The 71,613-nt window shown below is 42.5% G+C and overlaps 4 protein-coding genes across 7 annotated transcripts; 2 read left to right on the forward strand and 2 right to left on the reverse strand.

Annotated features, from left to right (window-relative positions):
- Positions 1-994: 994 nt before the first annotated feature.
- Positions 995-5,936, reverse strand: LOC133901852 (annexin D5-like). The gene is made up of 7 exons (XM_062343386.1): positions 5,670-5,936; positions 3,758-3,903; positions 3,189-3,407; positions 2,434-2,649; positions 2,261-2,350; positions 1,354-1,557; positions 995-1,275 (listed from the first exon to the last, which is right to left on the reverse strand). The coding sequence occupies exons 1-6, from the start codon at positions 5,743-5,745 to the stop codon at positions 1,354-1,356; spliced, it is 951 nt and encodes a 316-aa protein (XP_062199370.1). The 5' UTR covers positions 5,746-5,936; the 3' UTR covers positions 995-1,275.
- Positions 5,937-13,583: 7,647 nt separating this feature from the next.
- Positions 13,584-18,075, forward strand: LOC133902480 (uncharacterized). Its single transcript, XM_062344077.1, has 7 exons — positions 13,584-14,148; positions 15,495-15,533; positions 15,617-15,687; positions 16,215-16,279; positions 16,384-16,476; positions 16,596-16,688; positions 17,387-18,075. Exons 1-7 carry the CDS (start codon positions 13,751-13,753, stop codon positions 17,804-17,806), a joined length of 1,179 nt encoding a protein of 392 aa, XP_062200061.1. The 5' UTR covers positions 13,584-13,750; the 3' UTR covers positions 17,807-18,075.
- Positions 18,076-24,726: 6,651 nt separating this feature from the next.
- On the forward strand, positions 24,727-33,109 carry LOC133901820 (type IV inositol polyphosphate 5-phosphatase 9-like). 3 transcript variants are annotated; one of them, XM_062343331.1, is made up of 10 exons: positions 24,727-24,842; positions 24,919-24,973; positions 30,743-30,792; positions 30,885-31,029; positions 31,124-31,231; positions 31,321-31,639; positions 31,720-31,904; positions 32,307-32,415; positions 32,519-32,670; positions 32,760-33,109. In XM_062343331.1, the coding sequence occupies exons 4-10, from the start codon at positions 30,971-30,973 to the stop codon at positions 32,899-32,901; spliced, it is 1,074 nt and encodes a 357-aa protein (XP_062199315.1). In that variant the 5' UTR covers positions 24,727-24,842; positions 24,919-24,973; positions 30,743-30,792; positions 30,885-30,970; the 3' UTR covers positions 32,902-33,109. The 3 variants fall into 3 exon arrangements, with proteins under 3 accessions (XP_062199315.1, XP_062199314.1, XP_062199313.1); XM_062343330.1 differs by lacking the exons at positions 24,727-24,842; positions 24,919-24,973 and having other exon boundaries at positions 29,102-30,792; positions 32,340-32,415; XM_062343329.1 differs by lacking the exons at positions 24,727-24,842; positions 24,919-24,973 and having other exon boundaries at positions 29,105-30,792.
- Positions 33,110-50,277: 17,168 nt separating this feature from the next.
- On the reverse strand, positions 50,278-56,063 carry LOC133901563 (probable plastidic glucose transporter 1). 2 transcript variants are annotated; one of them, XM_062342909.1, is made up of 12 exons: positions 55,701-56,063; positions 55,488-55,620; positions 54,837-55,037; positions 54,568-54,667; positions 54,340-54,452; positions 53,835-53,928; positions 53,515-53,668; positions 52,390-52,536; positions 52,211-52,284; positions 51,735-51,823; positions 51,010-51,124; positions 50,278-50,866 (listed from the first exon to the last, which is right to left on the reverse strand). In XM_062342909.1, exons 1-12 carry the CDS (start codon positions 55,909-55,911, stop codon positions 50,669-50,671), a joined length of 1,629 nt encoding a protein of 542 aa, XP_062198893.1. In that variant the 5' UTR covers positions 55,912-56,063; the 3' UTR covers positions 50,278-50,668. The 2 variants fall into 2 exon arrangements, with proteins under 2 accessions (XP_062198893.1, XP_062198895.1); XM_062342911.1 differs by lacking the exon at positions 51,735-51,823 and having other exon boundaries at positions 50,655-50,866.
- Between the last annotated feature and the right edge of the window lie 15,550 nt (positions 56,064-71,613).

Below are 71,613 nucleotides of genomic sequence, written 5' to 3' on the forward strand. Positions count from 1 at the left end.
AATTTCTGAATATCTCATGCAAATGATCGCAACTTCATAAGTGATTCAGAGTGACTTCGGTAAAACAGACATAATTTCTGCATACGGACTCTGATTTTGATGTTTTTTACTCTACGGATATAAAAAAAAAGTTACATCTGTTTCTTCCCCCGCCCCCTCCCCCTCTGTCAGATTTAGCAAACTTTTTGAAGCCAAATTCAACTTGGAAGATTGAGTTCTCACCCTATGAAATTTCTGCACCATTTTCAGAACGCTTGTTTGTGTCTGTAGCCGTCTCCTCTTACATCGAACTTGAGCAGAAATATACAATATTCCTATTCTAATGCTACCGATGTGAGAAAAAATAAGAGGAAAAGAAAAGAAAAGAAAAGGAAAAAATGTGAATAACTCAAGATCAAATTTGCATTGCTGAGCATTTAAATAGAAAGCTAAAATAACATGTTTTATTTCAGCAGGGAACACTTGTTGAGTAGATGAAAACTAGTATATTATAAAACAGTCGTATGATTTCATTTCCATGTTTTTTTTATTAATAGCAAATATCACGAGCAAAGCCATTACCAAAGTTCTACATTGATAAATATCGTAATTAGTGACGAATCATAACTTGATCCGTCACTAATAACTGAATTAGGATGATCCGTTACTGATAAATGAGTCATTAATAACAAATCATAACTTAACCTGTTATTAATAACTAAATTAAGATGATCCTTCCCTAATAATCAGATCATTAATGACGGACCACTAAGTTCACTCAAGCAGTTAAATGCTCAAGCAGTTAAATGGTGCATACATGCATGATGCTTAGTTTGCATCCTAAATTTTCTGTGAGTTGGTGGGGAGTTGAACAGCGGCATCTTTCAAGGCGTTTGACACAGTATGTGCTAGTCTCCTTCGAAAGAACCGAGGAAACAACTTCTACTACGTGACCTTCAGCGATAACAGCGAAAAAAGAACAACCCCAAATACAATTACTGATGAACGAAATGGATTAAGCACACATAAACATGACATTATATATTGGTATTATGGAGCCAAACCAGTCCACTGTAACCAGCAATCGTTCTGGTGCCTCGTCCAGATTTCCAACTATACCCCCAGATCCAAATATATACATGATAACATGAATGGTTTAGACAAGCATACTAGGAACATATAACTGGCAGTTAGACAAGTTCACGACAGAGAAATGGCGACATCATACTTTTCCAGGTAGGTCTCTGCGTTTAGGTGGACTGATGGAATTATTACGTCCCATGGTTGAAACATAGCCTGGAAAAATCATAGAACACAAGTGCATATGAGATCAATTCGACCATGCCATAATCACAGTAGCTCAAGAGAACAAACCTAATGGCCATGACCAACAAGCGAAAGAAGGAATGCCCGATAATTCCCTGATGTTTCAGACTGGATAGCCTCGGCTAACGGCTTCTTATATTTCTTGTAGTACTCTGCTTTGATATATTGCATATCAATCTCAGTCCTCGTTACCACGACCCTTATAAGTGTCTTGTCATCAGTACCTAGACCTTTCATGGCCTTTCGTAGGACCTGAATTCATGTCATTTAGAGAGAATTGATCATGGCAAGTATCAAACCAAGAGAACGGATAATATTAGATGTCATCAATGATGAAAAGAAGAGATTTATAAAGATGAAACAACTGGCAGGTTTTTTTTTCTTTGAAAAAATATTGGTTGATTTGAGAATGCTATCCTGGAACCTCTGCATAAACAGAAAGCCACAATCATAAAAAAATGCACATGAACTCAGGTTAGCAGCATATTCTGACAGCAACATTCCCATGTTTATGATATTAGTATCCAGGCTAAAAGGAAAAAGCAGCTAGGACAGTAGGACACTCCAGGAGAGGCGTAATGGGCACTGAAGATACCAGAGCAATCTAATCTGTGCTTATTTGACAGTATTAGCAGAAAACAATACCATGGATTGGTAGCAAGCTACATACACTGAAAATAAGAAAAATAATTAAACTAAAATCAACTCATATTGGATACAGCAAGCTTTATATCAGTATTGAGTCAACAGCTGATCTTGCTTCACCACATGTTAATAGTTTCCTGAAATAAAGAGCAGCTAGCTAGCATATTTCATGTTGTCTATCTATGAATCCACTGCGCAATGCCATATCTAACAGGAAAAATAGTGCACAGACTTGACTCTACAATCAATCGGTGGTAACAATTTCAAAAGCTACAATATTTCTTTACTGAGGACAGCATGAGTGAAATACCTTAGCAAAATACTTTGCTGGATTCTCTGCGCATCTGAGAATCGTCAAAAGTGCAACTTCAAAGTTTCCAGATGTTTCGCTCTTGATAACCTATCATATATAAAGGGCATTCTGATAAATTCAAAGAGAACAGAAAATGCTTATGCAAAAAGAATACTGAACAAAACTTTTACCTTCTCTAAGTTCCGGTCATACATATGATGGTAAGCAGAAGCAACAGATGCCAAGTGTGCCCAACTGCGTTCAGTGAAAACGCGAATGAAAGTCTTCTCATCCGTGCCCAGCTTTTTCTCACCAGCTTTGTACAAGTCCTTTGCATCATGTGTCACTATAGTAGGATCAACCTCAGGGCCTTCATAGCGTGGAATTCCCACATAGGCAAGTAAAAGCTGAAATATACAGTATATCTTTCATTACTTCTGGCAGAAAAGTGCAACTGAAATTTGGACAGATATAAATACTAACTTCATGGAAAAAAAATACTGATTAGCATACTGCACAGGAATCATGCTAATGATCTCGTTGTGCATCAACATTATACGTAAAAGTATAAAAGATTATCAACACAGATAAGCAATCAAAGCAACTTCTCACTAATACTGCAATATGTCAGCGAGGAAAAGGGGCAATTATTTATATGGCAGAGTACTGAACATGAGTCCCTTATACGCCACTGGATGTGAGGATGTCTCACTGACATGTCTGACCCAGCCCACCATGTCAGCCTCACAATGACATATTATGAAATGATTCAGTGGCATATCAAGAATTTTCCAAAGAAAAATTATAGCCAAATATTCGTGTTCCGAAAGCAGGGCAGTCTAACACTAAAAATTCTTAATAAAAAGTAAACAATTTCAGCTTCTTTCATGCAGCAGGTGAAGAAGCAGAACAAACCCAAGACAGATACTCTAATAAGGATCAGGACCTTCTGGTGATCGCCGGATGTCTGGTGACCAATGTCGTGTTCAAGATAAGTACCGAATCTCGCAAAATAAGTCTGTTTCATTATTTGCAACTGTGAAGGTGTCCTGGAACATATTATCTCAGTGGCTGCTCTCAGATCCATAGTGTCACCACTTAGAGCTTCTCTCAAAACAGTAGCATCACGTCCAGCAGGATCAAGAATCCACAGCAACATAGCTTTCTGGAATCACATGGAACAAAGTTAGACATATTTAACACAATGATTTTGATTAATTCAACTCACAGGATTGAAGTAGCACAATAAGTCATTTTTTTCTCGAACGCGCAGGAGAACTGCGTGTCATGGCATTAAAGAGGAGTAAAAACGGGCCCGAAATTACAAACTAGAGGTAGGGGGAGGGTGAGGGAGTCATAGACTCATAGGCTAAAATAAACAGATGTGCCACAAAACTTATTTAAATCATCAATTCTACTTTGTGAATCTATTCAGTTGATTAGCATATTGCTCCAGCTAACTTAACAATTTGGTTTATTTAATAAAGAGAAGATTTCTTCTCAAACTTTTCGTGCCTTGTGGTGTCCACTGAGTTCAGATGAAATACGGTGGGAGAGTTCCTCATGATACATAGTCCTGTATTCCTGTTGAATGAGTCCACGTTGCACCGAGTCACGATGAGTAAGTATGTTTATTACTGCTGTACTGTCACAGCCAAACCCTGAAAGACCATAAACAAAGTCAAAATCAAAAAGGAAACTCAGCATGCTAACCATTACCTACTATATGTCAGATAATGGAGTTTAAAGTGATAGATATAAAACTTTGAGATTTGAAGAAAAGCACTGAATTTTTGCGAACCACTTGATTACTGAAATTCACTTCCAAGTTCAAGTTTCATTACTAATGGTCCCTTGCTCTCAGTAAACATACATCATTTAAACGTATCAAGCCCAACTCACACTAAAGAACATTTGTAACAGGTCACAAAGGTACTACTGGAAAAATAAACGGCACTTGCTAGAACAACTCCAATAGTTACATGTTCTACAGCTAAGGAAGAACCTAGGTCACCATTCGGTCATAGCCTCATAGGCAGTAGGCCCAAGATTTCACTGCCCAAGTTTCATAATTACTCCCCCTATTTGTTCTATTTGATGCTTTAGAACCCATGTGGTCAAACATTCTGAACTTTAAGCAATGAGTATTCAAGATTATATGAAAGTTGGATACGTTGAAAGCATATAATATTCAAGATTAAAAGTACTTTTATAATATCTACAGTTTTTAGTGATGTAAAATTACAAAAGTGAAGGTCAAAGTTGCATCTCAGATTTTGTAGAAGTTAAAGATAAAGAAGGGAGTAGATGGTTCAAGAGAGTAAAGCAACCCTTCAGTTTCAAAATTGCTCTTAACAATGCCAAGTTGAAGGGATTCATCCATAACAAATAAGTTCTTGGAAGACTGGAAGCAGTTGACCTGATTTAAGTCCTTTTTCTCGGCTAGTGCTATTGAGCTATTCCTAGGATATTGGGATGGTTGAGGGAAGGGAAATAAACAGAAAAGATGAGAGCCAAACAAAAATAAAAAAGAATTAGGGAACATATGAACTTATAAACCAGCTGCAGGGTTCTTTAATCACAACTGCAGTGCAGAAAACCAGTCCATAATTTCCGGAAACCGATATTTTTATACCTGTGAATCTCAAATCAATTGGACCCTTAACCCCAGGACCGGACTATTCGAGACCAGAACTCCATCTTGACTAGTCCTCATGTGTCATTACAATCCACAATCCACTTGACTGCAAATTCTCGTAGAAGAAAACAAAAAAGGTCTTCATCAATGTGATTGCCATCACTTCGCCCAGCTCGATTCCTGACCTAGCTACCTCAGTCCATCCCAATCTCTAGGTAATATCTCATGGTCTATATAGTCCTCTAACAACAACCCATTGGACCCTTAACCCCAGGACCGGACTATTCGAGACCAGAACTCCATCTTGACTAGTCCTCATGTGTCATTACAATCCACAATCCACTTGACTGCAAATTCTCGTAGAAGAAAACAAAAAAGGTCTTCATCAATGTGATTGCCATCACTTCGCCCAGCTCGATTCCTGACCTAGCTACCTCAGTCCATCCCAATCTCTAGGTAATATCTCATGGTCTATATAGTCCTCTAACAACAACCCTCCTCAACCATAATGCGCCAACAGCACAAAAAAGAAATTCCAACCGACCACCGTCCCATCTGCCATCTGAACCCAATCCGACCAGCCCCTGGAACAGCAATTTCTAGCTGAAACGTTCGTCCGGGCTCCGGTCAACCAGATAACAACGCGCTGTCAGGTCCAGACCACGGACGCGCAACGCCATACTCTCCCGCTCGGCCGTAGTTTCTAACCAAATCGAACAACAAGGGAGTGGGAGATTTTGGGAGGGGCAACAATTTGGGCGAGAATCCACGGGGAAAGTGGTGACGGACCTTTGAAGGCCTTGTGGAGGTCGACGGCGTCCTGGCGCGGGTTGGTGGGCGCCGGCGGCAGGGTGAGGCTCGCCATCGCCGGCGATCGCTGCGCGTGCACGATTCGATTCGCTCGGCCCGGGTGAGTGATTAGCGATTGTGGTGGGTGCAATTTGGGCGTGCTCGCTTCGCGTTTAAGGAGGGAGGAGAGGATCCGGTCCACGGGCTCCAGAGCCTATCGATTAGTGGACCGGGTCTAGACCGCCTGGGCATTGGCGCTATCGACGCTTGCAACGGCCGGCACGGCACCCACGGCTCTGGTTTCCCCGCGTTCGGTGGACCAGGTCGATGTCTGTGGTAGCAAACCCACGGACATGCCGGCTTTATTAAAATTGTTCTTAGCAACCCCACGGCTAGGAGGCAAACCGTCATGCTGCCAAATGGAGAGCATGCGTTGTTTTCTCTTTTTTATTTTTCTTCCGGGCAGGATCTCAATATCTTTATTATTGACTAAATCAAGATTACGATCCCCAATTACCTATCTCTAATCTCTCTGTAAGCCAATTGGAAGCATAAAATTCACTCACACACAAACAGGATTAATAACTACACTCATGTTTCACACGCAGACTCAATCTAAGATATAACCATTCAAAAAATAATAGAATATAGCATAAATGAAAGATTTGTATATACGAAATTTATAATATGATCATATAATTTTGGGATTGAGGAGAATAACGAGTATCTGGATACGAGGGTGGAGGAGTTGTATAGTTCAGAGTTAGCCGTCCATAACAACATTTTAAGAAGGATAAAGATAGTGACTGATTTGTGAGAGGATAAAAATAGTTCTCACATAATATCTTAGTGTAAAAATAGCACGATAGAGGTAACTTCTGTGGTAGACGACGGTAGAGGCGACATATGGGCGGCAACACAACATCTCCATAAAATCAGCGTTATAGGTGAAGTGCGAGAGACGACGCATCCTCTGGAGAAACCTGGCGCTGAAGGTGAAGTGCGGGAGGTGACGCACCCTGAAAAAGCCTAATAGTGAATATATGAAAGATAAATATTAGATGTCTAGATGTGAAAAGCAAATAATAAGATATTAAATGTATTTTTGAAATATATAGAAGATAAATATTAGACATCTCGATATAAAAGGTAAATAAGATATTAAATATTTTATAGGAATATAAAAGCATAGATATATTAACTGCAAGGGCATTCAACAATGTGCTGCAGAATTTGCCTCACAAAACAAAAGACGCATCAGATTATTTGTAATGCATTGCATCACCCCTTTGCTGTTATTTGTACTCATCAATTCGAGCTGCGATGCGAAGAACAGCACCCCAGCCCCAAGAAAGAAGAGAAAATCTATGATTTACCATCGAATAACTATTGATTCTATAATCCGCTATCGAATAAATTCTGTTTACTTCTATACTATCGAATAAATGTTTCAGTTCCTTATATGCCATCGGCTTCCGATACTACCCTCCGCTGCACTGTTCATGAACAGTATGAACAGTACCCGTGAATAAAAAAAGTCACAAAAAATATGTCGATTTTTGTGCACGCTCTATAATTCATAATCAACCCGTTTTAACTGTATTCACCTAAAAATACTGTATAGAATTCAAACTAAAATTCTTCAAAATGTACTACTTTTGTAACTTCTTGCAATTTTTAAGTCTAATAAAAATTTAAAAAAATCTGAAAAAATTTACTAATATTCCTCTAATGTGATGTAATAATTTCTAAAATTATCTCCCGCGGTGAAAAAATTAGTTATTTTTAATGCACAGTATTACAAAAGTAGCTCATTTTGAGAAATTTTAGTTTGAATTTTACACAGTATTTTTAGATGAATACAGTTAAAATGGGTTGATTATGAATTACAGAGCGTGCACAAAAATCGACATTTTTTTTTTGACAGTTCATGAACAGTACCCGAGAATAAAAAAGTCAAAAAAATATGTCAATTTTTGTGCACGCACTATAATTCATAATCAACCCATTTTAACTGTATTCACCTAAAAATACTATATAAAATTCAAACTAAAATTTCTCAAAATGAGCTACTTTTGTAATACTGTGCATTACAAAGAACTAATTTTTTCACCGCGGGAGATAATTTTAGAAATTATTACATCACATTAGAGGAATATTAGTAAATTTTCTCAGATTTTTTGTAAATTTTTATGAGGCTTAAAAATTGCAAGAAGTTACAAAAGTAGTACATTTTGAAGAATTTTAGTTTGAATTCTATACAGTATTTTTAGTGAATACAGTTAAAACGGGTTGATTATGAATTATAGAGCGTGCACAAAAATCGACATATTTTTTGTGACTTTTTTTATTCACGGGTACTGTTCATACTGTTCATGAACAGTGCAGCGGAGGGTAGTATCGGAATCCGATGGCATATAAGGAACTGAAACATTTATTCGATGGTATAGAAGTAAACATAATTTATTCGATGGCGAATTATAGAATCAGTAGTTATTCGACGACAAATCGTAGATTTTCTCATTTAAGAACGCATCAAAATTGATATTCATGACCGTACCATACATCTTGATTTCTCACTTGATATGGCCTTGGCCGTCCCTTCTCAGATTCCCTAGCCTACATCCGCATCCCATTCGACATCGCTTTCTTTTTTTCAAAAGATCCAGATAATTCCGACATGTATTAATAAGAAGACGAGAGCATTACATGAGCATTACAGGCGTCAGCGACGTAAGATACAACTAAGAGAGCCTTCAACGTCGCTTTCAGCATAGACAACCACTACCTCTCATAGGCCGGTGCAAGTTTCTTTTATTGGACTTGCTTCGGGTCCTTGCCGCGCCACAGAATAATGCGATTAAAATTTCTAGAATAAAAAATCTGTCAGAACCATTAATATGCACTTTGCCAAGAGGATTGTGAGATGTATCTTGTCCAATATATATAAATGTAGTACACCTTTCTTAAACTGATAGCCGTAACATACCACTGCATTATACTCAAAGAAGTGGCATGAGGCATCCCTCATATGTTCCCGTTGAAGATTGGAACTCAGTATCGCAATAAATCATCCCGACAAGGGAAGAGTTCCTCTGCTAGATAGTGCTCTATTAAAACTTTCATTTACATTCTTTCACCAAAGTTATTTCCCTTTCTGACCGGTATTCCCTTTGACATCATATACTTGACAGCAATTTCAATAATGCTTCCTATTGTTCCCAACCTTCGTACTGTATCACATTTTGAGTGTGTATTAGATAGCTACGATTACATAGGACCCTGAAAACAAGACAAAGTAAATAAATGGATTGCATCATTGCAATGGGAATTATATATCATGTGAATATTTTTCAAGAAATCGTTTCTAGTTATACTACCTCAGAACAAGTTATCACAGATGGGTTTTAAATCCTATCACATACGGTTATTGGTTCTGTCTCTGCAAAAGTGTATGTTATATCGATCTTATTACATACGGTTTCAGAACCGTCTGTAATACACTTACACACGTATAGATTTTTCAGATAACCGTCTGTGCATAGAAAGAGTCACAGACAGTGTTTCTTCAAACCCGTTTGTGATAGCTAAGAGTCACAGACAGGTTTGATTTGCACCCGTCTGTGTTTATTATCACACACATATTTTTTAAAAACTGTCTGTATCTCCCTTTCTCTCAGCTAGGAAGCAAATTTGTTTATATAGGAAAAGGATCGCACAGATATACACTTTATAATTCTTAAATTAAACGCATTAACACATTGTTCAAAACATAAAACACAGATATTTACATATATATCACAAAGGTTAGTAACATCACACAGATGCAAATCACATATTATTCAGAACATATAACCTAGCTAGCTATAAATCATTATTGGTCGATCAACGTCATATTTCAAAAGGATAAAATGATTGATATCATGGCGACGTCGTCCTCTAAAAAGATGAAAAGTGATCGATTTGGGTCAATCGACACCGTCTTTTAAAAAGATGAGATGATAGATATCATCTCAGCCTCATGTATTTTAGCACAATGTCAACCCAAAAACCATCTTCAATTACCAACTCGCATTCATCCAGATCTAGCTGCACCTTTATGATCTCACGCATCAGCCAGAACCAGACTGCATTGCTACCAAGTCACCGGCCATGGTTCAGCAAGAAATGAGCATTCAAGCATGGCTTGCAGTTGACGAAAATGTATCTATTCTAATGAACAACAATGGAGAAATTTTCATCCGGTTGAACCGAATGGAGAACACAGTTGATGACGTATACATGATCGACGGAGGGGGCCTTCACAGCAGCGAAGAAGACGAACTCCACTAGGCCGAAGTCGACACCAAGCATACGCGTCGTCGAAGCCGCCATAGGGACAACCCTATCTTTCCACCTCCTGATTATCATGAATTGCGCCATTGTAGATCTACGACGGAAATAAGATTGTGCCATCAGTTGCACAGATCGGAGCAATGAAAATATCGGTGCAGTGAAATTTCTATTGAAAACCATAAACTAAGTTTCTACCATGTACTCATAGAAGTTGCTGCAAAAATATTCACTAAGATTATTTAAGGAGTTGCTGTTAACTTGATAGTAAGTTGTTGTTTGTAGCTTTTGTGGTTGTAATTTCGGTGAAGAAAGTCATGTAACAACTTCAACGAAAAGTAAAATAGAAACTTATGTGAAATATTGGTAGCAACCTTAGTGAATTTTTTATGACAAATTATGTACAGACTAAATATCAAACCAAACTTTGCTATGACATTGATTTGATAGGAACTTTATTGAATGTTTGGTGGTAACTTATGTAGCTGTATAGCAACTTATGTAGCAATATAAAAACTCAACTTAAAGTTACATTTTATGTGGATATTGTGTGTCAACTTTAGCGAATGTTCGATAGCAACTTCAAACATATATGTGGTAGCAATTTATGTAATACAGTGTAGCAACTTCTGACGAGTTAACAACTTTAGGAGTTATTTTGTAGCAACTTATGTAGAAATGGTAGGAACTTCATATGGGATAGAGAAACTTCGGTTAATATATTTGGTGGCAATTTATGTGGATACTCCATTACTAAATGTATACATAAGCTTCTAGTCCCATTAAATATAACTTGCTAGCAAACATAAATGACTCCAAAACATATGCAATGTGGTCTTATTTTGTAGATCTCATCATAAAAACACAATGGTTCAAATGAAAATTGAAAACGGACACGAGATAAGAGAATTATTTAAAAGTGACCAAATGGACTAGTACAAAATAGCTACTTCCCTAGCTTTCTTCACCACCACCACCCTCACCCTTCGAGAAAAAAAATCTCCACATATGTGATCCATCCTCACTCAGTGACCTTTTAGCCTAGGTAGCAACAAAAACACCACGCTTGCTCAGCCCATGCAGTGCGCGGCCCGCGTCGTGTGATCAACAGGAGCGTGCCCTATAGCATGTTAGAGTTTGTGTATCCAAAATTGTCCAGCTTTTGATACATTGCCTAATTGAAAAAATGTTTGTGCCAGTTGAATAGCCAATTAACATGTTTCCTTCTAGCCTTTGTCCGTTGACATCACTATTTGGGAACATAATGAACCCGTTTTCTCGGAGAACACTTTCGTGACCATACTAGCTACCTGGATTAGGAAAATAATAGAACCATAATTCAATCCACTCGCCTCAAACAATCCAATTGTTACACGTATGCACATTCCAGGCCTACATTACTTGTTATGTGCCACATAATCTCACCCACCACCGTATGATAACGGGTCCCACAGCAATTCACTTCCATCAGCGCCTATACACCTGGTCCATGTCGTCCACCCATGCACCACCACAGAGTGCCCGCCACGCTGCCACTAGCATCACACCACTTTGTGAGAAACGGTGACGTCATAAGAGAGGAGTGAATTAGAACACTTAAAAGCTAATGGCTCTAAAAATTTTATAAGATAAATCTATCTCAATTTCTATTTAATGTGCTCTAAATTTATCTAGTGTGTCTACTCTACCGCTAAAGAGGATTGCAACCTACACTAGTAAGGTAAATTGCAAGTATGTAAATTCGAAAACGTAAATAAGGTAGAGAGATAAACTCGGCATAAGGGATTTTTTTCTCGTGGTATCGGTGGCACACGAGTCACCCCTAGTCCACGTTAAAGCTCCACAAAAGATATACTCTCGGTTGCCAAGTCTCTTCCAGTCACAACTCTTGAGCTACTAAGTCACCAAGACAAGACCCTCAAGCACGATGAGCCATCAAGCCATCAAGGCGAGGTCTCACCACTAAACTCTATTCTAGTCACTTGTTTACCATCTTCACTTCGGAGCTTTAATTACAAAGACAAGGGCATTCGCGTCCCCACACAAAGTCGAAGGGTCAACAAGTTACCAGCGAGTCGAAGGGTCAATAAATTTGCCGCCACTCCACACCAAGTCGAAGGGTCAACAAGTTACCAGCGAGTCACTAAGACTCCAAAGTACCGGCGTACCTCTCGATACACTGTTGGGTCACTCCTTAATCCACTCTCTAGATTGTAGCACCTAACAACACTTTTATCTAGGTCTATAAGCACTAATCACTCTCTAATAGTGTGCTTAATCGCCCTAGATGAATAATTTAAGCATTTTGATGGCTTGGATGTCTTCTCAAGTGTATAAGAGCTTCTCTAGACTCCAGCACCTTCAAATAATCGAGTGGAAAGGTATTTATAGCCTCAAACTCGTCAATTAGTTATTAACCCAACGTCTCACAAAAGCTGTTAACACCACCAGAAACTAGCCGTTGGATTCCACTCAAAGTCATCCTAAACACTAGATACTTTGGTGTATACATCATCTCTATCACCAGACTATACAGTAAGTACATTTGAGCCATCCGAACCTCTGCACTCTGCTTTGGTGCAAACCTTTGGTGTACACAACATCTATCACTGGATCATCCGGTGAGGTATTCTTCGAACTTTAACTCTTGAAAACGCTTCTGCAGGAAATACTCTGGTGCGAAGTATCCGGTGTGTACAACACAGGCATCGGACCTTCCGATGAGTTAATCTTCGTTCTTCTGTACTTGGATTCTTTTCTGCAAGAATTAGTCCGGCGTGATCCTCCGGTGATCACTGGACCATCCGTTGAAGCTATCTGCATTCTCCCTTTGTCAACAATGTTGCGCTGCTTCTGTCCATTTGACATCGGACCATCCGGTAAGGTAAAGCTGCCTCTGAACACAAAGTTTCGGTGAGTACAATTTTTTCTAGCCCCGAATCATCTGATGAGTACATTTTTTCTGATAATTTTCCAATTTAACTAAGCTTTGTCCCGGCTACGATGGCTTCTTGATGAATTTCATCCATAAAGATCTATTAACCTATATTCTTGATAAACACGTTAATCCCAATAACTATATTATTATTAATAAAAAATCACAACCATAATCTCGTAAGACCGTTTTCGCTATACATGCTCACCCACCTTGAGACACTGACACACAGGCACCAACCGTTGAACCACCACCTGGTCCAACGTGCCATGCGTGCCCCATGACACTGCTCTCCCATAGCATACATGGCCCCACCACCCACCAAAGGAATCAGACCTTCTGACTTAAAAGAGAAAATTCACATGTTAATAGTAGAATAAACAGTAATCCACGAGAAGATGAACAATGATTCGCTATAAATTACTATAGCGTGATAACTGTTTATGAATTACTATATTGATTTTACTATAACGAGAGAAATACAACAGTTTTATTATATCTACTATAAAGTACTATAGCATAGGCAAGTTACAACTGCTGTGTACGGACGCCTTATCTCCTCTAAGTAAAATCAGAGGAACTATAAAAAAAAATAAAAAAAATAAAATCAGAGGATCTTATTCCCCACCAGGTCACCACCACGTTAGGCCAGCGCCATGAGAAGTTATATAACTTTTTTTTTTTATCCCGTCCAATCGCGAGATTTGAGAGATTTCTTTCTTTCATCGTCATCAGAGAAGCTTCCATTCCGAGATCCTTTGCCTTCGCCGTGTTCCGTTCGAACCATCCCCTCTGGACCTAGTCGGTCGCCGACATGTGGGCCCCACCCGCGGCCTCTCCGGCGGCGGCGGCAGGGTCTACCCCCTCGCTCCGGCCGGGAGCGGCGGCGGTCCGCGTCCTCGTCACGCTGCCTGCGGCGGCGGGCGCGCGGGCGCGGCAACCTCTGCGGCGGCGGCTTCTCTGCATCGCTTTGCCGCCCGCGTCGGAGATGGCCTCTGCGGCGGCGGCGGCGGAAGAAGAGGAGGAGAGGGGGAGGATGAGGGCAGTGGAGATGGACGCGGCGGTGAGGCGGGAGCTGGCGATCCGGAGGCTTCGGGAGGAGGCCGAGGCCGAGGAGGGGAGGAGCAGGCGGGACTTCGCCGTGTTCGAGACCGCCAGGGGCGACGCGCTCTTCACGCAGTCGTGGACTCCGGCCGCCGCCGGTCGCGTCAAGTATTCACACCTCCCTACCTCGGTGCTTCGCGGAATTACTCATAATATGTCATACTATATCGAGAATTGCTGATTTTTATCGGTGCTATGGCATGTCTCTCGTGCTGCAACGTGATGAGTTGGAGCAGTTGGACATTGAAACCTAACATGCCCAGATAATTAGGCCTGAGTTAATTTGGCGCGATTGATTTGATGTGGTGGGCTGTTGTTGGTAGCATCGAGCCGGTGCATAATTCTAGGGCCTTTTGTTTTTCATTGTTGTTTGTTTTAAGGGAGCCCGTTGTCTTGTAGTAAGGGGAGCATGGGAAAATATGATTATATTCTACTGAGAGCGGAAGCTTGTTTGTTCCTCCTGGAGCTTTAGTAGGGATTAACCATGGAAAATTGGATTACTACATTCTTTTGAAGGCTTATAAATTTTTAGACCACATAAGGTTCTGGTTTGTATGGGTGTGGACTAGATTATAAAGGGGATAACATTCTGTAGGACCAACCTGGCACCTTCTCATTAGGGGATTACTTTGCATTGGTAGTGGTGATATTTCTGAATATACTTCTAAATGACTTGGTCATATCAGGTAAGGTTGCTCCTTTTTGAATGTGAACATTGTTTGTACCTTTCTGAAATTCTGAGTGATGTAGATGCAGCCATGTGCAGTTGCACTAGCAAACAAGATTAAGTTTGGTCGACAAATAGTGGATGGGGCTACGCCTATGCAAATGTAGAAATATACACGTAAAGCCATGCAAAAAGTTACTCTAAATTAAGTAGCCTATCCAATACTTGGTCTTGTTGTAAAAATTGTTATAACAACAAATAACCAATGATACTACGAAGCAAGGGGAGTGATTACACTGACAGAGTTGTCAGATATGCTAAGAAATAAATTATGTTATGCCAGATAAAACTTTATGCACACGTGCATGAACAAATCTACAATTACTGCAAATAGGAGTTTTCTTTTGTCATTGCCTCCTAGAATTGGAGAATATTTGATATGCAAAAACCTAGTTTCTGATGGTCTAACCATACTATGCTGCCTAATGCTGCTCTTTGGGGTATTTGTGTGGATATATTAATGCGAATACATGGAATCGAAGAACAGTTTTCGCTTGTAGTTAATAAAAAAACGAGAACACAGACTCAATCATATTTACTGCATACTTTAGACATCAATTACTGCATGCTTTACATGTTATGGAAAACCTTCGACCTGCTGGAGGCATTATATCTCGAACTGTACATGTGTGATGAAATGCTAGTACCTTCATTTCGTGAATAAGTTTTGGTACTCTTTTCTTCAAACAAATTAACCTCTTTTTTCTCTTTCTTTTCAAATCTGTAGGGGCATCGTTGTTCTGTTGCATGGTCTAAACGAGCATAGGTACAAACATATGCTATGTATATATTCAAATCCAGGATCGCTTTTCATAGTGGCTTTTGCTGATAGCAGTTGGTGATCTGCAGTGGAAGGTACAACCATTTTGCAAAACTGTTGAATGATCAAGGGCTTAAAGTTTATGCTATGGACTGGATCGGTAAGTTACTGTCACGTATTAGTGCTCAAGTGTTAATTTCGTCTGATCTGCTCATTGCTTTCAGTGACCTCATTAAGATCCAGTAAATCAATTGCTTTTAAGTTCACCTGAGATTTGAGACTTTAAGATCTTCAATCTGCAAGCAAAAGTACTATCCACTAGGTACTAATCCTAACAAAGATTTTTAGGTCGACAACACCATAGGTAAGCCACTGATAGATTCATGATTTAGGTGGCTCAAGTAAAACTGCAGTGAACTTCAGAGCCATGAGGTAGCTGCCTCTCTTTAATTTCATGTATGCATACTGTGGTTCAATACAAACCTATTCTGAGTAGTTGCTATAAAATGTTATACTGATACAAGCGCAATGAGAAAAAAGTTTCTATGTAGTAGATTTGGAACCTTCTCAATGACTAGATATTCCTGGTTGTGGAAATGATTTTTAGTTGCATTTCTGCTCTTTTTTATGCATATGTTTTGGATTATTCTGACTTCCATCTTGTTGTATTTTGTCTTTCCTCCTAAGGACATGGTGGAAGTGATGGGGTTCATGGATATGTTTCATCGCTTGATCACGCTGTTGGTGACTTGGTACTGTTTCTTAATACTAAATATGTGCTTAAATATAGATACCAAGTTGCAGCTTCTTTTCTAACTGGATTTCCTTGATGTTTTCAAATTTCATTCCTGCGCAGAAAGAATTTCTTGAGGATGTTGTATTGGAGGAAAACCATGGTTTGCCATGTTTCTTATTTGGACACTCCACAGGTGGAGCTATTGTTTTAAAGGTAAAGCAAAGTTGTTTGATTTAATTGTTTGATTGATCTTCGTGATAGTGAGATCATAGGGCCACATAAGTGGGATACTAACTTTAAATCTTTTTCCTTTTTTGCATGAACGTCCAAAGGCAGCACTAGATCCTTGTGTAGAACTTCATGTAGAAGGTGTGGTCTTAACATCACCAGCTATTCATGTTCAACCATCTCATCCGATCATCAAAGTAAGCACATCCTTGTGTATGCCTCTCTTTTTAGCGGTTGCTGGAAGGACATTGCTGTTTGTGTTCGACAAACAATACCCATGTTGCCTTTATTTTCTGCGTAATGCCATCCTGCAACACGTGGAATACTGTCCTCACATGTTTAGTGTGTTCTTTACTTTAATGAAATGGAATCAACAAGGTTTTTACCTGTCAATACAAGGGAGATTCAACATATCAAATGATGTACTATCATGTCTATTTCTAGTTCTAGGTCTATGGTTACATTAATAGAATTTGTTTTTGCAGTATTTGCTATCCATTGTAATCTTGCATGCTTGTCTAGTTGTGTTGGTTGTACATATAAGGAATTTTAACTGGCAATGGGCAGACCAATTCAGTCTCAAGAAAAAGTTCATGAACAGAAAATTATAGAGTTAAGTTCCTGTGTTCATAATGATGCTAATACACGTTATAATTTTTTAACTTGTGGGAGTGGCTGTACAGGACCAAGTAACCCATTTTGTCACACGGAAGAATGGCTATTTGAATCAAGCACAGTACTCGTTAATTTTTTTTTCTTCAGGTCATATTTGTATTTTAATTTTTAACCTGGAACCTAATCATTTGGTCATTAGTATTGGAACAGGAACCTCAGTGGAGTCTTTTTTTATTGCCAATTCACAAATGCTTATATTTTGTCATTTCCCAAACACCAGGTTGTTGCACCGATTTTCTCCATGCTAGCTCCAAAATACCGAGTTAGTGCTTTGCATAGGAGAGGACCTCCTGTTTCCCGTGATCCAGAGGCTCTGAAGATGAAGTATTCAGATCCCCTTGTATATACTGGACCAATTAGAGTTAGAACTGGCAACGAAATTCTCCGGATATCATCATATCTGCAGAGAAACTTGAGCAGAGTTACTGTCCCTTTTCTTGTTCTTCATGGTACAGCTGACACAATAACTGATCCAAGAGCATCCCAGCGATTATACCAAGCATCAATGTCAAGAAATAAATCAATAAAACTATATGATGGATATTTACATGATCTTCTCTTTGAACCGGAAAGGGATGATATAGCAAATGACATCATCAATTGGTTGAGCGCAAGACTTGATATTCTTCAGGGATGGTGAGGTGAATCTGCTACAAGGTGCTTCCACTGGTTACTGGAACTGGATTACATGATATAGAGTATAAAATAGTGTAATTGTAAAAGGGTATCTTTTAACACGTTATCTCCCGGTCCTCACGGCCTTTTATTGTCTTCAGTTCTGTTGATAAAGGGTAGAAAAGAGGCTGCCTGAGATGTAAGTAGTTTTAGAGTTGTGCTGAAAATAATGTAATTTCCTATTACACAGTTAGTTCAGTGCCTCTTTAAAAAGAAAAGCTTGGTTCAACATTATTTTCTGAATTGCCCTCGGTCTATCCTGATCATCTGTCCTATTGGACAGCTGGATATTTCAGGCCTATGTTGTTTGGTGTCAGAATATGCAATCACAGTTTTTCATTGGTGCCAATAATATAGTCCAATGCTATTTATTCCGTACTGTGAAAACTGCAATGATTGTTTTCTGCTGAAGATGTTACAAATCCTGTAACATTTTATGGGCTTGTAATATATTACTATATGGTTTGGTACTGTGAATACTGTTAGTCGCTGAATTCTTACTCTTGATAGTAGAAGAATTCTTACTCTCATCGAGAGAGGATGACACTAGGAGTTGGGGCAATTTTTTCTATTTCTCACACAAATGCCATACCAACCTGAGGGGTTGGGGATACATATTTATAGGCCCATGGCCAGCCAAGCATATGCCAAGATGCTAGTCTAAGATGCTAGTCTAAGATGTTGTCCTAGATGCTGTCCTCTAGTCTAAGATGCTGTCCTAGATGCTGTCCTCTAGTCTAAGATGCTGTCCTAGTGTCCTAGATGCTGTCCTAAAGCATATGGGCAGCAAGACCACCATGTGGCAGCCCCACAAAGACTGCATAAGGACTTATCCTATCATTCTCCCCCTAAGTCTTGTGCGTTGTCTTGTGGGAAGATTGAACCATCCCGGTCCTGGAGCAGAGCTCAAGAAACTTGAGCCTCCCAAGAGGCTTGGTGAGCAGGTCCGCAAGCTGATCCTTGGTGTTGATGTAGCTCGCCGTGATGCTCCCTTCCTCCAAACAGCCTCGGATGAAGTGGTACCTCACCCGGATGTGCTTGCTCCGTTCATGGAAAACGGGGTTCTTTGCCAGGGCTAGAGCGGACTTGCTGTCCACCCTGAGCTCCACCGCTCTAGTGTCTCTGCCGAGGAGATCACCAAGCAGTCGAGCGAGCCACAGCGCCTGAGTTGAAGCGGTGGAGGCCGCTATGTACTCGGCCTCGCAGCTGGACAGAGCCACCACCTGCTGCTTGACCGACTGCCAGCTAACGAGGCACTTGCCGAGGAAGAAGAGGATCCCGCTCGTGCTCTTGCTGGTGTCGATGTCGCCGGCGTGGTCGCTGTCGCTGTACCCGACGAAGTGTGCCGCCCCAGGGCACCTAGGGTAGTAGAGGCCGTGGTCGAGAGTCCCCGCAACGTAGCGGATGATCCTCTTCACAGCCTGTTGGTGCTCCGTCGTCGGTCGCTACATGAACCGACTAACGTAGCCGACGGAGAATGCCAAGTCCGGCCGTGTGTGGGCGAGGTAGCGAAGGCTCCCCACAAGACGCCGGTACTGCGTAGCGTCCACCTCCTCCGTCGTGCTGTCGCGGCTCAGCTTCAGCCTCTCCTCCATCGGAGTGAGAGCTGGGTTGCAGTCGGTGAGCCCAGCTAGCTCAACGACGCGCTTGGCGTAGGCGGTCTGTCGAAGCGTGATCCCGGAGTCATCCTGGTGCACCTCGATCCCCAGGTAGAAGGAGAGAGGTCCCAGGTCACTCATCTGGAAGGTGGCCTTCATCTCTTCCTTGAATGCCGCCACCTCCGCGTCCTTGATGCCGGTGATCACCAAGTCGTCGACGTAGACACCCACCAGCAGAGCAGTTCCTCCACTGCCCCGTCGGTAGATGGCCGCCTCGTGCGGGCTTTGCTCGAAGCCCATCCCTTTTAGCGTGGAATCCAACTTGGCATTCCACGCCCTCGGTGCCTGCCGCAAGCCATAGAGGGCCTTGCGCAGGCGGAGCACCTTGCCCTCCTTGCCGGGGATCGTAAATCCCGGCGGCTGGTGCACGTAGACCTCCTCCTTCAAGTCGCCGTTAAGGAACGCCGACTTGACGTCCATGTGATGAACACGCCAGCCCTCCTGGGCAGCTAGCGCAAGGAGGAGTCGCACGGACTCCATCCGTGCCACGGGAGCGAAGGCGTCGTCGAAGTCGACCCCCTCCTGCTGCACGAAACCTCGTGCCACCAAGCGAGCCTTGTGCTTGACGATGGCGCCGGCTTCATCCCTCTTCAGCTTGAACACCCACTTAAGGGTGATCGCTCGGTGACCACGAGGGAGGTCAGCAAGCTCCCAGGTGCGGTTCTTCTCAACCGCATCCATCTCCAACTGCATCGCGGCGCGCCATGCCGCGTGTCTCTCGGCCTCTGCAAACGACCGAGGCTCGCCGTCGTCACACGCAAGGTGCAACTGCGCCTCCAGATCGTGAGGCACCAGTCCCGGCACCGGCTGGTCGCCGAGAAGGTTCTCCATCGTACGGTACCGCAACGGCTCGCCGTCGTGGTACGCGTCGATGCGCTCCTCGTCGTGAGAGAGCGGAGTAGCGAGCTCAACCGGGCTGTGCTCGACACGAGCTGGTGTTGGAGTAGACGTGCTCGGAGAGGTGCCTGTCGGTGCTGGAGTGCGTGGCGTTGCCGGCTGTGGTGGAGCCGGCGAAGAACTCATCGCAGCCGAGGTCCTGGCTGGAGAACGTGGTGCTGTCGAAGTAGCAGGCGCCGGGGTCGGTGGAGGCTCGGGGACTGGGGTAGACACGCTCGTCGAAGAAGAGCTGCCTACTCCCCCAGCTCCCTCGAGGTGGACGTACTCGACAGTGAAGTCGTCGTACGTCGGAGCCGATCTGTCGTCCATCGCCTTGTCCCACGCCCATCCTCGCCCTTCGTTGAACACAACGTCGCGCGCCGTGTGCACACGCTGTGTCTTCGGGTCGAGGATGCGGTAGGCCTTCGAGCCCTCCGCGTAGCCTATGAACACTCCCGGAGTGCTCCTGTCGTCGAGCTTGCTGATGTGGCCAAGCTCCTTGGCGAACGCGAGGCAGCCGAAGACCCGCAAGTGGGAGACCGCCGGCTTGCGCCCGTGCCAAGCCTCGTACGGCGTCCTGCCGTCGAGCGCCTTGGTAGGCGAGCGGTTGAGGATGTAGACGGCCGTCACCACCGCCTCTCCCCAGAAGACAGCCGGCATCCCCCTCTGCTTGAGGAGGGCCCGAGCCATCCCCACAACCGTCTGGTTGCGCCGCTCGACGACGCCGTTCTGCTGCGGGCTGTACGGCGCGGAGTAGTGGCGCTGAATGCCCTTATCAGCGCAGTACGACGCGAATTCAGCCGCTGTGAATTCGCCGCCGTTGTCGGTGCGCAGCACGCGCAGCTTGCGGCCGCACTCCGCCTCCGCAGCAGCCTGCGCGCGCCTGATGGCGTCCGCAGCCTCTCCCTTGCTGCCGAGGACCATCACCCACATGTAGCGGGAGAGGTCGTCGACGAGCAGCAGGAAGTAGCGTCGTCCTCCCGGTGTGGCCGGTGTCACCGGGCCACACAAGTCCCCGTGCACAAGCTCGAGCCTCTCCTTGGCTCGGAAGCTCGCCCGCTGGGTAAAGGGGAGTCGCCTCTGCTTCGTCAACACGCAGACGTCGCAGAGCTGCTCCACATGGTCGAGGCACGGCAGGCCTCGCACCATCTCTGCGGCACTGAGCCGCTTCAGGGCCTCGAAGTGAAGGTGCCCGAAGCGCTCGTGCCACTGCCACGCCTCGTCGTCCCGACGAGCGGCGAGACAGAGGGGTTGTGCCACCTGCACGTTAAGGACGTAGAGTCGATTTGTGCCTCTGGTTACCTTGGCAAGAAGGCGACGACGGCGATCCCAAATCCTCATGACTCCATCCTCAACAACCACGCGCGAACCGTTCTCATCCAGCTGTCCCAAGCTGATGATAGAGTTCCTCAACGCGGGAATGTAGTAGACTCCGGTGAGCAGCCTGTGCTCACCAGACACGGCGGTGAAGATGACGGAACCGACGCCCTTGATCTCCACGCCGGAGGCATCCCCAAATTTGACGGAGCCTCGGACGCTAGAGTCAAGCTCGGTGAAGAACTCCCGGCGACCGATCATGTGATGGGTGGCGCCGGTGTCGAGGCACCACCCGTTAGTCTTGTCGTTGCCGGAGCCGTCGCCGAGGAGGGCGTGTGCTTTTGGCTCGTCAAGGTGGAGGAGAGCCGCTGCGGCCGGTGCCGCTGGAGGTAGCTCTATGCTCGCATGAGCCATGAACAGAGCCGGCTCCTCCTCCTCCGCCTGTGCGACGTGGGCCTGGCCGCGTCGTGGCTGACGACAGTCCTTGGCCCAATGGCCAAGCCGGCCGCAGTTGCGGCAGGTGTCGTCTCGTGCCGGCTTGTGCTTGCCGGCGGCGCCGCCCTGGGCGCCTCCGCGGGCATCACCCTCGGCACGTCCTCGCGCCCCGGCCTGGGCGTCTCTGCGCGCCTTGCGCGGCTTGCCACGCTTGCGGCCGCCTGTCGTGGAAGAAGGCTCCCCCTTCCTCCGGTCACCCTGGCAGGCATCCCACTGCTCCCGAGTGAGAAGGAGCTTCCCGCCAGTGGTGATGGGCCCCGAGAGAGATTGTGGCTCATCGCTGTCGACAACTTTGAGGCGACCTATCGCCTCCTCGATCGACATCGTGGAGAGATCCAGCAGAGACTCGATCGAGCGAGCCATCTGCTTGTACTTCTCGGGGACGCAACGGAAGAGCTTTTCGACAGCTCTCTCATCGCCGTAGGTGTCATCGCCGAACTGCACCATCTTCTGCAACAGAGTGTTGAGACGGAGAGCAAAGTCATCAACGTCCTCACCTGGCTTGAAGGCCAGGTTCTCCCACTCCTTGCGAAGTGCCTGCAGTGTGGACTTGCGGGCGCGGTCGCTGCCGATGCGTGCCGCAGCGATGGCGTCCCAAGCCTCCTTGGCAGTCCGCTTATTGGTAAGCGAGAACTGCATCTCGGACGGGACTGCTGCGATGAGGGCATCCAGCGCCCGTCGATCCTGGTCGTAGTCGACGTCGCCGTACCGGACTGCCTCCCATATGTGCCGCACCTGGAGCTTTACCCTCATCACCGCAGCCCACTCGACGTAGTTGGTCTTAGTGAGGGTAGGCCACCCACCGCCGGGGCCGACGTCCCTGACAACAGCCTGGAACCCGTGGTGACCACGGTACCGATCCGGGGAGAGAGAGCCACGCCGCCTGTAAAGGCCGCGCTCTCCATCGACCCGTCCGCCACCGTTGCCGTGCGCGCCTCCTCCAGGAGCGCCGCTGGCGCGTCCGCGCCTGTCTGGGCTGCCGCCCCGCTCGTGGGCGTGCGCCGCTGCCCACTGTGCCGCCCGCTCTCGCGCTGCCTCTGCCTCCGGCAGCTCGAGGTCCGCGTCGGCGCTGTCGTCAGCAGAAATGGAGCTGCCGGTGCTGCCGCGCAGAGCCTCGACCTCCGCTGCCGCCGCACGCGCTGCAACCGCCGCCGCCGCTGCTTCTGCCTCCGCTCTGACTGCTGCTAGCTCCGCCGCTGCCAGCCTCGACGCCCTTGCCGCCGCCGCAGCGGTCTCTGCCGCCGCTCGCTCGCGTTCCTCTGCCGCGGCAAGTTCGGCCTCCTGCCGGCGCCGCGTGCTCGAGGCGACCGAGCGCTGAGACTGCCCTGCGGACATGACGCGCTACCGGGGAAGGGCTGCTGCGTGGGGAGAGGGCTGCTTCAGACGAGCTACTGCTGCTCTGCGCAGAGGGAGAGGGGTGAGCAGGAGCAATCGGGGCTGCTGCTGCTCTTAGCTGGGGCTGCTGTGAGGCTGAGGGGGGAGATGAGCAGGAGATGCTCAGGCTACAGGATAAACAGGCTCTGATACCACTTGTTAGTCGCTGAATTCTTACTCTTGATAGTAGAAGAATTCTTACTCTCATCGAGAGAGGATGACACTAGGAGTTGGGGCAATTTTTTCTATTTCTCACACAAATGCCATACCAACCTGAGGGGTTGGGGATACATATTTATAGGCCCATGGCCAGCCAAGCATATGCCAAGATGCTAGTCTAAGATGCTAGTCTAAGATGCTGTCCTAGATGCTGTCCTCTAGTCTAAGATGCTGTCCTAGATGCTGTCCTCTAGTCTAAGATGCTGTCCTAGATGCTGTCCTCTAGTCTAAGATGCTGTCCTAGTGTCCTAGATGCTGTCCTAAAGCATATGGGCAGCAAGACCACCATGTGGCAGCCCCACAAAGACTGCACAAGGACTTATCCTATCAAATACCACCTTCGTACTGTTGCCTCTGCTGTCAAGCTGTTATAAAAACCTGTTCTCTTTTCCTGTATTTCTTTTCATGAAATAAGCAGTTTGTTGTGAGTATGCTACAACATGCTATAGCTTCTTGGAAGTTTATGTGATGCTCCCTATGCTGAATAGCCATTTCTGTGGCGTTGTTGGTTCATCTAGTCATGAGACAAATTAATGCTTTAGCATTTATTACTTTTTGATCTCATACTCGAAACAAGAATAGAAAGTAGTCTGTCTTGCATAGGTTGCTTGCTTCTGTGTGAATTTGTGGAGTGGGTGTTTCTGAAACTAAGGATAATGATGATGTAGAATGGATATGAAATTGAAAGGTGATAAGACTTATTTTTAAGACACCAATTATGCGTTTCTATTAATAAACTACTTCTTGTTGTGCAGCAAGTTGCTGTTTTGTTTGATCGAAAGTTGTTGTTTTATGAATGTCAGTTTTTGTGCAAGTTATAAGCAATTATTCTATTGCTTATATTCATTATACTGTACATATCCCCTTCAGTTCTTGTTTTATGCATTTGTGTTACTGCTGTTGGAAGCAAAGATGAGGCACAATTGAGTATTTCTTCTTTCCTTTATGCTAACTGTGCTTTTGATTATGTAGGTTCCTTTTCTATCAACTGTCCTGACTAAGCTAGATGCCTCTTTAAAATGTACGCAAATAGTTAAGTTTGGCATCTCATTCCTAGAAAAGGTGATACTCTCATGCATGTGCTGTAAGCAAAATTGCTCGTATAATATACTCGGTCCAATTTCTTTGTACCTTGCAGGTTGGGTTGATCACAGTATGTTCTGAAACCAGTTAACCAAATACGCCTCTACGAGGTACTCCTCACAATGTCTAATCTTTTTCCTTGGAAATTGCTTTTTCACAATGCTTGTCCATTGAGAAAAAAATAACTATGCTTTAAAGTCTAGAGAGAAGGTTGAGTATTCCATTTTATATGGGTAACTTACTATCGGATAATCTTATTAGTCCCTCCGTTTTTAAATAAATATATATTGGTTTATGTTTTTTAGTGGTGTTTTTAAAAAGTGTCCCTAATTAAGACTATTGGAAGTTAGAATAAGATTAAATGAGCGTAAATGAGCGTAGTGGTTTGCTGGGATAGGTGCTATTAATTGGAAATGAGAATAAGAAGTGTAGACATGTCAAAGTTGATAATATTATCACCTTGGCTTATATGTTGGAGGCTAAAATGATATTTAAAAAAAAGAGCTAGTACTTCTTATTTACTCCATGATCTATGTGGGCAGATATTGTGATAGGGAGGAGGGAACATGTTTAGTAAAATCTATTTTTTGAGTCCCGAATCTCAATATCATATAACTTTGGTCCCTAAACTATTCAAATCGGACATTTTTAGACTCTGAACCCAGTCAAAGATGGTTTTCCTCCGACGTGGCACTGACATGGTGGTTGTTTTGCTGCACACTGCAGCACAATCATCAAATATGTGGTGGGACCTGCCACCGGTAAGGTTATTTTATTCTGTTCCTCTCGCTTCCAGCCAAGCCCCACAAGGCCACTACCACTCCTCTAGCTATTCTCTTCTTCCTCCGGCGGGAGCACACCGACACCCAATCTCACGCACCGGCGTGCGCCGCTGCCCAAAATCTCACCGCGCTCCTCCATTTGTGTAACTCAATCAACCGGACTTGTGCTTGAGCCTCCAAGGAGCAGCCGTCGGCCCCGTGCTCGTGTCGCATAGCTCTAGATCTGCCGCTGCATCAATGAGGGCATAGGAGCCATGTTTCCTCGAGAGGGAGCTAGCCGTCGCAGACCATCGCCTAGGGGGTTATTCCCTTTTACCACGGGCTGCACATCACCGCGCTCCCTGACAGTGCCCATGGCCTCTCCCACGCTGATGCGCTCCACTGGATCCAACCCGTGGCCCGCGAGCTCGAAGAGGAGTGCGGCTAGGAAAGGCAGGGGGTGGCGCCGATTTCCAGATCGTCACTGCCAGGGAAGCTATCGGGCAGTCGTGAGAGGAGAAACGACAAGAGTCGGAGGTCGAGCTGGTCGCCGGGGTGGCGCATCCTCTGCAGCAACTAATAGCTCCGGCGGTGGAGAGCGCGCAAGGCAGCAGCCGGAGAAGATAGTCTCCGTGCCGGTGAGGGAGAAGGGGCGCGCGCCGTTACCTGTGACCGCGGTTGCGTCAGGGAAGGAGTACAAGGAGCCAGCGCCGGCGCTGAGCATGGACCTGGCAACGCCGGCGGTGGAGAGCGCGCAAGGCAGCAGCCGGAGGGATAGAAGCTGACAAGTGGATCCTCATTCTTTTTTTAATGACTGCACTACTGTGTCAATTAAAAACCATCCTACTTGGCGAAACCATCGCCATGTCAGCTACAAACCGGCTTCAAATAGGCTAAAGGGTCTAAAATGTCTGGATTGAATAGTTCGAGGCTGGAGTTGTTTGGAATTGGAGTTCGAGGGCTAAAACCAGATTCGTGATAGTTGGAGGGCCAAAAATTAACTTCTTCCTTTAGTAAAATAACAATATTGGAAAGATAGTATAAATACTGTATTAAGTCTGTAACTAGGTGAAAAGAATGATTTAGTGATCCAACTCCTCATCAATTGTTCCTATTATTTATAACAAAAAAGATCTGTATCAACTTGCATATATATTGAACCGATCATGATCAATTATTGATCATACATACATTAAATTATGGAGGGTGGATATTGATATATAATCACATTAGATATTGTCCCTTTTAGTTACATGCTTGCATGGTGCCCTTGTAGCTATTGCATTGGCACGCATGCAGAAAAATATTGAGAGAAGTGTCTTGCAAAAGTAAAGTATTATGCACTAAGGGGGAAAGAAAGACCTCTGGCGGCATCAAATTTTGTTGTTCCAGTATCTCTCTGGCCAGAGTTCGTGACCCGGTAGCTCTGGTTCAGTGCAAATGCCAGGTTAAGTTGTATTGGTCTAATCAAGATAGCGGAAAAAAAATGATATTATTAATAGTAAGTCCTATATGTTTACATTATTTCTCATGGGCCACTGAATCCTTTTTACCTTGCTCGCAATTGTTACAAAACTTACGCTGTCTTCTCTAATTGTATCCATTTGGCCTATTGGCAACTTTATGCAACTAATTTGACTGAAACAACCACATTTTTTTTTTCTGACCTTCACTTCTTATTTATCAATATTATGTAAATTGGTTCCTAACTTCATTGCTATTGTAAATTTTAATAGATGTAAAAACACGGCACTTAGTGGAAAAATTCAGATAAGCTCTTAGCTTATCAGTTGCACTAAGAAAATACGATATGATTATGAGGAAAAAGAAAGTGCCCTTGGGTGCAGTTGCGCCCACTTTTAAACAAGTGCAATTGTGGACTTTGAGAAAATCTTAAAAAATTCATATGTAAAGACCACATTTGAAGGTGTGCATTGGCAGTGCAAAATTACGTTGATTGAGCACTGTATAGAAAACAAGTTTATTCAATTATATTTGCAATATAAGTTCTCTTGTCTTGTCTTTATGCACAGTGGACAATTGCACTTTGGCCATATGCACAAAATCCTTCCTCCGTATGTGTTGTCACATTGATGTGGCAAGTATCTGTGGTTGCTACTAAGGTCATCTTCAGTAGTTACCTTAAATTTTCATCCTCAAAAATACTATTACAGCATCCTCTATCACTATTACAGCATTCCTTATTTTTTCATCTCCAGCAGCTACCCCATTTCCTATCTTCTACTCCTCTTTTTCTCTCTCTGGGCCGGTCTGTCAGCCTCTGTGCTACAGTAGTCCGCAAAAAATACAGACCCCACTCTCTCTCCGCAACACTGGTACTGCTGGAGATGGCCTAAGAATTTCTGATCACATACTAGGGCTCAGCTGGCTAACGGGGAGGAACTGGTTCTTTCTTGTTATGGGTTGTGGCATATCTTTCCATCTTTCCCTCAGCTTAAAGCACCTCCCTAGCAAAATTGACTTTATTGTTCTGACCATGCAACTCAAGTGAGCTGGTACCACTCTACTCGCTGTCCAGACTTCATAAAGTTTGCAACTCGTGTCATCGTGTGATTGCGTGTGTTTAGTTGGTACAAGTAAAAAATTTAAGTTTCCAATTGATATGTTCAGAATTGAAGCTACACCAAATATGATTTCTTGTAGATGAATATGTTCGTAATCGGCATCAATTAGGATGCAGAAGATTCTATATAAATTGAAGTAATAATGTAATATGAACTGATTGAACCATGGAATCTAATAATCAAATTTAACACTAATTGCTTGAAAAATAGTGCATAGTTTGTGGTAGCAGAGAATAAGTCCACTGACATGAGTAGTTTTCCACGTTGTGACAGCTGGTATATCGTCAATGCCTAATTTCACTGGTAGACGATGACACTTAGGCCTGATTTGTTTTTTATTCGAATTATGGATTCTAGCCCTTAAAACAAAAGCAAAAGACAAAAGTAAACAGTCACAGTATAAAAACTGATTCTTATAATTCACCAGTTAAATTGTACTATAAAATCCCACAATTCATAATCTAATAAGAAGCTTCCATAAATTTTACAAATCCAACTGAATTCTCATAATCTAAAGCTAAAAAAAACATGCCCTAAGTGATGGTAGGGACTACTGACCAGTAAATTGCTAAACTTAAAGATGTACAGTTCACACCTAATAGTGCCTAGCGATCCGGTGGTTGCTCGTCTTGCAATTTACAAAGAACTATTTTTTTTTTCTCGAATACGCAGGAGAGCTACGAATCCTTATATTAGATAGGGAAGACGGGTCCAAACAGAAAAACCTCCAAATGGAGGCACACACATACCCCCACATCCACACAAAGGACACACACACACACCTACAAACTCACCCAAGGACATCCACACACTAATTAAGCCAAAGCTCAGCTAAACCTTTTGCGCCTGCAAAACACCATAAAGGGATTTCTTCTCTAATTCCACAAATGACTTCTTGCGACCGAGGGGCTTTTCCATTGAAAACACAATCATTGCGGTGTTTCCATAGCCACCAAGTCCCAAGAATGACAAGGGAACCAAAGCCTTTTCTGCATCTTTTCGCTGATCATAGTTGTTAAGGTAATTTGATATTGGTATGATAAATAGTCGTGTAAATGGAAAGCTATGCTGTTGGGGTGCAAATTAAGTCATTTTTATTTCAATTGAACTCTTAATAATAATGTTGGTTAAAATGGTGAACCTTTCTCTAAGGAAAGGTGAGGATCATATAAACATGGCCAGTTTTTTTTCTTTTAAAAGGTCATAATGATTGATTTACCAAATTTCCCATTATTTTTTATAGCTAAACATGGAATATTTCATTTTAAAAAATGGGAATTCTGAAACTGATGCATTCATCTTCAATTTGCATCTACTGGCACTACCACTGATGGAATCTGAATGTTGACCAATAAGGCAATAATGCCCATTCAGGCATTTTGCAACTACAGATCTTGCCAAATGTGGCTTCCATAGACTTCTAGCTTCCACAGCTGTGCATGGCTGCATGTCAGTGTGTTATGTGTATGTAGACAAAGAAATGCGCGGGTGGAATTTCTCCTCTTCTGTTTTGGGACCATCCTTTCCTACCTTGGTTTAATGAAAAGAAAAAGAACGATGGTGGTTAATCTGAAATATCTAGTAGCTGGCCCAAGAATTCATCATTTGCCATTTTTTTCTTTTTTCCTTCTGAGGAGAGAAGCACAACCTGATAACCATCAAGCTCAATATCTTCCTTTTGGAGCTCAGGCAGAGGTAAGCAGGCACACTTGTGTTAGAAAATGCACATAATTAAGCGCATTAACACCCTAGCAGACTTGTTATTCGGGTCTATAAAGCCTATGCTACCTACAACCACAGCAGAAAAGCTGGTACAGTCTTGAGACTTCTTGCTATGAATTTTAAAACAGTAGACACATGCAAATAGGGACAAGAGTCCAAATTCTCGCACAATTCAAACACAAGTTGCATGATTGCCTTGCCAAAAACCCAAGGGTACCACAAGTGCATAACACAGATAATAATAACAATATATGAATATATATATTAGGTAGGCAAGTTGCACAAGTGTGCCTTTGTCTCTTCCTACCCAACCATTATTCAATAAAGTATGGTTTCTTACCCATTCAAACCATCAAGCATGACAGTGTAGCATTCCAATCAGAACACTTTGGATTGCATATTCACATTACTTTTTGTACCACTTGATAATAGTAGCATTCTTCTGAGTCCTGATGTTAATCTTCATGTATTTGTACTAGTTTTTTTATAATAGAGCCATGGGCACAACAAGTGCTGAAAATTAAACTATAGCTGCTGTTTTTGTTAAGACCAGAACCGGCAGTAAACCTGCTGGTCCACAAAAAGCTTGGCATGTCTTAAAAAAAACAAATATGCACTGTACTGTGTGAATGTTTTGTAAGATAATCTCGAAACAACGAGAAGGTCGACTTGCAACTCTGCCAACATCACAGGCGCCACTGTTTCCCTTTCCTTTCCTGCCCATTTGCTTAGTTATATATCATGCAGCACTGCTCCATGTTGGTTATTACTTGCTCGTGCATGTATGATCTTGCATGCTACTATTAAATAGGGAGGCGATCTCTTCCTTGTCTCTACTACAACATGGGAGAGAACAGAAAGGTTAGGCGAGCAGGCATGCATCTGTAGCTGCTCGTTTATTTTATCTCTGGGGCTGAGTTTGAAGTACATAACATCTGGTGTTTGTGTTCTAGATCATCCTGCCAGGCTAGCAACGAGCAAGCTACTGCACTGCCAACAGCTTCATGGTCACAGAGTTGTCTCTGAGGTTTCAAGAGTAATGGATGAAACCTTGGGAAAGAGACCCTTGAATGACCAGAAGGATACATTCATATACAGGTAATTTGCAGCACATCACATTGTACTTGAGTTCATTCATAGTTTTTAGAATTTCACTCTCCATCTTTTCCCCTTTTTCTTTTGGCATATGAAGGGTGTTTGCAAGTACGTGGAATGTTGGTGGCATCGCACCGTCTGATGATCTTGGCTTGGAGGATTGGTTGGGTACAAGAGCCAACTCCTTCGACATCTATGTTCTAGGGTAGCCTGTTCAGTTCAACCTGCTAACTCATCTACTGTCAAAGTGATGTTTTGCTCCCGGTGAATAAGATTTGTTCTGATGTGCTTCAGGTTCCAAGAGATAGTGCCACTGAACGCAAGAAATGTGCTTGGTCCTAGAAATAGCTGTATATCTACGAAGTGGAACTCACTAATTGGGGAGGCACTCAACAAAAGGAAAAGAAAAGTAGGGGCAGAGTTGCACCAAGCAACTACTAACACAAGTGCAATGGAGAGCTCTGCGCAGGTGGAGGGCTTCAGATGCATCAGGAGCAAGCAGATGGTCGGCATCTTTACCTCGGTATGGGTGAGGAGCAACCTCAGGCCATTCATTCACCATCTGGATGTGTCATGCATTGGTTCGGGTATCATGGGCTGCCTAGGGAACAAGGTAAGCATAAGTTCATACAGAAGCATTATCCGTATATGCAATGAGATTATCATGCATGTGCACGCGCGTGTGGATTGCAGGGTTCCGTTTCGATTCGGTTCGTGTTGCATGAGACAAGCCTTTGCTTCGTTTGCTGTCACCTGGCTTCAGGTGGCAAAGAAGGAGATGTGCTGTTGAGGAACTCGGATGTCGCTGATATACTTGCAAGGACGAGGTTCTCTGGTGGTGCAACGCAGGAATTGCCAGAGAAAATCCTTGATCACGAGTAGGTGTATCAGCTCAGCTCACTCGCCTCATATTTCTCGGTCTTTAATTTACTTTCGGCCAATCAACATATCAGCCCTCTTAGATTTCTCCAGTAAGTCAATTATTACAGTGCCTAAGCATCTCCTGTAGTTCTGACGTAGGATTAGGTTCTATTTTTCTCTAATGATTACGTTCTTTATTTCTTAGTTTGATGTGACAGCTTTTAATTGTGCTAAACGTACCTCGTCTCCTTACGAAATGAAAACGAAGAGGTATCCCAGCTGAAAAGAAGAATCCGGCACGATACCAAAATGGCATCACACATAATTGCATACATCACCCAGGGCATCACTTCATTTTGGCCAGTTTATACGAACAATTTGGTTATGGTATTCTCGTGTTCTCTTCCTCCTTTGTGCAGTCAAGTAGTTTTGCTCGGTGACTTGAACTATAGGATATCCTTGGAAGAGGCCGAGACGTGGTCGCTGGTGAAAGCCAAGAACTGGGCCATCTTGTTAGAAAAAGATCAGGTATTTTTTTTCTTCCCAAGATAGTTTGAAGTTGTCACCGTGATCCTTTTTATCTTAAACTTTGTAAACAGTGCGGTGCTTTTATCTGATGGTGAATTTTCAGCTGTTGTTCGAGTTCTCAAGAGGGCGGCATTTCGAGGGATGGCAAGAAGGCTTGATCACATTCTCTCCCACCTACAAGTACCTCCCGAACTCCGATCAGTACTACTGGTGCTTCGAGGGCGCGCGGGGCGAGAAGAAGCGTGTACCGGCATGGTCAGCTTAGTCCTGTACATTGAATCCTGTAGGTGTGGTGGCTTTCTTTGGCTGGTAAATATGAGCTCAGAGGTGTTGCTTTTGCGCAGGTGTGATCGCATTCTGTGGCGTGGAAGGGGCCTGAAGCAAGTCCACTATGAGACGTGCAGCTACAGATTGTCCGACCACCGGCCGGTGAGAGCGATTTTCCATGCCGAATGTCATATCAGTGGGGATGCAGAACTAGTCTGACAAATAAAAAATCGAACGGTCAATATCATAGAACGCGAAAATCAATATGAAATTGTTTTTGTTTCACGAGTGAATTCAAATTTTCCGAATCGTGAACGTTGATTAGTGACTGGGCTGTGCAACTGTAACTTCACAAGCGTGTTAGTTGGGCAGAGCAGTGTGGTACAGGAATCCATATTCCAAGAAGAGGTGCACATATATATTTTAACTCCGGTGCTGTACAAATTCTTTTTTTCATTTAATTTGTCCATGAGGGCTCCAGCATATTTCTTCCATCAACATTGGTGGATCAAGAATAACGATTAGAGAAGTTAAATATGTAACTTACTAAATTCTTTTGAATTAGATAATCTTCTCCTACGTTTCATCCAACACACCTCAAAAACTCAAGCGGAAGCTAAATCTAGAGAGAAACAAGCTGTTGCTCAAAAATAAATCATGGCTCTCATGGTTATACGTGAACTCTAGGTTTCAATAAAACTTAATCTACAAGTCATCGTCACAAAAAGGCTTCAACTAGATGTCAGAAGCGTTTTGATTCAAAGAAGATCATTGAAAGAAGAAAATTTTTAAGTTGATGATCTAGATGTAAGGGAATACAAGACACACTTATATACATTGATATGCGAATTTTATATCTCTAGCAACAAGAAGAATAACTTCACACAGAAAAAAATTTCAACCCAAAAATCAAAACGAAAATCTCATCCAAGAAGGAAAAACTCGCAACGAAGCAACAAAACCAACTGAAAGAAAATAGAAGGAGATGAACACAAGCATAGAAGATAAAATAAATTTCATTTCTTGCAGAGGACCGCCCTCTTTTTAGCAGACTATAAAAGTATTTTGCTCACAAAAAGCTCTCACCTACACATAGACTAAGCACTCCTATCTCCCTCTCTAAAAACTCAAGCACACAACTTTCTAATAGTTGGCTCACCTTCCCACACAGCCATACCCTTCTATTTATAGGCCTAGAGATGTAGCTTAACTCTTAAGTAATCCTGTCCTTACTTAACTTACAATACACTTTCACCTATCATCAGACGTAGTTTTGTCTGAATGTTTCTCCATCTATTGGATGGCTATGACGCCTTCATGGCTTAGCTTCGCCTTGACGCAAGCTTTGCGATGATGCCACGCGCCCTTCAAGCTTCCATGATTTTGAGGTCAAACCACGAAACCGCCCTGCATACTTCTCAAAGCGTGACTTACTGTCACTTGCTTTCACTTCAGCAAGCATCCAGATGTCGATACGTGTACCCCGTCTTGCGATCTTGACCGTCGGCAAGTCTCTTCCGGTCTTGATCCCTCGAGCCGCCTTTTCACTTACACCGGTATCCCCTTCGCTTGACTTTGTCAACACATCGTCTTCATCCATCTTCTCACACTTTGCTTGACCTCCATATGCACAGCTAGAATCACTTTTGACTCCGTCCGACCTCCTCGATCGTCCGGCACCAAGCACTCCGCTTGGCCACAATCATCCCGTCGTCGATCGCCAAGTTGCATCCATCACCTACACATCATGAGACAAGCAAATATGCATCTCCAACAACATATAACTCCACCTGCAGTTAGTCCAAATCGAAATTCTCAGTTCAAAGCACATCTCAGAAAACTTGTGAACACCGGATGATCCGGCGCACACTCCTCTTGAGCGTCGGATCATTTCGCGTGTGCAACTCAGCAGACCCCTCCGTCTAGAATCCTCTCTGCAACAAATAGTCCGATGATCCTCTAGTGTGTAGAACATCCCCGATCACTTCCTGAATCTTCTCTAGAAAAATTAGTCCGATGCTCATATTGCTTCATCGCCAGACCAGCCGGACCATACGGCGCATATAAGTCTACCAGAGCCAATTTGCAACATATTTGCAAGAAAAGCTCCGGTGTTCATTGATGCCCAATGCTAGACCATCTGGTGTGTACTTCAAGTTTTTTCCTTCGGCTTAAAATACTCTGACGGGTACTCCGTCTGAACGTCGGACCATTCGGCATGTATAAATTCTAAAGTGTCATACCATCTGACCTGTAGAAATCAGAGACAAACACGCTAACTTGATTTTCTCTGGAACTTTGGTAAATCATGATCATAATTGTAGTACATATACATGCATTTGCAATCCTAAAAATCATCAAACCAAATCAACACACTTGTCAATCACTCATCACATATAAACCAAGACACATTTCCACTTGATTTCTCAATCTACCCCTTGATGAGTGCATTGACAACCCTTAAAGAACAAAGATTTTGTTTTGAAGAAATCCCACAAGTGAAACTCATCCAAGTGACCAAAAACTCAAGAAGGAGCATAAAATGTCACTTGGCATAAGAAATTGCAAAAGCCCGAAAAGAGGAGGCAAAGAAAAGCTCAATGCAAAGCTCCCCCTTGATGAATGCACATATTTCAGGATTCTTCTTCTTTGTGATTTAGTACACATGTCCTCCCCTTTAGCAATGCAAACATCAAGAGTAAAGCACAATGCAATGCATGAATATGCAATTCTACTGAGCTTTAACAAGCATACCACAAAGAATTTGCAAAAGCTAAAAGCATCAAAGGGCTATAGAGAATAGAATGTGGAGCTCACAATCACACAATGACTAAAAAAGATACAACACCACAAGACCATTAAGCTACACAAGCTAAACCTGAAGACTTATTGGCGCATGTAGGTTCATATAGCCGAATCATGTCAAACGTGGCCACCACATAAGCATCCACTCTTGCTGAGATAATACAAGCATTAAGAACTAGTAAATTTCAATCTCAAACTAGGCAAACAAGCATTCATGATAATAGACTTTGTAAACACTCACATATGAAACCAAGACTTAGTTAGATCAAGTGATTAAAGAAAAATTGATCATTTAGGCACATTTCTTTGCAATTTATTTTATCCTCAAGTTGACTTTAGCAACCATGGGTTCACTTTTTCGGCAAACCACATGAAACATCAAGACAACTGTATTAGATCATATTTTAGCACAAGAAACTTGATTGCTCAATGGAATTCAGATTGCATACTTTATCAAGTTTTCACTTAGATCAAGTCAAGTAATGTCTTTGCAACACAAGGAACACAAGTTCCCCCAAAGTTTTATCATGAGCTAAACATTTAACAAAGACAGAAAACATAGAGCAATATTCTCCAATCCACTATCTTGAACCAAGAAGCCTAGAGCAAGATATTCATCGAACTTTCCTTAACACAAGCAGTGACTAAGCCAAAGCAATTACGAACATGACGATCAAGAATTGAAATTTTATAGTCTACATGGTTCATAAAATTGTCAAATTTCATCTTTAGGAAAGCTAGTTTTCTTAAAATGTTTCATGTCAAAGCATCAAGAGGAGCCTAAGATTTAGAGTTTGCTCTGCATAACTACTCAACTTAGTCTAAATTCAAGACTAGCAAAAGAAAATGCTAAAGACATATAAGTCAAAACTCAACTATTATAATTATCTTACATGATGCTATAGAATGTAAATGCAAAAAAAAGTAAGATAGAGTATGTACAAAGATAACTCTTCCTTACACAATACCATATGGATAACACACTTCAGACCCCCCAGATAGACAAATCTACAAATCTGGTTGCATCAAGAGACTGGGTAAATATATCAGCAAGCTAGTGTTGAATATCTATGTATCTCAAGTCAATATCTTCATTCTCATTGTGGTCTCTCAAGAAGTGGAATCTCACATTTATGTATTTGGTTCTGGTGTGTTGGACTAGGTTATTGGCTAAGCTTATAGCACTGGTGTTGTCACCCAAAATTAGCACACTCTTGAAGTCTAACCCAAAGTCCCTCAAGGTAGCAACTATCCACAAAATCTTAGAGCAACAAGTAGCGACAACAACATATTCAGCTTCAGCAATTGACTGAGTAACACTAGACTATTTGCGAGAAGACCAATAAACAAGAGAGGTACCCAAGAAATGAGAAGTACCGGATGTACTCTTCCTATCAATTCTACAACCAGCAAAATTCGCATCCGAAAAACCATGAAGAGAGAGATGAAGATGCAAAAAATAAAAGACCATACTCGAGGATGTGCTTGAGGTACCTGAGTATGCACTTCACCGCTTGGTGGTGAGACATCCTTGGTGAAGCTTGGAAGTGGGCACACAACCAGACGACGAAGTGAATATCGGGTCTTATCGTTGTCATGTATAGGAGGGAGCCAATCATGCTCCTGTACTCCCACTAGTCTACCTCCTCACCTTCTTCATCCGGATCAAGCAAGGTTGAGGTAGTCATTGGTGTCGCTAGGGCCTTTGCATCATTCATGTAGAATTTCTTCAGTAAATTTTTAGTGTACTTTGTCTGGTGGACGAATGTACCTTACTTGCATTGCTTGATTTGCAATCTAAGGAAGAAGTTAAGCCCACTCATCATCAACATTTTAAATTCCTTGCTTATAGTATTTATAAACTTGGCTGCAAGTGCATAAGAAGAGCCACCAAGATTGATATCATCCACGTATATCTAAATAAGTAGGAAGTCATTGTCATGCCTAAAAGTAAACAAGGTTTTATCCACCAACCCCATCTCATGCGCATGGTCTAGCAAGAAAAACTTAAGCCTATCATACCAAGCCATAAGCGCTTGCTTAAGCCCATACAAAACTTTCTAAAGCTTTTATACTCTATGTGGGTCTTTAGGGTGCTCGAAACAAGGGGTTACTTAATATAGGCCTCATCCTCTATGAAACCATTTAGGAAAGCACTCTTGACATCTATTTGATACAACTTAAAACCTTGTAATGCCCCAAATGCAAGGAGAAACCTAATGGCTTCTAGTCTAGCTACTGGTGCAAAGATCTCTCCAAAGTCTATCCCCTCTATTTGAGTGAAACCCTGGGCCACAAGTCTAGGTTTGTTTCTCACTACAGACCCATCCTCCCCCCGTTTGTTCTTGAAAACCCATTTAGTGCATATGTTGTGAACATTATGAGGTGGTTCTGCAAGGACATAAACTTGACTTTTCTCAAAATTTTCTAGCACTTAATGCATGGCATTGACCCAATTTGAATCAGAAAGAGTGTGTCCAATATCATAGGGCTCAAAAGAAACAACAAATACAAAATCTATGAAATGAGCATATTGAGCAGATTTGGACCTTGTTACCCTCACCAAGGTCACCAATCATCGGTTGTGGGGGATGTCTCCGCTGAATGTGTCAAGGAGCCTCGTGCTGTGAGACGATCTCCCCCTCAATTGTTGCTGGTGCAGTCTCGAAAGCAGGTGAAGTGGAAGTAGAGGCTGCAGGACCCTCTGCCGGTGTAGAAATAGCAAGAGCCAACTCTAAAGCAGGTGCGATGGTCGAAAGTAGTGGATTATCCTCATCATCACCAAGAGTTGGAAGGTCATCATCTACAAAGATATTTTCACTCATCTCTTAACAATCACCTGCACACTCAAGAACAGGGCTAGTATAAGGGGTTGATTCATCAAAAGTCACATCAAAGGACTCCATAATGGTGTTAGTATTAAGATTAAAGACTCTGTAAGAATGACTATAAAGAGAATAATCCAAGAAAATTACATCGGAAGAACGCCACTTGAACTTGTCAAGATTGCCATGCTTTAGAATGAAGCAACGACAATAGAAAATATATAAGTGTAAAATCTTAGGCTTCCTCACAAAGCGTAACTCATAAGAAGTCACATTCAAGATCGAGCGCAAAAAAAAAAAAATCCGATTGGAGATATAGCAAGTAGTGCTAATCACCTCAGCTCAAAACTTTCTAGGAGTCTTATGCTCATCGAGCATCGTCCTAACCATCTCCACCAAAGTCTGATTTTTCCTTTCAACCACGCCATTTTACTGAGGAATACGTAGGGTAGAAAATTTATGCTCAATGCCATGTTCAAGGTAGAAAGCATCAAAGAGATAGTTCTTGAACTCGATGCTATTATCACTGCGAATTGCTTTCAATGCACCAAGGAGTTCTTTGAATAATCTCAAAGCTAAGCTCCGAAAATGTGAGAACACTTCATCTTTGCTTACAAGAAAGAATACCCAAGAGTAGCGAGAAAAATCATTAACAATGACAAGTACATATCACTTGTCACCCCCGACTGAACCCGGGAAGGACCAATAGTATCAATATGGAGAAGTTCTCCCGGTCATTTAATCATCACCAAATTGACTGGTGGGTGAGAAGTAGTGACCATCTTTCCATGCCGATAAGGAGTACAAATAAGGTTCTTCTCAAACTTGAGCTTAGGCAATCCTCGGATCAAGCCTAGAGCACTCAAACAAGAAAGCAAATCAAAGCTCATGCTCTAGTCTTCTATGCCACATCTAAAGTTCAGAAGAGGTTTGAGAAATTAAGCATCAAGAAGAACAAAAGGACTCAAAAAAATCAGCTCCAAAGGCTCTTCCTACTTGAGAAATCCGGCAAATTAAAGCGCATGAGGAATCAAGAACTCTAGAAGTATCATGCTTGAAGCGCACTTCCAAGTCTTTATCCAGCAACTTAGATACAGAAAGCAAATTGTATCCCAGATGCTCCACCAAAACTACATCCTTGAGAGTAAAACTCTCACTCACTCTTACCATACCTTTGGCTTTCACTCAACCTTTTTTATCATCCCTGAACATGATGTACTCATATCGCTTCGTTGGGTGAGACTGGAGAATCATGATGCATGTCCAATCATATGGCATGAACAAGTAGAGTCGATGAGCCACTTCTTCTTCAGGCCTCTGCCTGCCATCTATATATGAGAAGAATAATAGGTTGATGGCTTAGTATTGGGGTTACACAAAAATCTCTTGGGAATCCAGTATTGGATCATCCGCCCTGAAGCAGTAAAAATAGGTGCATGCAAATCAACACTAGTGCGCTAAGGGCAAGTACCACGATGAGGAAACATGGTCTACCAAAATGCTGCAACTCAAAACATCTTACACATGAACCAAAACCATATGAATCATGATAAGACCCACACTGGGAACCTCCTCTAAGAGGAGACTAACGAGCGCTAAGACCTCGTGAGTAGGGTGAGAAAAAGGCTCATGTACACTAAAAGAGGGCGGTACATGTCTCGAGTATTCCACTCCTTCTCACGCCATTCATCCATCCTACGCTAAAAGGAAAACCCAACTAGGTGACCCTCTCTCTAGCAGTAGGTGTACTGGTAGCGTCTCTCAGGAACTTGACTGCCGATCACTCAAGACTCTGTCATAGGAGCTCTTATCTTAGGTTATGGAGCTCTCTTGGGTTGTGGTGTGGCTTTTTTCTTTGTGGGTTGTGGAGTGAGTTTCTTGATAGGTTGTAGTACGGTATTGATTTTAGACTTCTCGGTTTCTAGGGTAGTAGTTGAGGTGAAAACAATCTTACCAACTCCATTGAAAGCCACCCTCTCAAAACCCAATACTAAGGCCAAACTCGTTGTATTGGCACACATCTTAGTCTTAGCCAAGATCAAATCCATTTTATCCTTGTCTTCTGAGCACTTCTCCACAAGAGAAAGTAGGTACTCATTCTCGGCCATGAGCTTCTCAACTTGCCCTCTAACCCAACTGAGCTTGTCCTTCAGGACGATGCCCCATGGCTGCACATTTTTAGAACTCTCAGCACTCTCCAATCTAGACTCTAGCTCTTTTATACGCTTGGCTTTCACATCAACATCCTTTGAGAGCAAAAGACAATTCTTGCAAGTGCCTAAGAGAGTAGGTCTAGAATCCTCCTCAAGGAGCTTCTTCTCGGCAGTCTCAAGCCGATTGACGATTTGAGCACATAAAGTCTGAAGCTCGGCAAGCTCACTCATGATCACAAGACAATTATCACACTCCTCATCCCTGGCTCTAGACCTAAGCAACTCAAGATCAGAAGATGAACATTCTAGCCTCGACTTGAGTTTCTTGACTTCACGAACCACTTTCTTAAGCAATCTATTCTGGCTAACAAGCACATCATTCAAGGTATCAACCTGAATAGAAAACTGGTCATAGGAGGGTGATACCTTAGAAGAATCAAGCTCGGGTTTGCTGTCATTGTCGCCTGCCATGAAGCAAAGGTCGGTGAAGTCCTTGGCATTCTTCTTGTTCTTCATGGGCTGCTCCTCCTCCTCTGAGCTCTCCTCCTCGCTCGAGGAAGTGTTGACGTCACTGAGTGATGCCACAAATGCCCTTGAAGCTGATTTTGTCACCTTCTTGATCATCTTGTCGCGGTTCTTGAAGAAGGGCTTCTTGGACTTCTTGTGCTTGTTGTGATCGTGATTGCGGTCTTCCCTCTTCTTGAGCTTGGGGCAGTCTGCCTTAAAGTGGGTGGTGTCATCACACTCAAAGCAGGCCTAAGAATCACCCATTCTTCGGTCTCGGCGGTTGTTGTAGAAGCGGATAAACTTCTTCACAATTAGTATAAGATCCTCATCATCAAGCACATCCACCTGCTCCTATGTGATAGAGACCAATGAAGATAAATAAAATCCACCAGTTAAGGGGTTAGCACAAGAAATACCAAATCCAGACTAACTGTCACCGCTAGGTCCAGAAACCAACACCATGTTCTGAGACAGAGGGTTTCGTAAGCCTATTCTTGCTGTCTTGGCTATCTCGGTGTACTTGAGTTTGCTGAAGAGTTCATCACAAGTCAATGTGTCATAACTGGATGGTTCTTCAATGCTCGAGATCTTAACTTCCCATATGCTACGTGTCAGACTCATCCAAATTACACCCAGCTTAATCGACAACTAAGTCAATTAAAATGAAAGTAATTTCAGCAGTCCCGATATATGCTCAACAAAGCCCCAGATCACATCATATATGTTTATAATATAGTTTCATCACAAGATATGAACAAAGTACAAAAGTTTTAACTTTTCTTACAGATCTTGTTCCAAGTCCCAATTTCTACTTAGATCAGAGTTTTCAAACGTAGTGGAATGATATTAATAAAACAAAAGACTAGTGGCACCATTGCCCATAAGGCACCGCTAGGACTAGCTCAGACATTCGATCTCTACTCCTGGCCATCTCCAACATCGGCAGGATAAAACTACCCGTAAACTAGCTCGTCGCTACTTGCATCAACTTAAGGGCAGCACCCTGAGTAAGAAGGTACTCGCAAGACTTACACAATACAGGTATATATTATTCCGCTCCAAGGATAATGCATTGAGTGAATAGCAAGGAATAGCCACAAAGTTAAATTGACTTAGCGGAAAGGCACTTTAACCAATGTAATGACATAAACTGCTAACATAAACTAACAAGAAACATAATCTTTAATAAAGTAAAACTTGCCTAACTCAATTTAGTACTAGCACACGCTCCTCCCAGAAGCCTACATACTTTCCATTTCCCAAACTGAACAAAACTCGACGTTGCAGCCCAATGGACATAAGCATGCTCATAACCGAGAGCACGGCAATTCGAATTGTTCTTACACCCTGCAGGGGGTACATCTTTACCCACACAACTCGGGTCTATCCTCTTGGCCTCTGAGACAATATTTCTCATACCCAAAACTACCCGCTTGCACATGCCCCTATGGCACTGGGGTTACCGCGAGCATGTCCCGAACACCTTCGTCTCCCCGCCATCTTTCATCTCCTCGTACTTTTTCTTCACGTCATAGGGTCGCAAGTTAAGCGTTAGCACAACATACAATAATCGGCTTATCTTACCATTAGATCGATATGTGGAAGCACGAATAGTGCTTAAGCCAAATGACACCACAGATGGTGCTTAAAAGATGCAAGCGGTCTATGACACCAGGGTCTCCTCTCCTGAACTTCCCTTAGCACCCACTCACATCTCGTCTCATTTTTTCCAACTTATCATCCCCACATATCATTTCTTTGTAATTGTCGTTGAAATTCCTGCAGCTCGTAGACGACGGTGACATCCATCGTCCGACTTTTACTGATGACCTATGCAAGGCTAAGAAATTCTTGTATCACTTTTAAGTTGGACCATGATACGTTATATCCATGCAGCAAGGATTAGGATTAACAACTCAAGGTAGGTACTATGCAACGAATAGGATCTACCCGATTCTCGATATCGACTGGCTAAATCATGCATATACGACATATAGCAAGACCTAGTAAATTGACCAACAATTCAAAAAAATATATGAGAGATATGATAGAGGCTTGCCTAGTGCTTCCCTGATGCTTCCTGCGCAACACTCACAGAACTTCACTTGTTTGTTTGTGGTTTCAACCACACGACACTCTGAAGCGTCAGTTTCTAAATAAAGATGACAGTGCTTCGCTATGAGTATGATGACATGCAATGAAAGAGGCTCCACAGTGTATGACAATAGTGGAGCTGCAATGCTTCCCAATGTAAGTTTAAATCATTAAAGATTTCCTTAATTTAAATTATTGTTAAACATTTAATAATTTATGGATTTACTTAAGCTTAAGCCAAGCTCAATTAAATTTAGAAAGTTACTACATTTAAAATAAAGGTGAGTATTTTTAACAAACAAGGAAAATTATAACAAGTTTAACAAAATTGGTTTTACCAATTTCAGACTTACCAACAATTAATTATGAATTATTAAAGCTTAAACCCTTTTTTATTAACCAATAAAATTGAAATACATATTTCATAGCTCCTAGTATTTTTAAGAGTTAGAGCATGAATAAATAAAACTAACAAAATTAGTTTCACAAGTTTTGGAGCAATATTCAAATTTCTATGCATTCTACAAGTTTCAGCCGAATTACTAATGCAACAATAATTCTATTTTGCATTTTCTGATTTAACTGAATATTTTAAACGCTAATTCTTTTTTTTACACCCAGGCCGAGCTAGCCTCAGCGGCTGACAGCGGGTCGGGCGTTTGACCCTGGGTCAAAATCGACCCACGGCTAGGCGGTATAGTGCTATGATAGGCTCACGGCACTAGTGGAGCTCGCCGGGCGGTGAACGATAGCGAATATCAGCCAATGGAGGACAACAATGGCATCAACGCATGTATGTGAACTTGGTGGGGGCACATGTGGATGATGGCGATGACCAAAGGGTGGCTAGCAACGGCGTATGGCGACAGCCTCACACCGGCGGCTCGGTCTAACACGCCGATGGCTAAACGGCGGCGCAATCGGCCGAAAGTTCCTACAACACCTACGCAAGAATGCGGTCTCAACGGTGTGTCTATTTGCCAACGGGTCCAGCTGCGGCTGGCGACATGCACAGGAGGACGACGGCACACGGGCACATGAGGGAAGGCACGCCGGTGATGTGCCAAATGAAAAAAACGCGCGCGTAAGGAACAGTTGAGCGAGGTGAAGCTCACCACCCAGTTGGCTGGGGCAGAGGATCTTCGGACCTGTGTCACACGGTGAGGGGCAGAGTGGAGGCACCGGAGATGAGGAAGACTGTAGTGTGAGCTCCAATATGGTGGGGGAATGCACCAAATTTGCTGGGGAAGATGCACACGACACTTCAGTTCGCTCCTCTTAGCTCGGGCCTGGCCGAATCACACTTGGGCTTGCTGGATTTTGCTCCAACGCGGTGGTGGTTGGCTATGCTTGGCTGTTCTGTGCACATGACCAAGTGAGAGAAGTGAGTAGAGAGAGAGAGAGAGAGAGAGAGAGAGAGAGAGAGAGAGAGAGAGAGAGAGAGAGAGAGAGAGAGAGAGAGAGAGAGAGAGGCCGAGGGATAAGGGCGCAAGTGTTCTCTATGGAAGGGGATCGGTGGCCGGCGATGTGGCTCGGAGGCATGGCGTGTCGGCTGACTTTGTTGTTCAACAAAAATGGCGCATGAGAGGCAGTGGGAGTGAAGAGGGTGATGAGTAGCCAATCGGTGAAAAATCTCCCCTCCTCTGATCTGATTCAAACTAGGTCTTCCCGAGGTTAAAAATTTGTGGAACAATTTTTGTGTGAAACTATAATTCATGTGCAACCCATTTTAACTTGTTTGACCCAAAAATCCTGAGCCAAATTTGAATTAAAATTCTCAAAAATACAACCTTTTCTAATTTTCATAGATTTTTAAGGCTTTAAAATAATTCCCAAATTTTGGGAAAATTCACTAATATTCTCCACTTGTATGGAGTAATTTCTTAAATTATTTCCAACACTATGTTTCATAGCAATTTTGTGAGTTGCTTCACAAGGCAACAATTATTACTAAACTCAACCATTTTGTTTAATCTTTGATTGCATTAATTACCTGCTCAAAACTTCAATTATGATGCTCATGAATTCTTAATAAGCATTTTGTACCATCACACTATAGTCAAGAGCATAGAGAAGTTTGTCGCTCTCTCATGGTCAGAATAGGGCAAAACACTAGTGAATTGAATGTTGCTGATAATTCCATCAAATCTAGCAAACATAGCATCCAAGTATTCACTGGATCCTTGCACAAACATTTGATAGTCTTGGTTGTATGTGCTCTGACGCCTAGCCTTGATTTGGTTGGTACCCTCATGAAAGACACTAAGGGTAGTCCAAATCTCATGGGAAGTATAGAGGTACTGAATCCTGTCAAACTCATTCTGACTCAAGCTTGTGAATAAAATATTTCTGGTCTTGTTGTTAGTCTCATACTGTTCGATTTGAATATGAGTCGTACGAGCAGTAGGGATCTCATAGTTGGAATCAACTATTTCTGATATTACAGTTCCTTGGCTTAGAAAATAAGCCTCCATTCGCACCTTTTAGTACGAAAAATCACAGCCATCAAATAATGGAATCTTTCCATTTCTCTCCATTATCTCCTACAGATCACAAAGTCGGTTACGGTCAACAGGTGATCAAACCTGCTCTGATACCAATTGTTGGATAAAGAATGATGACTAGAGAGAGGTGAATAGGTGTCTTACCAATTTTTTTTTGAATCGGATGGCCTTCTCCTACATTTCACCCAACGCACTTCAAAAACTCAAGCGGAAGCTAAATCTAGAGAGAACCAAGCTGCCGCGCAAAAACGAATCATGACTCTAATGGTTGTATGTGAACTGTAGGTTCCAATAAAACTTCATCCACAAGTCATTGCCACAAAAAGGTTTCAACTAGATAAGAGAAGCGCTTTGATCCAAAGAAGATCACTGGAAGAAGTTCTCTAAGTTGATGATCTAGAGACAAAGGAATTCAAGACCCACTTATATACATTAGTATGTGAATTTTATGTCTCTAGCAACAAGAACAACTTCACGCGGAAGAAAAATTTCAGCCCAAAAATCAAAACGAAAATCTCATCCATCAAACATGGATTTCTTTTACTAATTTGGTTCTCTCTATGCAAACCGCCCCTCTTTCTCGTAAGACGTTTTCTAGGATCGGAAGGAACTGCTATAACGGAAACCGAACTCTCATCATCTTTGACAAAATCAAGTTTGTTCACGGAGGAAAAGGACTATAATCCTCCGACCATAGGTCTATTGGATAGAAAAAACAATTGAATGGGCCGATAGTAGTACACTGTTTGGGACGGAGTCAGGGCCCATCGAACGTACTCTCCTGGATCTGGGAATATCGATATGAACTAAATGTCATGTCCAAGCCAAGAAGGAAAAACTCTCAACGAAAAAATAGAGCCAATTGAGAGAAACTAGAAGGAGATGAACACAAGCATATGAGACAAAATAAACTTCATTTCTTGCAGAGGACAACCCTCTCTTCGGCAGATTACAAAAGTATTTTGCTCACAAAAGCTCTCACCTACACATAGGCTAAGCACTCATCTCTCCCTCTCTAAAAACTCAACCACACAACTCTCTAATGGTTGACCCACCCTTCCACACAATCATTCCCCCTATTTATAGGATTAGTGAGATAGCTTAGCCCTTAAGAAATCATGTCCCTAAACTGCCCTTCACTTTCCCACCTACCACCGAGGTAGTTTTATCCGAATTTTTCTCCATCTATCGGATGGCAGCGGTACCTTCACGACTTAGCTTTGCCTTGACGTAAGCTTCGCGATTATACCATGTGCCCTTCATCCTTCCACGACTTTGAGGTCAAACTGCGAAACCACTTCGCACGCTTCTCAAAGCGTGACTCCCTGCTGCTTGCTTTCACTTCAGCAAGCTTCCAGATGTTCACATGTGTACTCCGTCTTGTGATCTTGACCGCTGGCAAGTCTCTCCCGCTCCCGATCCCTTGAGCCGTCTTATCACTCACACCAGCATCCCATTCGCTTGACTTTATCAACACATCATATTCATCTATCTTTTCACGCTTTTTCTTGACCTCCATGTGCACATTTAGTATCACCCTTGACCCCGCTCGACCTCTTCGATCGTCCAGCACTAAACACCCCGTTTGGCCCCGATCATCCAGCCATCGATCGCCAAGTTGCATTCATCACATACACATCATGAGACAAGCAAATATACATCTCCAACAACATATAACTACACATGCAGTTAGTCTAAATCAAAATTCTCAGTTCAAAGTACATCTAAAAAAAATCGTGAATGCGGGATGATCCGGCACACACTCCTCTTGAGTGCTGGACCATCTAGCGTGCGCAACTCAACAGACCCCTCCGTCCAGAATCCTCTTTGCAACAAATAGTCTGGTGATCCTTCGGTGTATATGCCAGACCATTCGGCGTGTAGACAGCCCCAAAAACTTCCTAAATCTTCTCTGGAAAAATTAGTCTGATGCTCATATTGCTTCATTGCCGAACCATCTGGTGCATATAAGTCTATCAGAGCCAATTTGCAACATCTCTATAAGAAAAACTTCGACGTTCACTAATGCTCAACGCTGAACTATCCGATGTGTACTTTAAGTTTTGCCTTTGGCTTAAAATACTTCGGCGTGTACTCTGTCTGAACGTCCGACCATCTGGTATATATAAATTCTAGAGCGCCGTACCATCCGGTATGTACAATTTTACTAGACTCAGAGATCAATACACTAACTCAATTTTCTCTGTAACTTTAGTTAGTCATGGTCATACTTGAGTACATATACATACATTTGTAATTAAAAAAATCATCAAACCAAATTAATACACTTGTCAATTACTCATCACGTATAAACCAATGCATATTTCCACTTGATTTCTCCGATACCCTTTTTTCTAGAAGAATATTGGTATCCGTACATTTGCTGCTTAAAGAGATTAGAAGATTTGGAGAATGGTTTAATATTTGATGTTCCAACTTTCTTTTTTGTTCGTCAAAAGCTCCAGCTGGTCGGATCAACTTTCTAATATACGAAGTTAAGAAATTTATGACAAATTTGACCTTGCATTATGGTAACATTACCCGGGGAATTATGAACCAAAGATGATTTAGATAGGGCTACCCTGTCTAGAGAAAATCATGCTGCAAAGAAGCCAGTGTCTGGAACTTGATTCGTCAAACGTGCCAATACCAATTTGTGTGCCATCTATTTGCTCAAATATTTGATATTGTCAAGTGTCCTATATTTTGTAATTTTTTGTTATCTTTTGGGCAATTTGCGGAAAGTAGACCCCACAGCTTGGAACATGCGTCCACCACTGTCGTCATGAGCAAGTTGTCAACGTACTAAAACGGAAGGTGTCAATCAATAAGAGGTCACGATCTCAAACTTGACTGGTTCGTGTGTTTACACTTCCATTTTAATCTGGTGAGTCGCTTAAGCTAGCTGATTGTGCACACCAGCCCAATTGGTCGGCCAGTTTAACAGCGAGATGACATGGCAAAGGATAAGCAAGTCCACTGATGTTACTGTAAAACAACCCCACAGGAATATGCTACGGTACCTTCCCTGTACTTACTACAGTAGTGATAGACCAGTCTTTCCTAGAGGTGAACAAAGAAACTAAGAAAGGTCTTCACACTCTTTTTTTTTTTCCAGTATAGGAGGCCTTCTGGTGCCAGTGCTGGAGATGGAAGTTACCAGCTTGGGAGAGAGCCCAAGAACCACTACGGCTCAATTCCCTCCCTAGGTCTTCATCCCTTTGAACATATATTTCCAACTCAAAGGTAATTTTGGCTTGCCATGCTACGCTTTGTCCCAATAAACAATTGAATAAATTAGAGGTATAATTGGGTCATAGCTTTGGATGTAGGGTTTACCACTGTCCAATCACATGACTGGGGCTCCGTTCATCCAAGGAAAAGAAACATAATTAAATGAGAGAAAGGAATGAATTCACACCTTTTGTCCCTATGATAGGGAAACAAATGAAAAAGCACAAGAGTATATATATGTAACCCAAATATGTTCGTCTTTGCGGCGCATTATTATCCACACTTCAGCAATCCTATATCAGCATTACCCACTTCCAATATTATACTTCTTGGGTTACATAGGATGGTGACAGGGGAAGTTACCCATTTTCTATTGGTAGCCCTTCGTTATTTGAGGGGTAACGTCACTTGTTTGGGCAACACTACGCATCATCATCAACGAGGACTGAGATGGACCAGAGCTGTCACTAACACGGCAGTGATCTTGCTTTCAACTGCAAAGTGAAATACACTTGCTACAGTGCTTAGCTGGTTAAAAGAGATTGACACTACCAGATTATATAGAACAAGTGCTCACAGAAGAATGTTAGCTCTGCCCTTTTCCTAGAATCTTGGTCAGGGCGATTCAAGTGTAGGATCAGGGCGATTCAACAAACATGCATATAAATTAATGCTATTCTTTTTACAAAAAAAGGATACATTGTTAGCATTTGCATATTCTAAAAAAAAAGAATATGCACCTGTTCATATATTGCCCTTTCGCTAGAATCTTGGTCAGGTGATAGTATGAAACACTGGATACAGGAGTTCAAATCTAACGTACTTACAAATACTAAAAATAACCCTTTCCTTGGGGGGGGGGGGGGGACTGTCCAATCGTTGCAACATCGACATCATGGACCAATCGACACCCAAAGTCTTCAGAGTTTACCGACTGCAATCTCACCGGCCACAGGATCTAAAAGGTAACAAAAAACTCACGGAAAAGATGAACTGACGATGTGCAAATAAGACATGGAGAAAATAATCTGATCTGACTTTGAAATTTTTGGCTGCTTTAGTTTTGAGACCACAGAACAGAAGCAAGAATATCTGAGACGGCGCGTGCCACAGCCACATCTGTTCCGTGTGTAGCTGGCGTTGAAAACACCGATCAAATAAAGCGACTGAACTGAAATGGAGTCGATCCGGGCACAATCCTGTGATTGGTCGACATTTGCTCGGCTGTACCCAACATTTAGCAAACGATGCACCGCTTGTCTTCTCTTATTGCGACTTATGAGAGAGACAACATCATGTTTAGGCACCACAGAGCACAAGTTGTGGCACAGCCTCTGAGAAAGAAAAGATGTAACTTTGCAGTTTACAAGTCGGCATGTTCCAATTTGAAGTTCTCTACAGCGACGAGTCTGTGTACTGCCAGATTAAACCATCCAAACATTGGCAAATTCACCACTCAAGCAACAGCGGAAATCCTGGGTACACCCTGTTTTTTTTTAAAAAAAATGGGTACACCTTGTTTCCCTTTATTTACATAGCACAAAAGGCGTAGAAACATACAATCTACCCTTTACTTACATAGTACATCAATTGCTCGTGCAACTATAAGCTGGAGTCTTTTCTTTAACGATGTGGTTCATTATATACATGGGTACAGCTGTGAAGTTCGCAACAAATTGGTGCTGCTGAAGAGGTGGAAAATGCTTCTAGATATCCGCTATCCCACAGCATGTACCTACTCAGATGCAGGTTAGGTCATTATATAGCAAAACGCATTTAATTGAATGAGCATACTCCTCTGCTCTAAATTCCTCAAGGAAGTTGAAAGTTTCAGTTCAGCTGCAACTGAATGGAAGAACGTGTTTTATTCTCGCTTGCCAGGGGTAGCAGGGCTCAAAGACATCTCAATTTCCTCAAGAGAACGTCCTCTTGTTTCAACTATGAAGTTGTAGGCGAAAAGTGCTGTCAACAAGGAGACCCCGCCGAAACCTGCATAGACTGCTCCAACCCCAAACTTCTTCACAAGCTCCAGAAAATACAGTCCCACCAGGAAATTACATATCTGAAAACAATGATATCCGTAAGTTTAGACTAAAGGCGTAGCCAAGACAGTAAACAACATTTCTTATATCAAGTGAAACTGTGTAAATACAAACTACGAAAGTAGTGTTTTTGAAGTGACATATAAAGTTGGAAAGTACATACCCAATGTACAGTAAAGCTGAAGCCCATAACTTTTGACCGTGTCCGAGCACTGCTCAGCTCTGGTATAATGATACCTGTAACTGGCCCAGCACCAAGGGAAAAAGTAAAAATGTACCTGCAAATGTAAACATAAACTTGTCAGTAACAAAAATTTCTAAATTCCTAACTGTTCTATAAACACATGCCCAAGTGAGGTTTACAACCAACATTCTGAAAAAGAAGTTCATACACATTAACAAAGTGAAATAGCAATACCTATATGCAACAGATTCATTTATCACATCATGAAGCAGAGTATATGCTAGACAATCCTTTATGTTATCCATGAGCAACGTAAACAAACTGCTTGTAAACATTGAGAAATCCCACAGATGTAATTTTCCCAAATTCTAAGCAAACCTTTTGCAAAACGGAAAATAGCAATAGAAGATCTCAAACAAAACTCTCCATACACTGAACACTCTCTTTAGTAGACTCCATCAAGGACTGCTATCACACTCAATATGCAAAATAATGTCTTTAGTGAATCTCTCTCAAGTTATTATACTGCAACAAGTGATGAGTTCTCAAATTTTTAATCTCTGGGCAATAACATGTCATCTCTAATTCTAGGGTTTGGATGACAAGAAGTGTAGATTTAAGAATATGCTAGAGAAAATAGAAAGTGAAAGCACATATAAAAGAGTTCCAGTATGCTAGAGAAAATAGAAAGTGAAAGCACATACAAAAGAATTCCAGTAATTGACAGGCCGTGGGCCACTCCTTCATCAAGCGGGAAGCTGATACCATATACTATAAGGAACATTGCAAATGCCTTCAGAAAGAACAAAAAAATGCATTAAATATTTTTAAGGACAAGAGCAGAATGGGCTCTTAGACATACATAAGAACACTGGTTCACTCAATGTTTGGATGGTCATATGGACACAAATAATGCACTCAAATAAACTCTCCAATGAAGAGAAGTGCAGATAATTTGCTGAGAAGTAAAATATAGTTATTACAGTAGCAACTCTTTGAATTACCATACTAGAAAAGGCTACACAAAGAACCGAGCAATAGCTCGGTTGGTAGAGCCTCTAGTTGAGAGGCCGCCCACCTCTCTAAAGGGTTCGGTACTCCCCTCTCGTAAGGCAAATCCAGGGGGACGTCTTCTCCCCGTGGTCGAGTTTTTTTTTAGAAAAGGCTACACAGTACATACCATTCCAAGATAGCTTCCTATCAAAAGTTTCTTTCGCCCTTGCTTATCCATCAAATTTGAAGCAACAATTGCCCCTAAAATCCAAAAATATGGTACATAAGTTTATGAATAAGTCGCCATAGAGCACAGCATGAATAACCAAGTCGTTTAAAAAAACATGAATAACCAAGTATACTCACCTCCAAAGTTGGTTATTCCAACATATAAGCTTGCTAAAGCACCACTTGTAATACCAACATCACGGAATGTTAATGATGAAAAATAAAGAACACCATTTATTCCAGCAAACTGTTGCAGAAAGAAAAGGGACCCTCCAATCAATGCAACTGCATATATATTAAAGCATAAGTTCACAACAGCATGAAGAAAATCACAATCACATAAGCTATCAAATATTTCAAGGAATTTGTGTCTTCTGTACAAAAGATACAAGGATATTTGTGTTTCAGATTCCAGGCCACACACAGAAGAGGAAAAAGAATAGGGCAGCTTGTTTTGTTATATAAGGGTCTGTTTGGTAGAGCTCTCTAACCTCCTGATTCCGTGGTGGAAGTGATTCTGTGGTAGAAGTAGATTCTGTGATGAAAATGATTCTGTTTGTGAAATCGTTTTGTATGCTAGTGGTGAAAGTGATTCCTGATAGAAGATTATGTTGAAATTGAGCAGAATCATCCGGGAATCGATAGAAACTAGATTTTTCAGCTCCCACCTCGCAGTATAAAACGTGGAAGTGATTCTCTCTGATTCTGGCGCAGAATCGATTCACCGGCAGGACGTTTGGTAGCGCTCCCGCCGATTCTGGGGTGGAATCAGCTCTCAGAGCGCTACCAAACGGCCCCTAAATGGTGGAGCGACTCTACAGCAAAACACCTGAATGCATGAGCAAACTCTATAGCAACTTTAGAGAAAATAGTTGGGAATGGTTTTGGGGGGAAATAAGCTTTAAACTCATTCCGAGGACCAAAACTGTAGAAACATGTATAAATGCTAGTGCAAAACATAAATGTTCCAAATACTACAACAGCACGTTTCAGTGCCCCAGATAACAAGTCATCAGTTACAAGGCTGTTAAAGTATGTACTATGAAGTATGAACACATCAGATAAATGTCTCAGCATCTCAGGGCGCACACACACACACATGCATCAGCAGTTCATATAAGAAAAAAAAAAGCACGCACATCCATATGCATGAACATGCACCTCGTCATTGTAGATCATAAGCATGGGATCATTTGTTCCATTTAAACCAGCAGAAATAAATAAAGGGCCAAAAAGAAAAGTGCATCCTGATAAATAAAGTACCTCTATTGTGGGGTTCCACCAGAAGTTCTGACCAGCTGGCCTGTGAATCATCATCACTTACAACAACAGCTTTGATCTTTTCCATGGACTTCTCAACGTCGGAAGGTCCCCAAAGGCTCTCTACAACTTTTCTGGCATCGTCAAACCTTCCAACCTGCAAGATAGAGCTTTCTATTGCAAAAAAGTGGCTTAAATGATAAAATGGGACCCCCCCCCCCCAAAAAAATAAAATAAAATAATAATAATAGTAGTACTAGTATTAGTACTAGTAATAGTAATAGTAATAATAGCAGCAGCAGCAATAGTAATTCTCAAGGTACCTTGGCAAGCCAGCGCGGACTCTCAACAGCAAATTGCATCCCAACAACAATAAGAACACCAGGTACACATGCAGCATAAAGCATTGTTCGCCACCTACAAACAGAAAAATATCTTGAATAATCAGTGTACTATGCAGTGCATCTGACTAGCAATTAGTTCACAAAGATTTAACAAATATATTAAAAGTGTCGTTGCTGAAACATGTGTCGACGAATGCGCAATTAATACGAAGAACATCGGTGCATACTAATTAACATTATGAAATTTGACTCATTACCTGTGCATCACTCTTCATATGTCAATGATTTATTTCAAAATTTCATTATCTTTTCTTGGTTATATTCTTGTATATGATGAAGTGATATGAACAAAAATGTGATGCATCTGCTTCAATGAGTGCAGGCTGTTGATTGTTCCATGATCATGTTATGGCACTGCACTAAATTTAATCAAACGATAACTTACATCATTAAGATGCAGAAATGCCAACGAGAGATGCCTCACCAATGTGGATCACTTTCAGAAGGTATCCCCAAGGAAAGTGCAGCAATTATTCCTAAACACGTTCCAATTTGACATAGGGTCCCCAAAGAACCCCTATATTTTGTTGGGGCAACCTAAAATAGAGCAAGTGAAAAGGGTGAAGATAGATATTGGAACATTTGATGATAGGCATATGGGAGCATAGAGCCATAACAGCGAGGATCAATTATGAAATAACAAAAGGGGTACCTCAGATATATATAGCGGAACAAGAACAGTATTTACACCAATTCCAATGCCAACAAGGAATCTTCCCAACAGCATCTCATCCAAAGAATCTGCCTGCGCGCTGTATGATTGCTTTAGATGTAACAAATGATAATTTTATGAAATGGAATGCTGTTAAGAGAAAATTTTGAGTTTTATGTTAACTTACATCCAAGTACATACTACAATGTTCGGAAAATTCCATAAAATTTTAGGAGTACAGAAACAAGGAAACAGTGAAACTAAAATACCTCACGAGGGCCCCGATAATCAATGGAATACTATCGATCTGAAGGGTCCTTTTGCAACCAAAATAATCAACTAATGCAGATGAGCCTAAGCTCCCAAAAAAGGCACCAACAATGAATATGCTGACTACAAGACCTTGGAGAAAGGGATTTCCTTGAAAACCAAGCTCTCTTGCAATATCCTCTATTGGACCATTCATGACCCTGCAACCATATCATGTATCGAGACTTAAGTTGGATGTTTTAACAAGTATATCAGTAACAGAAAAGTGAACAATAAATTACACGGTGCAGCCCAGTAAACAGTCAAACTGACATAATACAGTATACCTTCCGAGTCCAATTTTACCCGTTACAATTAACCGTGTTCAGCTAGTAGTGCAGGTGAGAGGTGATAATTAAAATGTTACTATTGAAATTCTTCTAAAAAAACATGGAATTAGGGAGCAGCCATATTCTATTGTAATGCAGTGCAGTGACGAAATGAGCACCAAGGTACTGCTAGCAATTGATATTTTTTCTTGAGGATGCACAACAGTTCATAGAGGTTTCTAATCAAAGATAACTAAATCCAAACTCGATACACACATGGCACATTAAGCGTAGCGCTGCTATCGCTGCAAAGCACGTCAGTGACTTGAAAGGAACACACACCCAATATGGTAGCCGAAGAGGAAGTTGGCCATGGACGCGGTGAGCACGTGCGGGAACACCCTCAACCACCCGAGATCAGCACCCCCGCCTCCGTCGCCACCACCGTCACCTCCCCCGACTCCCGCATCCAAGCCTATCACGCAACCAACGCCCGCGTCAGTCCATCAGCACCACCAGCACGAGTACGCGCGAAAGAGCAGGTGGCTGCCCCACCTGAGCCAGCGCTCTGCGCGTCCGGCGCCGGCGCCGGCGGCGTGCTCTCGACCGCCGCGAGGCGCGGCGGCCAGAGCCCGAGGCGCCGCGGCAGGGCCCGGAGCGCAGCCGCCCTGACCACGGCCGGGCGCGGGCGGCGGGAGGGCCCGAGGCGCGGGCGCGGAGCCGGGGAGGCGGGCAGGGCTAGCAGCGCGGCGAGGGGCTGCTGCATCGCTGCCGGAAATTGCTGGGGGCGATTCGTCGAGCAGGTGGCGGGCGGGTGGAAGGAAGGGCGCGCGCGCGCGCAGAAGAGACCAACGGCCAAGGAAGGAACGGGTGGATCCGTTAGAGAGAGGGCCCCGCGGTCAAGGCCGATCTTTTTTCGGCTCGATTTTATAGCCCGGCTCGTGATCCGGAGCACGCCAGGTGTCGCACTGTCGGCTCGCTGCTTCCGCATTCTTCCTCTCGTCGTCGCCTCCAATCCAAGAGACAGCGAGAGGGAGAGAGAGAGAGACACAGTGCACGATCTTCTCGTGCTGGGATATTTTATTATGGAGATTTAATTTAATTATTATTCGGATATTCGTACCTCCAGAAATGAAACTGGGTGCAGTCGAAGACAGTAGCCGAGGGTGACATGATGTTGCAATGGCTCATATGTGATGTGGCTGCTGGGATTGGTGGAAAATTTAGTCCCTTGGATCATAAGTATGTAATCATATCAAATCGAGAATAGTTCAGTTGGTTAGGATATTTATGATAAAAATTATTTATTTGAATTTAATCGGAATAGTATGTACGTATGTGAGTATATTTAGTAGTCAAAGCGCGTGCCTATGCTATATGAGGTTATACCTTTAATTTTATTCAAATATGTGTTATGACCTAACAGCAAATTAGGACAACGTGACTATACTGAGGTCTCTTTACTAGTAGTCTTTGGTACGAGTAAGCTTTTCATGACTTAGGTTACATATTGAATTTTTCAAACTTACATCAAATATTAACTATTGGATCCCTCTCGCATGTAGGGCTTTCGACATTTATATGCGCTGTGATCCAAAATATGATCCGAAGGAGCCCCATACACTAACACATAAGACCGCATTCACGGCAAGTGCCAGCAGACATATTTGCAAATACTATACTACTATATTTTTTCCTTTCGAACTGATAGTTTTTTCCCTCTCTAGTGCCACCAACAACCACTGGGCAACTCCTGCGGATTCTACATTGCGCGTCACATACAACTATTCATGGCAGCAAAGGATATAAAATCCCCAGATGTAAGATAAGTACATAGTCTTTTCATTGCTGCTTTTATTCATTACAAATATCTAATGATAAAATGATTTTGCTCACGCTAATTGCATACTTTTTCTATAACTACTTTCATTAAGCAGGATTCAGCGTACCGGACGGCAACATCGAGGAGTCTGCACTCTCCAATATTCGAACACGGATTGCCTCATTCTTAATGACCGAAGTCGTCTCTTCGAAAGGCGAGTTCTATTGTAGGGAGGTAGAGCTCTGACTTATGTAATTTGTGGTTACACTTTCGACTTATGTAATTTGTAACTATCTTGATGTGGACTTGCGCCGTTGTATTTCGAGAACTTTTGATTATGTAATTTTGTGGTTGCATATCTCGTGACTTTGTCCCTACAATGTGGGTCGTATCTGGATGCCCCTACAATATGATTCACTAATTTGTGGTTGCATATCTTCAAATAAATAGTGATTATGGCATGAATGTATCTGGATGTGTCTTATTTGCAGGAGAAGACAGCTGTCAAATCCTGATATTGCTTCAGGATGCAGCCAGAAAACAGGTAAATCCCTTCGGGGAATGAGAATATTAGTGACGGGTGGTAAATTCACCATTGATGACTGAGTCCCAGTGACGGGTAGCTTTCCAACTTGTCTCTGGGACTCCGTCATTAGTGACGGGTGGTAAATACACTCGTCACTAATGACTCGTAACCAGTGACGGGTGGTAACACCCCATCGCTGATGTCTCGGTCACTAGTGACGGGTTATAGCTAACTATCACTGGTTCTAGATAATTAGTGGCGGGTAGTAAATACACCCATCACTAATGACTCGGTCACCAGTGACGGATTGTTGTTACCACTCGTCACTAATGACAAAGTCCCAGAGAGGGGTTCGAAACCAACCCGTCACTAATGAATCGGTCACCAGTGACGGGTTATGGTTAGAACCCATCACTAATTACCGAGTACCAGAGACGGGTTGGAAAGCTCACTACACCATGACACGCTTTTCCCGACCTTGATCTGTTGGGAAAGATGATGTATCCTTATCAAATTATTAGTCGGAAAATGTGTCATATTCACCATCAATTCATCTGTGGGCAATGGACACTAGAGACGACAAATTAACTGTTGGCGTAGCTCCTTACTGTCGGTATAGGTTCGGCAGCTCACAATATGTCGGCATTGGCTTTCAATGACTTTGTATTAGTCGGCAACGGACCATAGTTCTCGAACCAGCCAAACATATTACCGCGAGAATGAAAAGATTAGGCGCCACCTAAAAAAATGTGGCGCTAGACCAAAGTATTGGGCGGGCATAACACAAACCCCCTTCCAGCCAAATCCTCCCCGCACCCCCACCAAGCCATAGCCCTAATTCCCAAATCCCATCTCCACGCGCCGCACATCCTCACCCACCACCACCGCCACCAGGCACCACCCGTGCTGTCCAACCCACCTGCTGCCCATCCTCAGCTGCTACCCATCCTCACCCACCGAGACGCCCAGTCCCACCCACCTCCCAGCCTCACCTGGCCACCGAGCACCAACAGCCACCCATCCCCACCCGTGAGCTCCAGCCGTCATCCAGCACCACCCATCAGCAACCTCTTTCCATTGTGCCAGGCACCATTGACGGCGCCCAGTGCCACCCGCCGCCAATCCTTATCTGCCAAGCACGCACCTACCGCTGCCCATCCCCACCTGCGAGCACCAACTGCCACCAAGCTCCATCGGCCACCCACCTCCAACTTCTACACAGCCTCCAGTCAGCTCCACCAGCGTATCCCCCACCATCCAAATCCACCTGTCTCCACCTCACCTTGTCTAGTTTGCTTTCTGCAGGTATGTTACTCTTTTGTCGATTTTGTTCTTTTATTTGTTTGGAAAAGGGAGTTGTTTGATTACTTGGAGTTGGTGTTTTCTGGGCTACTGTGAATTCAGAGAGGACCAGAACGTGAGCAAGGGTTGAAGGACCAACATTTGACATGCTCATGTGGACACTTTTCTCTTTGTAGATTCTATGCTGCAAGTAAGTTTGCCTGCACTGTGTATGCAACTTAATTCCTAATGCGTTCTGTGACTCAATTTGATTTGGGGGATTATTTTGGACAGAATGTGGCCACAATTTTGCTGATGAAGATAACCTGTTATTACAAAGTTTCTGACCTTGTGCAGTAATCATAAAAGTAAATATCCAATTCTTGAATATATAGATGCTTTTAGCAATTGAATATTCATGTTCACATGTTTTCTGACCTGTTGAGGTTTCCTGACCCATCAGGAAGATGTCGAGGTGTACCATTGTTCAATTTATGTAGAGGTAGCTCGAGCACTGACATCCTTCCGGTCTTCATCAGCCATTCAACAGTGATTGGTATGGTTTCTTTTTCTTCTGAAGAGCTGATTTGTAACTGCTGTCTCTCCCTTTTTGCATAATATTGCAGCTTGTGTGTGCCATGATTATTTTACTTTTAGTGAAACTTCAGTCTGTATGACTGGAAGTGGCTTATTGAGCATTGGAGGTCTCCTGAAGCAGCTGTAAGTTACAAATTGTCTCATTTCCATACTTTTGAATAAGATCTGAATTGTAATCATTGAAAATACTTGATGTTAGGCTCGATCATTGAGGGGAAAAGCGAATCGCTTAAAGCTAACCCAAAACCATACAGCTGGTAGTAAGAATCATGCACGTGTTGATAATGAATTGGTATGCAGTGTATCTTCCTTGTTGACATTTTGTATCCTTTAGTGATATTTTATAACTAGAAGAAAGCAACTGTATTTAGAGCAAGGAGCTAGGGCGTCCTCCACATAGAAATGACTTGTTTATCAAAACACACACACATAAGACTGGAGTACCCCATATAGGAGCTGAAGCAACAATTGTAAGTATGTTCAGCTGCAAGTGTGATCAAATGCCATATTATTTGCTAATATATACATTTTCTCCAGAATGCACTTAAAGATGCAGTTAGAGATAATCCTGAATTGAAAGAGAAGAGTATCCAGGAAGGCGATGCTTATTTCCATGTTTGTGGACCAACTCCAGCTGAGTTGGAAATGCCCGGAGCCAAAAAATACACATCAACAAGGCCTCAAATGGAAGTGGAAGCTCGTCGACAAGCTGATAAGAAAGTAAAAGCTCTAGAAAGTCGTGTGGACAACCTTCAGCGGCAATTGGATAAGTTGCTTTAGCAACAAGTGTCCTCTCAAAATGCCAACAGCACTCCAAATGGATCAGACAATGCACCAGAAGTGGCAATTGTTCAATTTTTATTTGTTATTTGTTCACTTCTTCATACTACAATAATTGTTTAATAGTTGATCTTTGATTTAGAATTTAAGGATTGGGCCAACTCGTATTGATGAAGAACTAGGCGACCATGAAAGTGATGTCAGATCATATGCTAGGAATGATATGGATGATATGCACTTAAGTGATGATGAAGCCATGGTTATGACTAGGCGAGTGGTCCCTCAAGAGGAGCAACATGAAGAGGTTATTGCTGAACCACCAATATTTGTCTTTACAGGTTGAGAAAACACTTATTATATACCTTCTGTTAAACACTATCCTGATATGTATTATATGATTTAGGGTGGAAGAGATATGATATTATATAGTGTTGTGAGACCCTATGAAGTCCTTGTGGCCAAGGCAACTGTTCAAACAACAAACCCAAGGGCTATTGTGGGGAGTACTCGTCTTGGTGTTCAATATTGTGAAGTGGTTGTCAATCATGTGTTTGTGAGGGAAGCTATACTACCTAGCCCATATGGACAGATGGCGTCCATCGGAGATGCTCGTGGGAAATGCATTGCATGGCCACATGACAGAGTAATAGCTTATTCTAACTCTATGTTTATAGTAAATATATTGGTATACCACCTACTAAATTATAGTATTTTGTTGCAGATGAAGGATGGTAAGAAGTCATATAGGCAGTCAGGGGTTTCAGGTTCTAGAACAAGGCTATCACAACTTGAAGGTACCTAGAACCTATTTTCCAGTTTGACCTACATGCCATCCAAAATATGTGAACTTGAGAGTTTTTCCTCATTCAGTGGTAGTTGCGGTACAGAGCTATTTTATTGATCTGCATTTTAGAGCATGTTGATCTGCAAGTTTGAACATGGGCTTTCATTGTAGCAGATCCTTTCATTTTAGAGCAAGTTCTGTCCTTTAATTATTTCTTGACTAGTGAAAGCCTTTATCTTCATTTGTTGCCCTGTTGTCAAGTTCTATCCTTTGGAGCATCTCCCAGTAGACGAGGCCCAAGCTTAACACTTTGCACATGATTGTGTCTCACACAATATAACCGGAAGGATGCATGAGCAAGCTGAAAAGCATCCCATGTATGGCTCACCGAACTACATCCAGGCATACAAAAATTATTAGATAACATTTCTGTTTGCAGATAATAGAAGGTGGGGAAAGGAAGCCAATACCTTTGAATCACTGACATCAATGCATGGCGAAAAATGAGATATACAAGAATATAAGAATGAAAAACATGGCATTGCAAATTTGTAAAAATAAGCTACCAACAACTTGACATTAATCCAGAACAAAAGCAAAAGAAAATTGAAGAAACTAAAAAAAATTCTAGATACTTTTTATGCAGCAATATCCATGAAGTGCACTCTAAGATGAGGACGATATATACTTTAGTTTCTCAAGAGATACAAAAATTGTACAGCGAAGCTGCCTACCTTTGTATGAACTGCTTGGGCAAGTTTTTCGCCAATAGGAACTTCCAGATAAACCTGTGTTTTAACACACAGACAATATGGTTATAAGCAACCTTGAAGAAAATTTTATAGAATCTAGCATACTAACTGTATAAGGCCAAGTGAATATAATGCAATCTGAAAAGTAATTATGTTTATTAATAGCTCAGCCAAGTTGGATAGCAAGCCATGCAGTTATACGAAGAAGATATTAGAACATTACAGAGGTCACACAAAGGCAAAATCATCAAGTAAATAAAATGGAATGACTGCTGCAGGTTCAAACAGCAAAATTCAAAACATCATGTTTGCAGTACGTTACTACCAAGTTATACAGTATGTGTACAGCTAACAATGGTTTGGACACCAACCAATCATGTACCTTTGTTCTTTTTGCTTGCCAATTTATTATCAGCAAGGTGACATATCATGCTTGTAAGGTATCCCAAGTGGGGAATGAGGTGGTAATTGAGTAGGCTGTACTGCCGAACTAGATGCTATTTAAGGTGCAGAATGCATATACCTTCCTTGCTTCACAAACAACTTTGCTATTGTGCCAACTACATTTAACTTGCAGATTGGAATAATTTTTTAGATGAGTTCCTATTCTAGCAGTAGAGAAAAATGAAATCATAAGTCTTATATGAAGATCTTGTGAACACATACACTTCTTATTTGTTTGGATAAGTTGTCTTTTGCAGCAAATTTCAATCTACTTAACATTTTGCTGATTATGAACTTTTTTTTCCCTTTAGGTACTTAGCATATGTTATTTTAAGCGTTATGGACCAGCAAATCTTTTGTGGGAAACAGAGTTTCAAGTGTCATGCAGTCGCAACCTTTTGTGCAGGATCAACTTCAAGTGGTTTCGATATGGAGCGTAGCTAACTAATTAGTTGACCTTTTGTGGAGTGCCAAAACATTGTGCAGCAAGTGATAATTGCTTTTGGATTGCTGTGTTGTGATTATTTGGCTTCATAGTTCATCTTTTGACCATATTTTGGACCAATGCTCTATCGTTGATCTGGATGTATATTGTTAGGCCTTGTGGCAAGCTACATTTGTATGAATCTCTAATTAAATTGTGAGCTATCATCGATAGATTGGACATGCATATATATACCACGCAATTTATCTATGACTAATGTGAATGTGCGACCTCACTGATAAAATGATGGTTGATGAATTATGTGTGAATGTGTGAAACATGTATATTTTGGTTCATAGATCACATGATATGTATACTCTACCTTTTGTATTTAAATGTTACATTTATATTTCAAATATGTCCCATCGTTTTGCCGACAATTATCTTGCCATGGAAGCTCATCTGGTGATGCTTGTCGGGCCTATGCTTTGACAGCATAGAAACTGTTGGCAAATCTTTATAACTGTTGGTGAAAGTCTATCTGTCGGAGAAAATATATCTGTCGATAAAGCTAATATGTCGGTATAGCCTTCACATTACACTACATATAATCTGTCGGTAAATCTAACAACTGTCGAGGAAGCTTTCGCCAACTGCTTCTAGCGCAACTGTTTACAAACAGTCGGCATAACCTATACCGACACTTTTTGTGTTGCCATGGGTACCATATGCCGACAGTATCAGGTGTAGGGAGAAGTAGGTCATGGTGTAGTGGCTACCCGTCACTGGAGATCGATAATTAGTGACGGGTGATAGATACACCTGTCACTAATAACGGTCACAGTGACGGGCAATAGACCTTCTTAGGCTATAGGAGATGCATTTTAGTAACGGGTGTAGTAACCGTCACTAATAACGGTTATCACCCGTCACTAATGTGTTGTTCTGGCGTAGTGTACATGTATGTGTCCGTCTGACTTTTACTTAAAAAAAGGTCTGTAATCACAGTAAGACTGAGCTAGCCACTTATCTTTATTTTTAGAGTTTTGAGGATGAAGGCTCAGTCTGAAACTCTGAATTACACTGCGCATGGACCAAAACCTACTAAGTCAAATCCGATTGGATTTCCATCTCCTCATAAACAATCTCTGCATCATTATTTTCTCAGGTCTGCTTCAAACTTCCTTCAGCCTGTTGACAATACTGACTAAGCTTGACAACTTGGTATCGTTGCATAGCACTTTCCATTTTATTTTATTTTTACATAGCACCTTCCAATTCGTGAGCTTAGCTATGTAACGGATTTCTTAGTCAGAGGTTAGCCCATACATCTCCTCGTGGCGGACACCCTGCCAGTGTGGGTCCATCTGATGAGAGAACGCACCGCGGGCAGCGGCTCAGTTGCAACTAGTGTAAAGTTGATGTGTTTTTCTTTTCTGAATGCGAACATTACACCATCTGCTGCCTTTGGTTAATTTCCTGGTTCAGCTATTTGTCAGGATCCCACTGGTTGGCTACTTCGGTTTATACGCTGCTTAGTACTCCATCCGTTTCGCAATGTTTATCCACGTCCACCATTGCGTACAAACCAAGAAATACTGAAATCGAGTGAAACAATGCACTGAGATGACCATACTACCTCTAATTAATACAAGAATGAGAGCAAGTAACTCATCAGCATTGGAGTAAATGCATGCATGCACTCAAGGGTATAATAGAAAAATAGACTATAAACATCCTTGGTTACCGCAATAGACAAACAATTTGAGACAGATACTCCCGAGACCATGGACAAACATTGCGAAACGGAAGGAGTATACAGTAGCAAGCTAACACAGACTTCCTAAGAAACCTAAAAACCCTAATGAGCAAATTACACTAAAACAAGTGACAACATGAGCAGAGAACCTGAAAGCTCTAGACACATGGATGCGATTAATACATACACTGTACTTCGAGGCATATACTGGGACCATATGTGATCGATCATCATGCAGCTCACCGCATGCAAAACAGCGGCCAACCGCAGAACTGTTTGGTAGAGTAGGTAAGTAGGCTCCAACTAAGGATGATAGTGAATCGGGTCAGATCCTCACTAGTTTTAGATCTGATGGGGCAAGTTTGAGTGGACAAATCACTCCGTGGGGCCATCAGGTCAGGACCCAACTCGAGTCGAGTTTGGGTTCAGATCGCATTTTGCATCCGCGGGTGTTCCACGGGCCTCAAAATCTGAGGTCCATTACCTTGGTGGCGTCTGCAAGACCGCAATAGATTCCACGTCTCTGCTCCACCAAAGGTCCAAACTCCATACCGCCATGGTGCCACCCCACACGACTTCAAACCTCGTCCCATCTCATCTCCCTCAGGTACCGCTGTGGATCTGGTGATTGTTCTATTCCTTTTATTGGATTGATTCTTTAGGAATGATGATCACAGATTGCTTATAGTTGTTAGTTGTGCCTTGTGATTTGTGAATCTGTGAACTAAGCACTGTGTGAATAAAAGCATGTTGGTCGGGTTTTGAGTGCCCAGTCGGGTCTCGGGTCCCCCATCAGGATTGGGTCTGAGGCCAGGGATAGATTTTCACTTGGTTTGATCTTCGTGTCCAGGTCAGGTTTCGAGTCGGATACGTTCTTGCTCCACTTGGCCTCAACCCGTCCCGTTACCACCCCTAACTCCAACTGAATATATAGCTACAACAGAGATATTAATATATACTTCTATAAAATGCACGAGTTGTAACAGATCCGATCCATCTTCATCGTCCATTTGAGTTGGTTAAACGATCACCATACAAAGTTAGACCCTGTTTCTAGGGGTGAAAACAGATCGGATAGTTTTCGGCCGATCTGGGTCAGAACCGGAAACGAATAATTTTTTCAGAACCGGCACCGGATATTTTTGGCTTGGAATCGGCGTAGAAGTTTCTGACAAAATCAGCATCGACATTTGATATCTGGGTTACTTGAGTTCGGATATTATCTGAAACCCAGGGCTAAAACAACATTCTAATGCTAAAGAAATTCAAAACATTATTGAAATAATCATGAATTATATATATATATATATATATATATATATATATATATATTGTAGAGGATCTTATAATCTAGCTCTCAAAAAATCCAACTCAAAATATGATATGTACAATGAGAAACAAAAAAGACAAATTTCATTGTATACATTTGTCTTTTGTCTTTTTTATTGTACATATCATATCTTTTATTTGAAATTTTTTGCCGCTAAATCATAGTATCCTCTACATCACTAAAATTATTTATAATTTTTCATGATAATTTTGATAGTGTTTTGAATTTTAAGAGCAAGAGGAAAAAGTATTTTTTATTTTTAAATGTGTCACCGTTGGTTGGGCAACATGTTTACTTTTTTAAACGAGATGCTTCTATCTCAATCGTTAGCCACCATATGGGACGCCGATCAAGGGCATAGACATGGTTGTCTGCCGGTTCTCATCCTATCCGACGGTGGCGTTAGGGTGCTATACATATGGTGGCTAGCTCGTCTTAAGAAGACCATCCCTTCTATTTGTGTATATGTTATCTTTAGTCTTTTTCTAGTTTTGTGAGTTTATGATGATCTAAATTTAGATATGTATACTAAGTTTAAGTATTGTGTGTCTACGTGAATTTATATCAAGCATAATAAACTTGTGAAGTTGTGATGAATTAAGTAGTGTTATTTTTTTATCTAAGTGACTAAGTATATGGACTATATTATCTCAGCTATTGCGTGCTAACTTACTAGCACGAATATACTTTTATTTTGTTATGGTCCTACATACAATTTGAGTAGTCTTTCATATTTCGGTAAATATTCACCAGTCGTATTTGTTTTCGATCCATATTCATTTTTTATTCGTTTCTGATATTATCCGTGATCATATTCGTATCCGAACTATCCGTATTCGAAGTCGTTTTTGGTAAAAAAAAATGGCTTCAAATACAGTAGAGTCTTGTTCCGACCAATTCCGAGCCATTTTCACCGTACCTGTTTCTCCTTCTAAAAATATATTTAATATCCTATTATTTATCTTTCATACCTAGACATCCACTATTTATCTTTCATACATTTAAAAATATATTCAATCTCCTATTAATTATCTTTCATACATAGACATCCAATATTTGACTTCCATACATTCACCATCGGATTTCTTCAGAAGGTTCGCCGCCTCCTGCACTTCGCCTGCAACACTGAGTTTCTCAAGAGGGCGTGACGCCTCTCAAACTTCGCCTATATCGTTAGCTTTCTGGAGAGGGTGTGCCGCTGCCCGCTCGTCACCTCTATTGCCATCTACTATAGAGGTCGCGTCTGTCGCGCTATCTTTACAATAAGGTACTATACGAGAATTATTTTCTCCCCCTCACAAAATCGGTCACCGTCTTAATTCTTCTCGTAGCGTTACTGTAGATGACCAACTTTGGACGATACGGTACTCTCCACTTTCCCGAAATTACTCTTCATTCTCCTCTCTTTTGTTAAGCTATTTTTTTTACTTCTTTAGATTGTTGTATCCAGAATTTATTTTACATATGTGAACTATTTTTACTAGTTTTTATGGTAGGGCTTGAGAGAGGTGCAGTACAACCCACAGGCGTACATCTGCGATTCTGCATGCAATACAGGTTTAAGGTTTTGAAACTGCAGTTTTTCAGCTTCGGCTGCATATGCCTTGGGGCTCGGGCACCTGTCAAGGACACAATGCAAGTTTAGTCATCATCCGAGATCGGTGACAAGATTAGATTTATCGCTCGTTTGCACACAGCAGTCTGATACTCTGATTCATTTCGCCGGAGATCTCTAGCTGTCCAATCTCTTGACTGCACATACAAGCTAGAAGAAATAGCCAGCCAGCACTACTCATGATTAGCCATATTTGGTTTTGGATGTTGGGCATGCAACTGATGATCTACAAGGACGACCTATATATATATATATTCATATGATTGCTAGCTTAATGCATGGTTCTGGAAATTCCAGCTTCAAGCCCCGGGAAATGTTCGTGTGTCTCACATATATATATCTTGGCATGCAGAAGCACTGTTTTAAACAGCTAGTATTGCACTACTACTAGATCAGTTGAAACTGGCCCAAGTTTGTTCCTAGACCCATAGTACTAAACAAGACAAGGAGTACTATATAACACCATGTATGGCGGCATTAACAGCTGAAATGCTCTTTAATTCGCAAGTCACACATCTCACTGATCATATATATGCATATGTTAGTTGAGGCGCTGAGACCATTAATAAAAAGGTCACATTGACACCAAACGATCAGCTTTCTAGCTACCGAAACGAATTCGGTGTTTATAGAGATTTGAGCACAACTAAGTTTGTGAGAAACAACTACATAAAGCCTAGCACGTATATCAAAATTGTAGAACTCTACGAGGTCTACAAATTTGTAATTGAAAACTTTTTAATTTGATGTCATTTAAATGCCCAAATTACCATAACAAAGTTTTAGCCGACCGCTACGATCAATTGAGATTTTATCTTAAAAAATACATAACCTTTTTATACTATCTTGGATGGGGAAAAAATTTATATGAAAATTATAGCTCTCGATGAGATCTGCAACTTTATAGCTAATCAATTTTTAATCTAAGATCATTTAGATGCCCAAATAGCCATTCAAATATTCGATTAGAAGATATCAAAAGGATTAATTTTGCTATTATAGTCAAGGACGAATAAGAGGTGAGATGGTTAGAGGGTTATGCGCGTGAGAGGGAATCTGCTATGAGGTCGCAAGTTTGAGTCTTGAGAAGCATATGCGAGCAAAAATCACGGAGCTACTGTGAGGTTGGGTGAGCAGTGACTGGGTGAGCGCCTCTGGTCACGATTGTTTTTTACTTTTTTTAGTCTAAAAACATTGAATCGGGAACCAACTATCAGTGTCAGTTGGAGCCACCAACCGACACTGATAGTCCACCTATCAGTTCCTGTTAGAGCCACTAACCGACACTAATGGGGATTTCAGTGCCTGTTCCATAACTGACACGGATAGTCTGAGTAATCAGTGTCGGTTCAAAACCATCACTAATGATGATTTTGAACCGACACTGATTAGAATTTCTACAGTAGTGTGAGTTTTGTTCATGTGCAAGTACATCCAGAGGATGAACGTGGTCGTTGACAGGACAGGATCATAACTAGATTCAAAGAGAAACTAAGGTCAAAACGGTCAGGAAGTCACGCAAAATATTTGAGCTTGGGAGAAATGCACATGAATATCATCGCACCACAAGACGTGCATGGGTGTTATAAAGGCTATGGTATGATGAGGATAAATTGCATGGTGAGATGTGTGTGGGAGACGTGCAGCCTATGGTGCAGAGGATTAGATTAGATCATGTTGCAGCTTTAGAGTTTTGTTTCTCGTGCATGTAGGTGCGCGCGCAATGGAATAAAGAAATGTGTACTGTGCTGAGATGTGCACGGTATTATTTTGCTGCTGTGTGTGCACTTTGCTAGAGCTCTCGACATCATGTGATATTGTGTAAAGGTGGCCAACTGGGTCAGCGAGGCACGAGCATGTTGAGGCACCATACTATGTCAGTCTGGCCTGGGCATGGTCAAGGCACGGCCGGCACGGTGGGTATGATGAGGCAGCGGTTGGGCGGGGTGACAGTAATGTGAGGTGAGCAGCGGCAGGGAGACGACGAGACTAGACAGCAGGGCAGGGGCTTAGCCTGATCGAGCCGGGCCTTAGCCTAAGGCACGTCCTGGCTGATTATGCCATGCTCAGACTGAACTAAAATTTGCGTGCCTCGTGTCGACTCGTTTGGCCAGCTCTATTGTGCAGCGTCTAATACTTGTTGGCAAGGGAGCTGAGGGTGCACTGGCGCGCACGAGACCAGACAGGAGGACAGGAGCGCAGAGGCAGTGAGCCGACAACTCAGACGTTGGCGGAGTGCATGGCTCTGGGCGTGGCCCATAGGAGCAGAGACACGAGGAGCTGCGGCCTAACGGAAGCCCATGAGGGGCGCGGCCTAGGCCGGAGGACAGCTCATGCGGGCCGGTGCTGAGCAGGCCGTGGTGGTTCGGCAGCCCAGGTCGGTCTGGCGACGTGCGCAGGAGTCCGAGGCCCAGGCGGGAGCGCGCACAGAAGATTGTGTCGGTCGCGTTTTGTCATCGATGAACAGTACACCTTGGACAGAACAGTAGACTAGATAGATCTGAGAGAGGATTAGATTAGAAAAAACCAGCTAAGTGTAACGAAAATATAAATATACACATGATAATATTAAGTATAAAATTAAGGTATGAAAACATAGATGTATTATGAGAGCACTGTCGAAAGAATATATTAAAAGTGTTCTCGTAGTTTGATTTTAGATTGTATCAAAAAATGAGGAGATATTATCCGTTAATTTCTCACGTTATTTATTTATTTACTTTTATTAGTAAAATAGTTCTATATCTGTAGCTCGTAACAAGATGAGGAGGCTGGAGGATGAAGGCAGATGATAAAAATGAGTGAATTATTTGATTTTAGAGGTTTTTATTAGAAGAGAGGAGAGTACAGGAAAATGTGATACGAGAATTAACTCGTGTTTTATACAGTAGAGATTATTGTTTCGATGGTAACCTTGTAAGGACGCAGTTTTTCTCCGTGTTCATCGTGTTCATCGTCCCATATTGATTTTTGTTGGATCATTGGATTGTTGCAATTTGTGTTGGTTTGATCAATCTAAAATCATGCTAAAGCATCAAGTTAACCTTTTATTAAAGTTTGATTGGTCAAATTTTTATAATTCTTGCATAATCGTGAATTTAGTGTTTGATCTGTTTTCATCACAATATGTTATAGTCTGCTTACGAATTTCATATGTTTAGATCCTGATATCCAATTGACTTAATTCTTATTAGAGTAGAACGGTTGGATATTTCTAGACATCGATTTGCATGATTGTCTAGTTTCTGTTTGATCTGATTTGCATAATTGTCTAGTTTCTACAGTAAAAAACTAAGGCCAATACAACGGTTGGATACTTCTAGACATCGTTTTTAGTGACGTGATATCAGTCTATCTTAAACTAATTTCGCAATTAAATTGTGTTGGAAAAATACCCTAGCCCATATACATTTCTAAAAGGTCGCCACTAGAAGCTCCTCTAGATCCCTTGGGCTCCAGATCCAAAGCAGAAAACCTAGCTTCCGGAGGCCGTAGGCCCCTCAGACTATTATCCCCTAAGACAGGAGAAAAAGCCATCCTCCGGGAGATGTTGGGGTCGTCTCTAAGGAGCCCCGACGCCCTGATCTCACTGGTCTTCTGGAGGTCCAGTCTCTCAGAGCCACAGCCTCCCAAAGCCCCAGCCTCCCAAAGCCCCAGCCTCCCGGAGACCCTCGTCTCCTAGAGCCTCAGTAGGCTCCCCGAAGTATGGAGGGAGGGGCCATCAGACCATGGAAAAAATCAACCAGAGGGGATCCACCAATCGTCCTCCACCTGCAAGGAAGTTACATACATTTAATGCAATGCAAGTGGAGACCATCCTGACATCCCTGACGCAAGTAGAGGCTACCCTGACATCTTGGCAGTGCAGCGTCGCAATAGGCGATTGGCAGAATACCACGTCTTTAGGTCCACTTGCACCACTGTATCACCATAGTAGATAATATCTTCTAAACTTGGGCCAGAGGTATCCCACCTAGAACCATGTTGTATGATTCAACCGGCTCTAGGCCCCTGATGTATTGCAATATTTGTATCATTGTAAAGGCATACCTAAACATCGGCACCCTGAATGACCCTACAAATACAGAACCTTGGCAATCAAGCCAAGGGACCAATCCTTTTTACCATCAACATATTTGTTGTTCCTCCCTCTTCACTTCTTCTCTAAGCTTGAGTCACTCCTGTGAGTGAGCTCTCGCCGCACTTGTTCATGCAAGATATCTTCCTGCATCAACAGCGCATCGTCCGTGAGGATCTGAATATAGAAGTATAAGGGGAGGTAGGACGCCACCAAGGAACACCAAAGCATTGGCGCAAGCAGCCGCTTCTATTGCCACACCCATGCTGGAGTACG

The sequence above is a fragment of the Phragmites australis genome, chromosome 20 (assembly GCF_958298935.1).
Source record: "Phragmites australis chromosome 20, lpPhrAust1.1, whole genome shotgun sequence".
Lineage (NCBI taxonomy): Eukaryota > Viridiplantae > Streptophyta > Magnoliopsida > Poales > Poaceae > Phragmites > Phragmites australis.

Coding starts and splice junctions, on each gene's coding strand:
- LOC133901852 (XM_062343386.1), bottom strand. CDS start 5,745: ATGGCGAGCCTCACCCTGCCGCCGGCGCCCACCAACCCGCGCCAGGAC. Junction 3,408..3,757: donor AACTCAGTGGACACCACAAG/GCACGAAAAGTT, acceptor ATGTGATTCCAG/AAAGCTATGTTGCTGTGGAT. Junction 1,558..2,260: donor CAGCAAAGTATTTTGCTAAG/GTATTTCACTCA, acceptor ACATGAATTCAG/GTCCTACGAAAGGCCATGAA.
- LOC133902480 (XM_062344077.1), top strand. CDS start 13,751: ATGTGGGCCCCACCCGCGGCCTCTCCGGCGGCGGCGGCAGGGTCTACC. Junction 15,688..16,214: donor TTATGCTATGGACTGGATCG/GTAAGTTACTGT, acceptor TTTCCTCCTAAG/GACATGGTGGAAGTGATGGG. Junction 16,689..17,386: donor CATCTCATCCGATCATCAAA/GTAAGCACATCC, acceptor CCCAAACACCAG/GTTGTTGCACCGATTTTCTC.
- LOC133901820 (XM_062343329.1), top strand. CDS start 30,726: ATGCTACTATTAAATAGGGAGGCGATCTCTTCCTTGTCTCTACTACAA. Junction 31,640..31,719: donor TGGGCTGCCTAGGGAACAAG/GTAAGCATAAGT, acceptor TGTGGATTGCAG/GGTTCCGTTTCGATTCGGTT. Junction 32,416..32,518: donor TCTTGTTAGAAAAAGATCAG/GTATTTTTTTTC, acceptor GTGAATTTTCAG/CTGTTGTTCGAGTTCTCAAG.
- LOC133901563 (XM_062342909.1), bottom strand. CDS start 55,911: ATGCAGCAGCCCCTCGCCGCGCTGCTAGCCCTGCCCGCCTCCCCGGCT. Junction 51,125..51,734: donor TCAATTACTGGAATTCTTTT/GTATGTGCTTTC, acceptor TTACATTTGCAG/GTACATTTTTACTTTTTCCC. Junction 50,867..51,009: donor TCAGCTTTACTGTACATTGG/GTATGTACTTTC, acceptor CATTGTTTTCAG/ATATGTAATTTCCTGGTGGG.